Source organism: Anguilla anguilla, chromosome 1 (genome assembly GCF_013347855.1).
Source record: "Anguilla anguilla isolate fAngAng1 chromosome 1, fAngAng1.pri, whole genome shotgun sequence".
In the NCBI taxonomy this organism is placed as follows: domain Eukaryota; kingdom Metazoa; phylum Chordata; class Actinopteri; order Anguilliformes; family Anguillidae; genus Anguilla; species Anguilla anguilla.
In genome coordinates, this window is record NC_049201.1 from 25,712,971 (window position 1) to 25,779,679 (window position 66,709).

Below are 66,709 nucleotides of genomic sequence, written 5' to 3' on the forward strand. Positions count from 1 at the left end.
ATGAAGGTCACGTCACTATGGTGACGGTTAGAAGATTCCGGACAGGCCGCTGCCCAGAAAATTACTGGCCGACCTTTGTGCGTGATGGATTTTTACGGCAATCAATTACACACTCACACACAGTCACTAATGCTGTCATACAGTCACGCGCGTGCGCACGCACACACACACACACACACACACACACACACACACACACACACACACACACACACACACACACACACACACACACACACACACACACACACACACACACACACACACACACACACGCAGTACCTAATGCTGTCATACAGTCACACGCGCGTGCGCACACCCACACACACACGCAGTACCTAATGCTGTCATACAGTCACATGCTCACACACACACACACACACACACACACACAGTCACTAATGATGTCATACAGTCACACGCACGCACACACACACACACACACAGTCACTGATGCTGTCATTCTCAGACACACTGCAGGCTTTGCCTTTGTAGTCCGAAGGAGAAGCGGACTGGGCCGGGTGAGAGGGACGAGGAGAGGTTGAGTAGAACGACGGGGCAAAGACGCGAGGAAGAGGGGCCTCCCTCCCTCCCACCTCCCACCCCCGCCGTCCCGCTACGAGCCGGGGGAGAGCCAGTGGCGGATCTCGTCCACGCCCCGCTGCACCTGGCCCAGGTAGAAGTCCACGTTGCGGGAGAAGTCGGAGCACACGCTGGACTGGGCGTCGGCCAGGGTGCAGTACAGCGCCGTCCCGCCCACGCTGATCACCATGGTGACCATGCACAGCAGGAGGAGGAGCAGACAGGAGTCCAGGCCCACATCATCTGAACGACACACAGATGCACACGCCCATCAACCTCAAGCCAACAGTCATAACAGAACAAAAATATTAAATAACTACACCAGCAGTGGCCTGTATGCTTTAGGGAAAGAGAAATTAGAAATCTCACCTTTAAAATAATTACTAGTTTCATCCCACTGTCATTTACTTTACTTAAATATCAAGCATGTCAATTAACTGAATGTGCCGCTGGCAAGTAGAGATTAATTTCTAAAAAGTACCTTGACCTTTACAAAGAATGCACTCAGACTCAGCCAATAAATCACTCTTGACTATACATGATTTCGCACCAGCCATGAATGAATGCTAGACAAAACAAAAGTCTGCTTAAGAGAATCATCGTCTGTTCCAGAATCGCTTCTTAAATCACCAAAACTCTGCATATTGATCCATCAGTCATTGCAGTCCCACCAATCATCATCTACACTCACCGGCCAATCCATTAGGTACACCTGTTCAACTGCAAACTGCACCCCTTAACGCAAATATCTAAACAGCCAATCACATGGCAGCAACTCAATGCATTTAGGCATGTAAACATGGTCAAGATGATCCGCTGAAGTTCAAACCAAGCATCAGAATGGGGAAGAAAGGTGATTTAAGTGACTTTGAACGTGGGATGGTTGTTGGTGCCAGATGGGCTGGTTTGAGTATTTCAGAAACTGCTGGTCCACTGGGATTTTTACGCACAACCATCTCTAGGGTTTACAAAGAATGGTCAGTAAAAGAGAAAATATCCAGTGAGCGGTAGTTCTCTGGGCGAAAATGCCTTGTTGATGGCAGAGGTCAGAGGAGAACGGCCAGACTGAAAAGAATTACTAGAACCTATCCGAATGAAAGAATTGCCCTGCTTATAATTAAGGAAGATAGGCTGGAGAACAATGACTGGTTAGAAGGTAAGGTTTCAACCTCCCCTGTTTCCAAGTAACAAGCTGTGACGGTTAGTGCCTAACCTGGATCCGCCATGTCCTCTGGCTCGCTGAAGCGCACCTTGCGCTTGGGAACCTGTTTTGGCGGGTCCGGGGGCTGGGGTGGGGACCCCTCCAGCGACGACCTTCTCTTCAGGATGGAGACTAGGCCCGGCGTGGGAGCAGTCTGGGGGAAGGTTGGGGGCAGGCACGGGTGGACACAGGAGAAAGAGTTCAGTCACAGACACAGGAGTGAGTCTCAAGGGCTGGAGAGGACAGTTAACAAACTGTGAGTCCGGTGGGACGCATAAACCTGGGAAATGTAGTTTCTTACCATAAAGCATAAGAACAGAAAAATGTTTGATGACGAGAACAGGCGGGCCCATTCAATCCATCCAGGCTCATCGTTTCGCCTACTGGCTAGAGCAGGGCGGCACAACCCTGTTCCTGGAGGTCTACTGTCCTGTAACTGTAATTTCAACTGATTCTAATAATCGGCAGCTCAATCAAATCTCTATCTCTAGATCTGTTGAATGAGGAGTGCTCTGTTACGGTTGGAGTGAAAATATACAGGGCAGTAGATCTCCAGGGTTGGGCAATCCCAGTCGATAGAATGTCTTGCACTAGGCCAAACCTGTTCTTCTACACCCCTGAGGTCTGCCTCTACAACATGACCCGACAAGCTATTCCAGGCATTTTATACAACACCGTATTAAAAAAAAAAAAATCTTATGTAATCCTCGTTGTTAATCCCTTTAAAAAAAAAAAAAAAAGCTCAAATAAATTCCCCCCTTTCAGCTACTGTGCTCGGCTCATCCCGAAAAATCCTGTCGCTGCAATGACTCTTCAAACACGCGATCCTAATAATGCAGACCTCAGCATTTAATGCACATTTTTTTCAAAAAGCTTTTCCCCTTAAAGACCATGGGATAGAAACATGCATTACATCAGGTTCTCAGCTGCCGTCAACTGCGCAGAGCCGACTGGGGCCTGTTCCACAAGAAATGCAAGATAATATCTGGAAGATATGGCCAAACACAGAGCACCTTGAAAGAAACAACACAATTCTGTATAAGTATGCATCTTGTGCACCTTTGAGAAAGCTTGCATTTGGAACTTTCTAGAGAAACTGGCCACTTTAAAATCATTGCCAGTCAGCTGCCTCCCTTTGTTTTAATGGCAATGCATGTGCCAGCGAACACTTGAATATTCTTCTCACTGAGAACACGTCCTGATAGATGAACACCTAATAGTTTGCTATAGACAAAACCAGGTATGTGTCAATCATTACAATTATCCATATGCACCTGAATTTCAAAGGAAATGACATATTTGTTCATCATGTGGTGTAATGCATTTGGATGGCTCAGCTAAAAAATGTCTTCCAATATGTGTACCAAATCCAAGTTGCCTAAATGTTGAATGTTAAAAAAATTTGTATTAGGCTGCTGCCCCATAATGCAGTCTTTGTGCACAATCACAAACAACGGATAAATACAAAAAAAGAAAAATAACAACATAATTTATGCTCGCTGTTGGGGAAGCTGGATTTTGAAATCAATTCAATATCTCAAGTGAAATCAAACGGATAAGTGTGACTGTGATCTCAACACAAATTCCATATTTGAAAGGGGAAGGTGGGTTTGTGGTAACTGACAGAGTAGTTTTTTATTTTTTATTTTTTTTTTAAGTAGTTGCATATCGCTTTCATAAAATGAGACCCTGTGTGTTATGGAACTAAACTTGACAGCACTGACAGCAACTTGCCACCAGGCGTCAGGACTGAGCATAGCCAAGGTCTCTCTCCCGCATGTCAGCGCAGACCCATTAATTAAAACCAACAAACACACCACAACCAATGACCACATGGCAACATGGCAGCTGCTGTCGGCAGCCACAATTAAACAGTGGAGGTTTTTTTTTTTTTGCACCCACCACCGCCCTCCATCAAAACTGTCCCCTCCACCCTCCATCAAGACTACCAAACTATACTGTATAAAGTGCACCATTAGAGCAGTGTTTGCATTATATCACAAAAATGCAGGCCAGTATCAAAGGTGATAAATAGCTACCATTTTACACTACAGCGCTGTAAATGGAAGGTAAGCTTACTTCTGTTGACAATACATCAGTACTGGAGTTATGAGAGTTCTGGGGGGCTCTACATGAAAATGGAAAAAAAAATTCCCATTTTAACAAAAAAAAAATATTTTAGATGTGCAGTTTAACTCATTTCACACAGAACTAATTTCATACATTTACACAATTCAGACATGCTTCTGTGTAATAGTACATAAGTGCAGAATAGCAAATAGATCCTGCACTGGAGTATGGAGAGGGTCAACCATAGGTAAACCAGTTTACTAGTGTGGTGGGGGTGTTTAGCCAATGGGTGTTCATTTTAGGGAGCATGTGAGGACAAACATTTTGGGGACTCCTGATCTAATCTGTATCCCGCACTGCGACACGGGGGCAACGCACCAGGCAACAAAAAGATAATGACCCACGCCAACGGTGCGAGTGAGAAAGACCCCGTGGAGCTCAAAGCAGGGAGAAATCAACACACTCGTCAGTGAGCAACTCTCTCTCTCTCAGAGGAGGGTTCCTTTCGAATGAATTATTCAGACAGGCGGGGGGGGGGGGGGGAAGAACAACAATGACGGTATAACCGTATCCGGGGGAGCTGAGCGACGCTGAGCTCCATAACAACCGCTCATAGTGAGTGACAGGTCCAAACTTTCTGCTGTTACAGCCATTGACCGACCGTTCATTTTGCCTGTAGGTCTGCTACACGTGTTGTGTGTCATGACGAGTACTTAACAGCAATACATTATTCTTCTTTCACCACAGGAAAGTTGCCTAGCTCTCCTCTGTATTAGTTTTGCCTTTGTGGTCATAGAGGCACAGGGGTGCCCAAAAATCAGCAACAGTGATGATTTTGATCATTGTGTAGATGATTTTGTGTCTTGGTGTGAAGAATTTTTCCTGGAGATATTGTGTCAAAAACCAAAGATATGGTCATGGAGTTTAGAAGGACACAGCCCAGTATTATTTCTTACACTACTCTCCAGAATAAGAACACTGATATTGTTTCTGAGTACAAATACTTGGGTGCTGTCATTGACAGTAAGCTGTGTTTTGAGCCAAATACTGATGCTGTATGTAAAAAGGTCCAGCAGCACTTATTCTGTCCAAGAAAGGTGAATTCTTTCAGGGTGTGCAATGTCCCAATGACTTTGTTTTATTAGTGTCTTATTTGAAGTGTTCTTACCTATTGTATTTCGGCATGGTTTGGTGGCTTTACTCCGGCAAATAAAAACTGACAGGCAAAGCCGGTCAAGGTGGCCAGCAAGGTGTTTGGAACGCAGCAAGCCCAGCTTCAGGACATCGATAGGAAGCGGGGTCATCAAAAAGGCACAACTGATTGCTAACTGTCCTGATCGCCCTCTTCGTGATCAGTTTTACCTCCTTCCTTCGGGCCGAGGTTACAGGATGCTCAAAACGAAAACATGCGGCGCCAGAGTCTCTTTTACTCCCGCTGCCATTGAAAGTCTCTTACCGTAAAACGCAGACGCCTTCTTTAATCTTGTTGCCATTGAAAAGGCTTCATCATTTAATGTAATGTGTAGACAATGTACACCTTATTGCCACAGCACTTTACACTTTACTAGCACTTTACGTGGCACTTCATACTTGGCCTGAGTCCTAATGTTACACGTTTAATCCAAGCTGGTAGGAGTGTCTCCGTCCTTTGCCTGATTTGCTCGTTTTATGTTTTTAATGTTTTATGTGCATACGTTTTATCCTGCTTTTATGTTTATGTTTTTATGGTTATGTTTTCGGATTGCTGTTGCTGTCACTCGTTTTAATTGCGATCTAATGCCTTGGCTGCAACCAAATTTTCCTTCGATACGCTAATAAAGTTCAAGTTCAAGTTGAAGACCAGAGAAGAGAGGACGGAAGGAACGCGCGTCCTCGTCTGGTCACAATGCGCAATCTGCAGGCGTCTCGAGGGAGTGCGTCGGAAACTACGCGGTCCTGTGCGCAAGGGCGGTGCTCTCCGACGGGAACCGACTCGAAGCATCGCTAACGCCAGCCTGTCGCATGGCGTTAACCCACGATCCATCCCCTTCAATGCCTTTCAAAAGCCTTTGGTTTGACTCGAGCCAGAAACCGAATCCACAGCATTCCATCGGTCAGGGCGGACCCTTCTGTACCGAAGCCCCTGAAGCAGGGCCCGAGGTGTGAGGTCATGCAAACATTCCTTTGTTTTTGTGTAAGGGCAGAGCGGAATGATTGAGAAGCAGACCGAGAATGAGCAGAGTGAGAGAGTGAGAGAGTGAGAGAGAAAGAGAGAGAGAGAGAGAGAGAGAGGGAGAGGGAGAGGGAGAGGGAGAGGGAGAGGGAGAGGGAGAGGGAGAGAGAGAGAGAGAGAGAGAGAGAGAGAGAGAGAGAGAGAGAGGAGGGGGAGGTAAAGATAGAAACATTCTCAGAGTCAGGCCCTCTGTCAGCTGCAATGAACCTCAGAAAGTAACCCGTGCTTTCGCTGCCACCCGTCTAGACTACCGCAAATGCACTCTACCGCGGCAGAGCTCAATTTAAAGACTTCTCACGCTTGGTTGGGCAACCTGGTATGAAATCTCCTTCCCCAATCTACAGTGGTACTTGCACAGATACGGCAAAGTCTGCCCGCGCATTAAAGAGCTAGCTACACGCCATGAAAGTTCTGACGTTACGTTTCAATAAAAGTAGTGATAAATGTCAACCTACATAAAAAGTGTAATAAAAAGCAGTAACATTGCCTGCACTGTATGTTAGTTTATCATGCTTTAGTAGTTCAGCTTCAGCTTAAGTTTCCATAAGTAGTGATGGAGATACCATGCAAACTGGTAAGTGTGGTCAAGGACAGAGTTCAGATTCTCTGATCTCATAAACTTCTTTTCTGCATGCACACAAATTCAGCTCCTGTGCTATCTCAGTGGTGCCAAATGGGCATTTGAATAAACTGAACAGTGAATCAGCTAGGATTCATCACTTGCCCTATCGGGTGAGTTTTACCTGTTTTACCTGGCTTTACTTGCCCTGGGCAAGGGGTATTGTTGAACCCTGTATGGGGTCAAACAAACTACAAATGGTGCATGACAAACTTGCATCAGGGCACGAAATGAACTTTCTCACTCACTGGCCAGAGTGGCGTGTGGATTCTAAAAATCACCAGCCATTTTAAATGTTTTTTTTTTTCAGCCACAATACATTTTACAATATAACACAACCTGGGTGGTTGCCTGCCAAAGTGGCTGCTAGAGTAGAAAATTTTGTACGTCGCTTTGGATAAAAGCGTCTGCCAAATGAATGTAATGTAATGTACCAGCCACAATCAAAAATTTACCAGCATTTGGCTGGTGTCGGGTGTTCATTTCATACCCTGGTTTACATGGTCATTAAATCCCAAAAGCATGTGAAATTATCAAGGACAATTTAAGACTGCCAGCTTTTCCACTTATAAAAGTGTGGCAAATAAAAATTCACAAAATTATAGAGTATAAACATACTGAACTGCTGCATGTTCAACGAAACATTGATTAAGAGGTCGTTGAGGTCGTCACTTTTGAAATTCAATAATACCAAAATATTAATAACTAAACCTTAAAAAATGACTGTGTGTGTGTTCATACAATATGCAAATATGTACAAATGGTCCAGCATTGAGGGTGATTCCAGTATGCAGAAAACAAATTAACCGCTTACTGTGCACAAGGCTGCACCGTAAAAGTGTTACTGAAAAACCTGGATATGTCTTAATACTTAAAAAACCCCACTTCCCAGATTCCAGAGAGTGAACTTTGACCCCAAGTCCAAGCATTCATCAGCTGGAGTCAGCGTTTCTTAAAACTATGGGAATATGGACTCAAAATGGGTCACTGGAGCATATAAGATGGGTCCCCGAATGAGTCTGTAGTCGATTAGGCAATGCTAGTAATGTGTAGTATGCGGAATAGGTGATTTCAGCAAGTGACCCTTGACCCCAGTACATTCCACGCAACCCTGCAGGCGCTTGATTGCTCCCTGGCCTGTCCAGATGGTGGACTCCTCCCACCTTTCTATCCTGCACTCTGATTGGCTGAGCGGCTCTTCAATCGTGTCTCCCTCGACGGCGTTATAAATAACGAAACTCCTCGAGATTCGTGCCAGCTCCTCGCTGAATAAAAACGACGGTTTTAGGTTTTGTCATTTCCTTGGACTTAAAACCGCTTCGGACACGTTTCTCTTAATAGAGCGAATGTTTTAATGGCAGCACATGAGAACAGCCACCTGACCCTGCACTATCCCTGCAAATCCCCAAACCCTACTCGCTTGCTTCAGCTAAAATGCTGATTGCTGAGGGCAAAGTCCCAGAGTTCACTGATTAAACCGGCAGGGGTTGTTAAAAAGGCCCCAGTTGTGGCGAGACGTGTGACGCAATCTGCCCGACATGGCACTTTCTCAGCCGTGGTCCCTTCTCTATCTGTTACCGTCTCTGCATCCTACCTGTCTGAACAAAGCAAAACAGACAAAAGGAGAATGGACAGTCCCACTCTCCTTTAAAAACATGCCCCAGTTGATGCCTTTTTTTGACAGGATTATGATAAACAACTAAAGTGCTAAGGTCAATTAGCTTGGCAGACCTAACGAATCACGAGAATGCCACACCCGACCACTCCCCCAGTGTCCCGAGTTGGCGTGTTCTGAAGTGTTACTGGTTTTTTTCCATAGAAAACATGTTTTTGTTTGGATTTGATTTCACTATACACGTTATATAAATGGCACGATTCGTCCTACTCAACATTGCTTGTTATGTGTTCTATCCAATAAGGGCTCGCTAAGCAACGGTGTGAGTCAGACACTAATATATCACAGGCTGGGGCTATATCTTTAACTCCTACAGGCCTTCAGCGAAAAGCAGAAAGGGAGCACGGGCCAGTGTGGGTACAGGTTTCTGTTTTAGCCCAAAACGAACTAATTAACTAATCATGATCTTCAATCAAGACATCGATAAGTAGAATCAGTTGTCTTAGTTAGTGCTGGGCTAAACCAAAAACTGGCAACCACACCGGCCCCTTTTTGGATAAGACCGGACACCCCTGGTATAACAGATTGATGTAAATTACGTTTTTTTTTTACAAAAAAAGTACGCCACTGACTGGTACAACCAGTCACAACTGGATCAATTATGAACTGTTTTTCTCACTGCATTGCCTCTTTTATTAGAAGACAAGGGTGGATTTTTCCTACTCAACTCAGCAGTTTATACAGCACAAACTTTTCAGCCTTTTCACACTAAACAAAAGCAGTCTCTTCAGGCAAGACGGTTCCTCAATTCTCTGCAGTAAGCTATAAAGCCCAGGGAGCTAGCGTACAATACGCAATGGCATTGTGCCTTCCCTGCTTCATTTTGGGCTCCTAGCACTGTGTACAGAACTTAGGGTTCATGAAAAGTGCTTACCAAATAATATTTATTATCATTGTAATGATTGTTTTTACTAACACAAAGAACAGACATGGACAGACTGAGAAACAGACATACAGGCAGGGGGCGCTCTCACCTGCTCCACCTTTATTCTTTTGGCCAGTTCGTCCAGCGAAGCCGCTCCCATTCCTGACACAGCAAGAGTCTCGTCCCCAAACTCATCCTCCTCTGCCTCAAAGTCGTCTTCTGGGACGTCCTCCGTCTCCACCTCCTCATCCCCTCCCTCCCTCAACTCAAGCTCCTGTGCGCGGAGCAGGTCTGAGTCCACCCCAGTGGGCGAGTCCCCTTGTCTGTCTCCTGTCCCCGTGGTGACTGGCTCCACCCCCACCCATTCAGCACCAGCCTGCGAACCACACCCCTCCTCCATCTCTGGTTCAACCCCCAGAGATGGGGTTTCCAAGAGGGGAACGGTGGGGCCCGGTCTGACCAACGACGAGTTGTCAGTCAGCTGCTCTTCACCACCCGGCACCTCTTTGGCATCTCCGTCGCCGCCCTCACCACCACAGTCAACGGAGCCGGGCACGGGCGAAGTGGGCGTGTCCACGAGAGGGGGCGAGGAGTCAGAATTGCATAGCGGCGCCCTCTGGTGGTCCGGCGTGGAAGCGTCCTCGCTCTGGCCCTCCGTGCCCTGTGCCGGGCGCACCTCCTCAGTGGCCTGCTGCTCCTCCATCAGCCGTCCAGATTCAGTACCGCTGCCTGAGGACACATGGGAGCCGCCGTCACCGGAACGCTCTCTCTCTCTCTCTCCCTCACCAACTCCAATCTCTCCCTTTCGCTCTCCAAGCACGAGTGAGAAATCTCTGCTCCTTCCTCCACCCCTAAGTCCCACCCACGGTTTCAGATTACATTATTATTAATGTTGACTCTCCAGCCACTCGGAGCCCTGGTCGCTCTGTTTGTGACATCACAGTTGATCCTCTGACTCCGCCCTCAGGCTGCATAATCAATCCTTTCTGTTTGTTCTGGAGTCTGACCCATAGGACACTCAGGCAACAGCCCGTGCCTCACCAATAAGGCGCATGCAGGGAACTGGTTATCCAGTGACAAAAACACGAATACAAACAGTCTCTTTTAGTCTCAGAATCTGCTATACGCCCTCACTGAAGGTATTATATTTCCAATAACTTGCTTTGATCCTTTTGTTAATGTTACTTTACTGCAATTTTTTCTTTAATGCCTTTCAGTCAGTACAGCCGCATTTATTAGAAAGTGCTAGGCACCTATGTCGAGACAGAAAGGTTTTATTTTCCTGCTGAAGAGTTCTGAGAAATTGATTTTGTGCTGAAATGTTAAAGCGAAAATATGAAATGGATTGAGAAGAGAATGAGGATCTTAATAGGGCTGGAAATGACCTGTCATTGAGGTTGGAGCGCTAAATAAAAACTAGTCTTGAACAGAATGAAAGTTCCCAGCTCAATGTGGAAAGATTCAGATGCCTTTCGAGTGGCTAGTAAATCGAGTGCCTCACCTTCAGGAAATTCTCTTAATTTTTCATATTGTTCAATTCAAATGTCGTAATTCATGGAAATCCATCTATAGAGTAGCCACTCATGAAGTATTGCCTACATTTGTACATTTGTACCATCAAAACAAAAACCTAACAGTGAAGTCGGTGGCAGATTTGGTGGTACCCGCACGCGTGCTTAACGGATCTGAGCACCGCGTCGGTTATCAGATCCTGAGCGTACTGACAGCCCCGAGCAGCGGTCATCACCACGGCACAGGTCTGGCAGACGGAGGCGGTGAATAGCCTGCGATGACAGATGGCCATGCGGGGGGGAGGGCGGGGGGCGGGGGGGGGGAGGCGTGCACCGTGAAAGTGAAACCGGGCCACGGAACAGAACACTCCAGGTAACACACCCCCCCACCCCCCACCAACCCCTCCCCTCCCGCTCTGTATCAGCCACTCATCTTATCAGTAGAGTGGAGTCTTTCTCAATGAATGCAGGTCAGGAAGAAAGTGACCATACTGGTTCGGCCATTTCCCTGCATACCTCTGCTACAGAGAAACACAGCCAAACGTGAACCATAACGCTTTTGACTGGCGTCTTTTAAAAGGAGGTTTTTTACACTTTTTAAAAGATTTTCCAAAATCCCACTTTCACTTTGGCGGATGTTACTTCGCTCGTCTGCCTTTTTTGACATCAGGACTTTTAAACATCAACCTGTATTTTTAATTATTTCTTAAGCAGCTCAGTTTTGCTGTATAAAATAAACAATACAGGTACAGAGCTATATTATGTGCTCAAAAAATGGGAAAATGATATCCTGTTAAACCAATACAATTGAGGTGTCACTGACATTTTGGCTAAAAACCTGGTATTCCTCCACCAGGAAGCTGAAACATGGACTCAAATGGATCAGCAAGGAAACTATTACATACTTCAGAATCAACAAAGAAATGGTTAACCAACAAAATTACTAATTTGCAATGGCCCTCTCAGTCTCCAGGCGAAGAGGGCAGTCAACAAGCACAGACTGAAGGACCTGAATAATCTAGGAAGATTTTGTATTGAGGAGTTTGAACACCAGTAGTGTTATCCTGGCAAAGGGAGTCCTGTAAACAGGGGTGTGAATAATTGTGACACTTTTCTGCAAAAAAATAAAAATATGTAAGTAAATAATAAAATCACTTGTTAAACAAAAGCTTTTGCTTTGAGCAATCATTTTAGCATGAAAGAATATAATATCCCCATTTTTGAGCTCGTCATTTGGGTTGTTTTATGCAGTCTTCCTGGCTCATCCTTATCAAGAATGTGAATAATTTTGGTGGGCACAGTGAATACATACATCCTCTGTCTTCTTGGATTCACTTCTGCGATGGTAATGTTATAGTCATAGCTGTGTAAATGTGGGTGAGCTGTGCAAAGGCATTCAGTTTTGTTTACAATACTAACTGTTGGTTTGCTTTGCAGTTACTGATAATAAATTGCACTTTTGTGTTCCTGAGACTACCAGCGATATTCTCCACACTTTTAGGCCACACTGTGTAAGAGCAGCTGCAAAGTCCTGGGTCTTCAACAGGGGGTCAGTGGTCCTTGAAGGTACTTTTGGGTGTCCTCGGCCAGATTTGGTCTGAAATAACTATAAATAGATTTAGGAAAACATTTTAAAATATAAAACTTTTTTTAAAAATATAACCCTTTTAACATATTACGGGGATCCCCTGGATGCCTTTGAGCCCAGGTGGGGATCCCTGGATCAGAAAGGTTTGAAAGCCCCTGCGCCAGGTCATTGCAAAGTAATGTATGTAATGTATATATATCAGGTGCACTACTATTGCATTAGCCAGTGCTGATGGATGTTTTGTACTTTCAGCCTTATATAACCAGCTGGTCCCACTGAAAGATAAGGAAGGCCCAATGTATTTGTTCAGAGCAATGGGATAAGCCATTATCTTTGCCACCCTTAAAAAAAAAAAACTGAGAAAAACTGAGAAAAATAGTGTGTGTGTAAGGTGGAGTAAGTACATGCACCCCAAATTAAGAAAAAAACGAATCAAAGACAAAAAGATAAGCAGAGTTGTAAATGGTTTAGAGGTTCTTTCATATCTATTTCACTCAAGGAAGTAGGCTCAAATATGATCTATTCTCGGACAGACTGCCGATTTCCTTCGATAAAAAGCAAAGCCGCAGACTTAGCTCACTTTCAAGTTCCTGCTAATGTTATATTTTTCTATTTTTAAAACGGAGCACCGGTGTCATGATCTTTCGCGGGTTTGCTCTGAAGCGAGAACTCTGCCAGTTCCCCGGTACAGCATGCACTCGGCGTGCTAACACATGGAATGCTAAAGGCATCGATTCCCCCGGGTAACACCCCTGGAGTATCGTCTGGCTGACTGGCCGACCTCCATCCCCGGAGACAGCGAGGCGAAACCGTTCGGCGTTACCCGGGATCTACCGTACGGCACAGGCCACGCAGGAGGAGCAGCGAGGGGGGGGGGGGGTAACTCACGCGCGCTGCATGGAAGCAAGGTGCCGTCCGCCGTCTCTTCCCCGGTCCGAGTTCTGCTTTTCGGCGCTTTGTCCACGGCCGAACGCTGTGGGAGGGACACAGAAGTGAAACTGTCAGCGCATGCATGCGCGCCCACCCCCCACACAGACGCTCTCAAACAGACAAGTGCTTTTAGTCAGGAGGACCCACACACGCGTACACACGGTCAAGCACATACACACACACTCTAGCGCTCTCAAACAGACGGGTGCTTTTAGTCAGGCAGACCCACACGCGCGCACACATACACACACACACACACATGCACACGCACACACACAAGTGCACGTGCACACACACTCACACACCCGTGCACACATGCACACACACGCACGCACATGCACACGCACACACACACACACATGTGCACGCATATGCACAAACACACGCACACACACACAAGCACATGCGTGCGCGCACGCACACACATGTACGAATGTACGCACACAAAGAAACAGATGTGTCAAAGCACACGGAGAAAAGGCGACGCATGGCTGCCTACCTTTTCCACACTGAGCGAAGGTCTGAGAGAGAGCGACAGAGAGATACAGAGAGAGAGAGAAAGAGAGAGAGAGAGAGACAATTTTCAGTCAGCAGTCAGGCTACAGCAGGATCCAGCAGATCCCTGGTTGGGTCGGCGGCGGTGGCGCGGGGAAGGGGACGGGGGACGGGGGACGGGGTGATGGTTAAGGTCGCCCCCCGCTCCCTGGCAATCTAATATTAGTGCGGCACATTTCCCGCGCTGAAACTCTAGCGCTGGTCTCAAGTTGCTGAAAGCGCAGCAGCGGGCCATATGCTCGAGCCATCACAGTGCGTCTCTTAGGGCCCAGCGGTGAAACAGCCAGTGAGAACATCGCATCACCGTTAAACAAATGACTTGCCACTTAATGACATTTGAAGTATACAAAGCTTTCTATGTTATTCATACATTTATGGAGCTTGTTCAAGGTCTTGTTGAGCTGAGCATGGCAGAAGCGGTGCAAATAATTACTCAAAATAGTAATGTAGTTCTGTGCACCTGTACCTCTCTATACTATGCCTGTCCTGCAGTGCACCTGTACCTCTCTATACTACACCTGTCCTGCAGCATACCTGTACCTCTCTATACTATACCAGTCCTACAGTGCACCTGTACCTCTCTATACTACACCTGTCCTGCAGCATACCTGTACCTCTCTATACTATACCAGTCCTACAGCGCACCTGTACCTCTCTATACTACACCTGTCCTGCAGCATACCTGTACCTCTCTATACTATACCAGTCCTACAGTGCACCTGTACCTCTCTATACTACACCTGTCCTGCAGCATACCTGTACCTCTCTATACTAAAGCAGTCCTGTAGTGCACCTGTACCTCTCTATACTACACCAGTCCTGAAGTGCACCTGTACCTCTCTATACTACACCAGTCCTGAAGTGCACCTGTACCTCTCTATACTATACCAGTCCTGCTCCTGCAGTGCACCTGCACCTTTCTATACTACACCAGTCTTGCTCCTGCTGTGCACCTGCACCTCTCTATACTACACCAGTCCTGCAGTGCACCTGTACCTCTCTATACTACACCTGTCCTGCAGTGCACCTGTACCTCTCTATACTACACCAGGCCTGCAGTGCACCTGTACCCCTCTATACGCAGCTGCACTTGTACGGAGGGGGACGCGTGTATGTGTACGGTGCTCTCTCCTCACCGCTGGTGTGTCCTGCAGATCAGGCTCAGGGTCTCCAGCTGAGCTGACCTCAGATCAGTGCAGGCGTGTCCCTGGGGCTGGCTCTCGCCCTGGCGGCCTGCGTTCCATCTGGACTCTGGAACAGAGAGTACGTCAGCAAGGCAGGGAAGGGGGGGGGGGAGGGAGGGGCGGGGATGAGCTCAGTGTGCAGCCGGTTACAGCCCCCCCCCCGATAGACCCCAGCCGCAACAGCCAGGAGCCAGAGGAGCCGGCAGCACTCTGTTTATTAATATGAGAAAATCACCGATGCGCAACGCTCTTTGAAAGAGGCTTTCACCAACAGGCCAGCAGCCAGAACAGGATCCTATCCTGTGACTCTTACCCTGCGTTCACACAGCAAGCAACTGGGTGGACCAGTTGTCAGAAGTCCATTCATTCTCTATGTAGCTGAGTGACGACAAGCAACTGGGCAACTGAGCAACCAAAGTTGTCCGAAAAATGTTGCCCACGGTTTATCTTTTCACGGGCATCCCATTTTTCCAACCGATATGATACCATTTCATGAATAATTGTTCCGCTCAGTGAGGACAAATGGAGGAACACCTTATTATGGTACAATCACACCCGGAGTTATACAAAGTTTTTTAAAAAAAGAGTACAGGGACAAGCGCCCAGTACAGGGACAAATGAAGCTCGGACGGCAGTTGCTAGCTAGCTAATGCAAGAGATAGAGAGATCACTAGCTAGGCAGCTAGCTAGGGAGAGGGATAGAGAGCTCGCTAGCTAGGTGGCTAACTAGTGATAGAGGTAAGGCGATACATGGCTAGTGAGATAGCAGTAATAAATAACATGTATCAGTGTCCTGACATAACTAAAGAAGCTAAAGGAGATGATATGTGGCTGTATGGCAAGTATACGTCTTTGACGATGCCGTTATTTCTCTTGAATAATATGTAGCTGCACGAGACCACAAAGAGGATCCTGCCCCTCCCTCAGCCTAGTACACCTGAGCAACCCATCAACCGAGTTGCTCGCTGTGTGAACGCGAGTTTACGCAGTGAGCAGGTGCGTTAGATTTGATTTTGTGCGAAAGCCGCTGTCGGTCAGCACTTATGCTGAGTCATCTGTAGGGCTGTAACGGTTCACCAATGGCACATTTCATTTTGATTATTGGATTCTGAGTCATGGTTCAGTTCGTACTGTGCTTTTGAATAAAGACCAACAGAAAAAAAGAACATTTATTGCTGAGGGCCCTTTTGAACAATCACAATGTGTCCAAAAAAAAACAGCACACTGACAGAAAAAGTCAGAAACCATACACTTCTGCAGACACTCCATGGAAGTACTATATGATTTAAATAATATGAATGTTCTCAATGCATGACTGGCTCAAAATAATATTTCTATCTCAGTATGTTCTGCCGTGTTTCACACACATGCACTCACACACCGGAGGATAACTCAACACTTTGCTGGCCAGTCATTTACTTGACAGTTGCTAGCTTTGAATTCACTGTATAGTGCGTATTCAAGGTTTGATAGCTCCTGAATAAATATAAGCTATGGACCTTCTTTTTTCACAGTAACCTCTTGTTAGAAATGGTGTGGCTGCACAAGATTTTTTACCAGACCTCTCTGTTGTGGCAACATTTACTGCTAATGTTTACAAACTGCTAGTATTTTTAAAAATGTGAGACCGAGGCACAAACTAACGTGGGGCATGTTGAAACATGGGGATGCTCACAGTTGCACCTGAGCAAGAACAATGTATTGTTTTCACTTACTCTTTTAGCAAGGCACTTCTCATGTGTGAGTGGCAGGTTGATTTGAAAGCTTCGTCAACAGTTGTTAACAACACAGTTTTTTTTTAGCACAATACAAGTAAATGTTTTTCCAAAGTGTTTTATTTTTTTATTAATTAATGATGTGTGTACACCACAGATTCCAAATACACAGTGTGTCATTTAAATCACTAGCTTGTGGGTTATAAGTCTATTTCTGACATGTGACACGAGTAAGCAGAAACTGTGAGCCATGCAGGAGTACAACTAGCATAGCGTGGGGTACGTTGTAACACTGTGTTACAACGTGCCCCTGCCCATTACAAACACAGCCACAATAACTTTGCAAACATTGTTGTATATTCCATGTATACCATGCACTTATTCTGTCCTACATAAGCTACGAGGAGCACTCGCTCTTATCCATGTCTTCAGAGACATTCACCATATAGTAATGGCACGTTTCATATGCTTTTACAAAATACAGGCCATTTCTGCAGGAAAATGTATGTATATATTGTGTATATATATTTTTTTTAATAAGCTAAAACCTAAAAGTGTTAGGTCGTGCCCCGGTCTGTCCTAATTATAACAGGTACTGTTAAAAATACATAGTTAGAAATAGAAATTTGTCCTTCAAAAAAATACATATATATATATAACCTGCTTCTTACTGGCATTTTGACTCAATTAAAATGATAGTTTTAGAAAGTAGTTAGCTAAATATATAGATTGGCTGTTAATAATTGAGATGGCCTATCTGATAGTAACCAAACTGCAAACCACCTATGGGTTTTAAAGCTGATAAAATAAAACAGGCGAGTAGTAAAGTGTAGTAAAAGTGAGCGTGTATGAACAAGGTAGTAGCAAAAAAAACAAAAAGTGCCTTGCCAGCACCAACTGTGGAAGCCCTGGAGGGCAACACATAACTGGCTCTAATGTTGGCTAGAGAGGACAGGCTTCAGTCAGCCGGAATGACAACGCATCATTGTGCACCAGTGTCGCCTGCTGCTTGATTAGGGGTCCGCGGTTCACCGGTTGAACTGTGCGTGAAGCATCTACGACCGCCTTGCGTGTGAGCCTGACTTGTAGTCCGCGGTTTAAAAAAAGTGGTGACATCACACGCTTTGCAGGAGAGCGCATGCTGTCTGAGCTCCCCAAACAGAGGTTGCGATGGGCATCGCAGTGCCAGCGTGATTGGCCATTCCAAATTAGGGAGGAGTAGGGTGGGAAAATGTTAAATAAATGAACGACTGTATATAAATACCTGTGGGAACTGCACACTGAAACCTTCGGCACGTGCGCTGTGGCTCAGCATGAACCGTTACACCCCCAGGCATTTCTGTCTTCGCTGTACTACTTGTCACACATGTATGTAAAAGACTGATATGTTTACAAGTCTAATTTTACCCTGTTCTGTATTTCTATTCAAACACGAGGGTGTGGTTGGTGCCCTGGGAAGTGAAATCATCTGGCAGTGTCAAAGGGAGGAGTGTCACAGGGCGGAACACATTCTGAGAGGCAAAGGGGGGCGGGGACGGGAACGGCGCATTACCCCAGTGCTCCTGCAGGGCGGCGAGGTTGGACAGCAGCCGCTCCTGGTACAGCCTCTCCAGCTGGACGAACTGCAGCGCCTGCTCGTCTGGGCAAGGGGCGGGGTCAAGGAAGAAGCCTCTCGCGCACTCGAAACTGAACTCAGGAGACCTCAGAGGATAATGGCTACTTCTGCATTTTTACTACGCATTTATTTCCATGTTCATACCAATGGAGGTTGGTGAAGTGCAATATGTGATTTTAAATTCTACTTTATGAGCGTTTCAGGCATCTGTTCCAGGAGCCAAGGTGAAAATAGTGCATAAAATTCCTTTTCTTAATATATTTTTTTAGGCTTTTGGCCAAGGTAGTATTTTGTAGCAAACTGGGATTAATAAAGTAGAACCTACCTTAAGATACCTTCACATGAAGAATGGTAACTATGATGATATATGCAATGAACTTGACTGAAGAAAACAGAATGCATATGTAATGTAACAATGTCAATGCAGCCAAAAAGATAACTATAGATAACTATAAATTGGGATTGCTCTCAGTGATTTTCTTCATGCAGACACAACTGTAAAGCACCTTCAGCCAATAAAAAGTGAAAGATCCTTGCGCTGCAATGACAGACATCCCACTGTCCCGCTTCACAGAAAAAAATTATGCTTCACAGAACAATATAGTGGAACATTGAGGAACAATACCATTATAGGCTGCAGGCTTGAGAAGCTCAGTATCGTTATAGCGGTTGTTATCGTTTATAGTTATAGTGCTAAGTGTGAAGGTACCTTTATCCTATCCAGGTCAGAGCTGGCTCAGAAGCAACTTAAGTGTCTTCCTGGGTTCTCCATCCAGAACTGCTGGATATGGATGCCCTCAGCTTTACGATGAACAGTTGTCCAAAAAATCAAAGTACCGTCTCCATCCACTGCTCCTGGCCTGAGCTGAATAAGCAATATTCTTTTCTGAAGAAGCACTAATGGCTTCAAACCTCCGAAGCATATTCAGTAGTCTTAGCATAACTAAAAGTGCAAGTCACACTAGGTGCGGACAGCAGGACAATGGCCACTGAACTGGAGGCTTTCACCTCTGGGGTCAATAGTCTTCCAGTGATGTAAGCATCTACAAAAGCTTGGTAAAGATGGCCTGTATATTTCCATGCGCAAACAAGGTGTGAAATCCGAACTGTGATAGTCAGCTCCTGCCATTCTGCTGTAATCTCTGCTTATCAGCTATTGGGGGGTTCTGGTTGCTATATTATTGTAAAGAATGTCCATTTTCTCTGCACAGTACATGGCTATGCCTCTTAATGAACGTTCAGCAGATGCATGAAACTGGAATGTTTTGGCTTCAACTGTACGGCGACAGCACTGTCAGTGCAAGAATAAGGAGTTTAGTATCTGGAGGGCATAAAGACTCTGTGGCTCATTTCCTGATAAAGCATGGATGCTGTTAAAACACAACATCTGCTGTAAAGCAGACAATAAGGATACAATCTTCTTCAAGGAAGTAGGCCTCAGCTATCTGTTGAACAAGACAAAAACACAGCAGTTGGAGTCACGGCAAGGTTTTGATAAGATACTGCACTGAACACCAAACTCTGCCCCCACACAATGAGAGACTGGACTACGCAGCTTTAAAAAAACCCCACTCAAGATATATACAAACACACACACAATCATGCACTCACACAAAGAAATATGCATACCTGCATGCAGAAGCTCACGCTCACAGGGCACAACAACACGCGCACACAGACACACACACACAAATACACGCACGCACAAGTACATGCGGACAAGCACACAAGCACATAAGTGTGCTAAAACAAAAGTGGGAGCTGAACACACAATTTTTTTTAACAGCCCTTCCCTTTAGTGATTAAGGTTAATAAGAAAATATGAGTTTCATTAGGAGCTAGGCGTGTGCCTAGGTGAATTTGTTTGAAAACATAACCTCTTCCCTACCCCCCATTTCTAGCACAAAGGGCAAACTAGGGTCAGAACCTTCAGGCACTTCTCCAGCCATACATCTTTCTCTCATTTCCCCTCTTCCTAAGTGCACACATGCTAAAGGAGAAGAGGAACGACTGTATTGATGGTTATAACAAGGCCACGCCCACAGTGGTGGTGGCAGTCAGTGTCCGCCACAATCGCCTTCAATTAACAAAATTCTCCTTGTCATCTCTCAAATGGTGTTTTTCTAGGTTCCTGAAATTATAAATAAAAATATGGTTGTCTAATTCATAATTCATTTATTTTTATTAACCACTTGTGGATCAATAGGCTGCACAGCCCCACTGTCCACCAACACCCCCGCCCCCTCCCCCATGTGGGTGTGGCCTTGTTTTGACATCATGATCTCGGTCCCCGTGGAAACACCACACAGTGGAGGAGACAGAGAATAAGGCTTGACGTCTTGCGTGTTGTTCCTGGCTGCCGGTCTTCGCCTTTCCTATTGTTCACTTTCATTTGTGTTAGCCATTACAATAACCTGCTAAACACCGCGCTGTTTCTAATCCCTCAGGAAGCACAAGCAGGAAGCAAATGGACTGTTAAATATCTGCAACGGAAAGACATTAAAAACGAGACTAGGCTAAAAGGAAGATGGGAGAGTAATTGCGTCACGGAAATGCGTTGTCACAGATTAGGTGGTTAAATATTAGTGGGTGTGAATGAAATATCCACCAGTTAAATATTTAGATGATTTAAAAAGAGAAGATAAGAAGGCACCCTTGACACTGTTGACCACGGGAAGATCGTCAGCAGAGACTCACTGGTCAGATGCCACCTGCCACAAGCCTATTTACACCTGTTCTCAAAAATGAGATCAGTATCTCAGTCCAACTTTGGCAGAGGACAGATATGTACATGTTGTTCTTGATGTGTGGAGACATTTATCAGTATCAAAAAGATCATGAAACATTTCAGGCTGATAGTATGCTGTGGCGTTTCAGTGCACTCCCCCTCCTACACATACGCCGCACATTGCAGAGCCATTTCTCAATGCCCTTTTGTTCATGAACAGGAATAGTGCATGGCTCAGAAAACTAACTCATGTAACTTTGACCTGAATGCCAACCATGCAAAATGGCATGTCCAAACACACATGCACATATACTCTTGTGCACACATACTAAATAAAACCATGGAAGACATAATGCCGTTCACAGCAATAAAATCTCTCAGTTAGAACAGTTAGAACAGTTACTCAAAAGAAAGAAAAAATGATACTGCATGAGTCCATCATTAATTCACAACAACGCCATGACTTCCTTAAACTAAACCGACCAATCTCCTTTGGAGGAGAGAGAAAAAGTGTATTTGAAGGGTTAGTAGGGCAGTTAGTGCTTGCATACATTGCAGGCAACCGTCTTCTTGGATACTATTTTGTCTCCAATAGCATATAGCCCCTACTATTTCCAAATAGCATTCCTGAGGTGCAGTGGAGATACATTTTTTTCCTCCATTTGGAATGTATTAGCCTACAGGCTACATGGTTAGCATGACCCAGACATGAACTTTATCATAGGCTACCTAATGGTGCACCTTCTAGACCAAACAATACTGCTTACATCATGCCTCACTGGCAGGCTCTAACTGCAGGTCTCAACTAGCAGGCAGTAAGGCCGGCTGTGAATGTAGGTCTTGAATGGAGTTCTAGCAACATGGTGTGAATGTGAGTTTTGAATGGAGTTCTACTGACAGGGTGTGAATGTGAGTTTTGAATGGAGTTCTACTGACAGGGTGTGAATGTGGGTTTTAAATGGAGTTCTACTGATAGGATATGAATGTGGGTTTTGAACAGAGTTCTAGTGACTGGCTGAATGCGGGTTTTGAACAGAGTTTCCGGGCATGTGCAGTACGGACCTGGTGCAGCTGTTGGGGGAGCCGGGGATGGTCACCATCTTCCTGCAGCTCCCGTAACAAGGCTAGCAGCGAGGAGGGATCAGGGGCAGGGGCACTTTTGGGGGAACCCTCTGCTTTGTCTCCTAGAGGGTTGGAGGAACCAGTCAATGGACACACAGAAGGACAGTCCCCAGGCACACCTGGAAATATAAGACAGCCATTCTAAAACACAACAAACTGTGCATTAAATATTCACGCTAACTTTCACACAAGACCCTTTTACCACACGAGCTTCCAGTGCAAAAACATTTTTGACTGTTTTCACACTTTAAAATTTCTCATCCAGCTCTAAGTATTGTGACTGGCCCTTAACCCAACAATGAATAAAAGGTTCAGGGTTTTTTTTTTTTGGGAGTTTCTGAAAATTGTATAATTTGCAGATGTTTCTTGCACCGCCTCTTAATTGTTGATCTTCAAAGCAAAATAACATACCTGAACCTTTTCTATCCTGTCGACTGTACGCCCCAACCTCCCCAAACCTCCGAGGGCCCTTTGTGTTGCCTGGCAACGATGGAACTCTTGCGAGAACACCGAAGGGTTCAAAATAACGACTCGGTCTCCCTCGCTACGCTTCCGCTAGCTGTGATTTGCCTTGCGTCACGGCACAGGACAGCACACCAGAAAAGCCAGACTCCTGACGACCAAACGCAGACGACGGAACAGGAAGATAAAGCGCTCGACGGCGAGGACTGCTCCTCTGTTCCAGCCCTGTGCTCCAGCTCCCTTAGGGGGCGACCGAAACGGTCACGCTCCTGCTTAGCGGGCTGGGCCAATCGGCAGGGAGCAGATCAGATCAGCGGAGCGATTAACAGGAGTTAGCACGTGCTCCCGTAGGGCTGCCTCAGACACAGGGAGGGAGGCTACAGCCAGCTGACTGAGTGACTCGTGCACAAACGCACGAGCGCACACACACACGCACAGACAGTTACACACGCAGAGAATATTCATACAAGACGTACAAGAACCGGAGAACACACACTTGCACTTCACCTGTGTCACTTCTTGCTACGTACATTACCAGTGTCTGTACCGTGAGCTATACCAGCGTCTGTACCGCGTGCTTAACTTGTGTCTGTGCGGTGTGCTTCTCCTGTGTCTGTACTGCATGCTTCACTCGCGTCAGTGCCATTTTCTTCATTTATATCTATGCCGTGTACTCCGAGCATGTGAGTAGAGCACAGCACATGCACAACGTTCTGAATGTTGCGAGCAGACTTTCGAATCGCTCCGCTCACTCGCTGAACTTGCTCTGCTTTGCTCACCTGCTGTGTTCCAAACATCGCCAAATCACTGAGACTAAAGACCATTAACTTGCGGCTAAACAAACGGCACTGCAAAAGTTTGTGTTCATTTTCAATAAGTTAATGGCTTCTAGCGACCAAACACTGAGCAGCTATGCAATTACATTTATTTCGGGCCGCGCAACAGAAGGTTTGATCCCGTTTGGTGTGATATTCACTAGTGTAATTAAAAAAAAAAAAAAAAAACATTTTATTGATAAGTTACTTCTATTTTAATCCATGGCCCAGAAGGAACACGTTTCTATCTAAGACTCAGGAAGACTTGACAGATATGACAGTGACCAGTGTGATGCTGCTGCAGCTGTGGAAATTTATCAGCAAGAAAACTAGTAGTAAAGATAACCAGTCATGTGAATATAAAAATTCTGAACTGCATTTTTGTTTTAACTCCTTACGATCACATGACTATCGAGCCAATGTAAGCTCGCTACGTAAAACTTTATAGAAAACAAATGTGCAGAACTAGCAACCAATAAAAAGAAAGTGACTGTCTATTAGGTCTGCTTGTATGATAAGGTGTCAATGTAATACTAGATAACATATTTCCTAACGATTAATACCTTTATTTTAAATTGACGACAGAGCATGTGTGCGAGCAGAGCACGTTGAAATTTTGCTCTCAATGTTCAGGAGGTTCTGTTTGCACTCACAGGCTCTGTGTTTACTTCACCTGTGTCTGCGCTGTGTGCTTCACCTGTGTCTGTGCTGTGCGTCTCACTTGCATCTGTGCTGTGCGCTTCACCTGTGTCTGTGGTGTGCTGTGCACTTCACCTGTGTCTGTGCACTTCACCTGTGTCTGTGCATGCACTTCACTTGTGTCTGTGCGCCTCACCTGTGTCTGTGTCATGTGCTTCACCTGCGTCTGTGCTGCGTGCTGAGCTGTGTGCTTCAACTGTGTCTGTGTCCTGTGCTTCACCTGTGTCTGTGCTGTGTGCTTTAGCTGTGTGCTTCACCTGTGTCTGTGCTATGTGCATCACCTGTGACTGTGCTGTGTGCTTTAGCTGTGTGCTTCACCTGTGTCTGTGCTATGTGCATCACCTGTGACTGTGCTGTGCAGTTTGCGTCACCTGTGTCTGTGCTGTGCAGTGCGCTTCGCCTGTGTCTGTGCTGTTCAGTGCGCTTCAGCTGTGTCTGTACTGTGTGCTTCACCTGTGTCTGTGCCATTTGCTTCACCTGTGTCTGTGCTTTGTGTTTCACCTGGGTCTGTGCTGTGTGCTTCACCCGTGTCTGTGCTGTGCAGTGCGCTGGCTGAGGAGGAGTCTTTGTGTTGGGCATCCAGGTTTGGGGGGCAGGGTCTGTTGTCCATTTTCTCATTGTTATTCATGGAGTCCTGCTGTCCTCCCTGCAGCTGCCCATCCACGCCCTCCTCTTCTACCTCTTCGTCCCGAAGGCGGTTCTGGTTCTCATCGGAGCTGTGCGGGCTGTAGCCAATGCTGTTGCACAGGTCCCCGCCCCCGACTACGCTCCCACCCAGTACTTGCCTCACCACTTCTTCGCTGCGTGACAGTCCCTCATCCATGAGGCAGCCCAACTCACGACCATGAAGCTCGGCTCCACCCACCGCACACCCCCTGCCACAGGCCACGCCCCAAACTCCTCTCCGTTCTGCTTAGAGAGAGAGAGAGAAGGGGACCATTGATTTTAGGGTGTCTGCTTTTAGGGGAAACTGGTGAGACTGGATAGAACTGCAGGCCCACAGAGGCCGCAAGCCATCTGGAACATTTTCTTACCATTAAACATCATGGCAAACCATTCATGAATATTATATAGCTGCGAATGACCAGCAGTGCCTGCATCCGCAGCTTAGCCATAAACCCACAATTTAAAACTGAAGAATCAATTCACGCTGGTTATGGAGTTAAATATTCAATGGAATAAGCTCAGTTCCATTCTGCAAAATGGAAATGCAAAAAACTCTGGCATTTCCCGGACACAAAATTACAGAAATGTATTTATTTATTTATAAGCACCAATCTCACCTCCCCACACCCCCCATAAACACACAGGGCAGGCCATACTCCTTGCCTTCTTCCCAAAGTGGTCAACACAGCAGAATCACCATCTATCTCCTGATGCAGACTAAAGACTCACCTCTTCAGTTAGTATCTTTGTTTCCCTCCAATCCCAATGCCAGAGCGCTCCCTCATTTAGTATTCATTTACATAATGTGTTTTTATTGGTTTCTGCTATATTATTCTGGTTTTATGTTACTCTTCTTAGTGCTTGTTATGGATCTAGCCTCTTTGCACTTAGAACTAGTAACGTTTTAATGACTTGGCATCTTTACTCAACGGTCCGGGCGTGTTTTTAGCCTGGCCTGGTTCTATTGTCCATAATAATCACATGAACGCCCTTCTACTTCTCCTATACTGTAAGTTGCTCAAGATATGATTATCTGCTAAATGAATGTCATGTAACTGGAATTTCCCGTCCGGTTTCTCTACAGAGAGGAACAGGTGCCTCAGAATTCACTTGGAGAGCAGAGGACAGCTTTCTGTTTAGCTCGAGGTATGGCCCAAACGCTGTCCAAAGCTGCACACGCATCCGGGCACCTGACCCGACCAGAGGTGCTTTCAGCCATTCCATTCGTGCTTAACTTGCAAAGGACTGACCGTGGAAACAAGCCACGGGGCTGCAGCTGGAAGCGTTTCCTCTGCGCTTCTGAAGCAGAGACACGCACCGAGAGACTGAAACACAAGAGACTTCAAGGAGGCTTAAGTGCTGCTGGAAGACTCAGGTCATGCGTGCCACTTTTACTAACGTTTCTAAGAAGGCTACTAAGATCCCGGTTATTTGAAGCATATACGAAGTGTGATGACCTCACCGCACTGGGTCGCTCTCCAGGACATATTGCAGCCGGATGAGAGAGAGTCGTGCTGTTCCCTGCACCGTTTTATGAGTGAGGGCATGGGGGGAGGGGGGGTCGGGCTAACAAACTAGCCTTTTATTTCCGTGCATAAGAGTGATTTAGCTGAATACAGCTTGCATGAGGGGGCAAAAAAAAAACGACGGGTCATAAACGGAGGGCTTTAACAGGTCCCCGGGAGGAAATCGGCCGGGAGATTTTCAGGGCACGGCTGGCCGAGCGCGCGGTCGACCTTCAGATCGAGAATTCATCGGCGGCGAGCTAACGGCAATAAAACCGCCGCTCGCCCTCCTCCCCCTCATGAATATGCAACTTGCCCTGGGCCAAGAGCTCGCAGTCAAAAGAAGTAACAAGAATAATAAAAATATGACGATTAACTATGAACAATCTGCCCTGCTCAAGTGTCTCCCAAAAATAGAGCCAGGAAGCCGAAGGTTCTACTCACCCTGTGATTTAAATCTAGCTGCGTTGGTTTGGCAACACCGCTTCCGCAGTCTGACATGCACAGCAGATCAAATAATCTGGGCCCAGGGTTATCGTAAAACTTCACACGTCTAATATTTGTGTTTCAATCTACCAAGCAGGCAGAGGCACATTTCATTAGCGGTGCAGCTACAGACATTTTAATTAGCGGTTTAATTAGTAGTCATTTTAATTACAATACCAAGGGAGCCAGGGAAGATGCCTTTTTTCTTTTGGTCATTTTCTGACATATCCAACTGCAGTTTCCCAGTTCATAGATTAGAAACACGTACACGTGTCACGTACATCTCAAGCAAGGAGCACTATGTACAGCCGATGCACACGCAACTTCTGTGATGCACTTACTCTTGAGCCAGGGACTGTTTTACTCCCTACAGGCCACGGTGTACTACAGGAGAGCAAACACCAATCAGAAGAGATGCAGCTCTCATTGGAAGTTCGGTCACGATCCCCAGGTGCATTGCTAGGAGCAACCAATTAAGAGGTAACCTGAGAATCCCCGGCCGGCTTAAACCCACCACATCCCAAAGGAATTACTCGGCCAAAAGCACAACGGTGTGCATGCACACAAATGAGCAGACTGCTTAAAGTCAGAATCCTTAATTTTATCATATTAAAAAATGGTATATTTCATACCTTGTTCATGGTGGCACACTTGTAGCAATACTGATTCAATGTGTTTGCATTCTGAAATTTCCCCTCTATATGTTATTTTCCACTGGTGGTGTCGGGTGTGGAAATCCAGCCAAGCTTTCAAATATGATGATGCACGCACTGGAACTTGCATGCCGAATGGAAAAGAGCGAGCGCCTAAAATACAAAAGGCTTCTTTAAAATTAGGGTTTATATGTTGCTCAATGTTGCCACGTCAGATGACACTGTTGTCTCAAGGCAGTGTTCTTTCTCCAAAATACACTACCACTGGGTTGTCTTCTAAGAAAAATAAACACTCGATGTGTTCCTAGTAATTGCTTCATTTCAAACCACCAGTCACCACAGATGTCGCCAAATCCATGAAAACTGAAAAATTAAGGATAGCCAATTTAAAACTGAATCTGATGTTCAGGTTTTCCTATGAACATTAGGCTATTTATTTTACTAGTGGAGAACTTAAAATAATGCTCTTGATGGTCACATGCTTTTTGCTAATAATGCGACTGTAGTCAATTCAGGTGGAGGAAGCAGAGCCATGAGCTATGAACCCTCAGCGAAACCTCCTGTGGGAAAGGCCACCAGAATCCTTTTATCCAGCTGAAAGCTTACACCTGGCAAATGAGAGAGAGTCTATAAACCCAGGTGAGTAAAACACTTGACCCAAGTGCAAAAGGAACCAGACACGCTGATAGGGGTCATGTGGAACATGGGGCCTCAAAAGCAACTACAAATATAAGAGCACCAAGAGAAACAAGTTATGGACCTAAATCTACAGACTGTGTGGTCTTACTCAGGCTGGGTCCAGCATAGGATGGGAGTCAGGCTCCCTTGAATTGATCTGAAAACCAGTGTTAACACCACTTTTTTATTCACATGGAAAGCAAAGCAATTTTATTGTAAAATAGGGCAATACATCCAGCCATAAAAAGTCTTCTTTATTGCTGGATTGATGAGGATCAGTAGGCCAATTAACACCGTAATTAAATGTATAGGGAAGATACAGGGTTTGCGGTCACCCCAATTTCGGGAATGGATTACTGGACAAAGGAGGAGCAGCACCAGCATCGCTACACAGGGCGGCCTGGATAAGGGCTTATTCATACTTCCGAGTAGTGTCAGTCGACCTTGCACTCCAATATGGCCTGTATTTTGTTACAGCAGCTTATGAGGACAAGGCAGAAAAACATGTATAACCTCTTGATTTATGTGCCAAATACAGAGCACACGCGGACACAAAGCCCATGTTCCGTGGGGACGGGGTTTTTCTGGAGTACGTTGTGGTTTCCCCCGCGGGACGCGTTAACACGGGCTACCTGCTCACCATCCCTCCCCTCACACAGTCATAAATAATAAAGCTGGCCACGCGGGGAGAGACGAGCCTCAGAAGTGGGTCAGAACCGGCCGCTCCCAGGGCGCCCGTCTACTCTCCAGTTAGGAAAAGAAAGAGCTTCAAAAAACAAACAACGCAAATGAAAACGAAGAGCTGGAACGGGGCTTCGATCACCCACTGCACCCGTGCGGTTAAAAATAAGTAAGTAAATGAACAGGAGCAGTGAAACCGTGAAACGCTACGCGAGAGCAAGGACCGCGATCTTAATAGAGTTGTTTACCTTTGCATCGCGGGGTCTGTTCGAGAGCGCGCGGCCGTGGATGTGAGGAGGGAACGCAATTCCGCAAAAGCGCGCTGCTACCTTCCCGGCTCTGACGCAACGGAGAGTCATTTCCCTGCTCCTTCAGAAACGAATCTAAAAGCCTAAATTATTCATCCAAACGGTGGGGCTGAGATAAACAATGCGCTGCAGCAGCCAGCGCGGTTTATCCGCGGCGGTACTTTCAGGTGATAAAATACTAATAGGCAATGTTTGGCTCTGATATCCATTAGGAAATGAGGACAGACAAACATTTTCATCTTGTAAAAATTCAATCTCAAAATCGTAAAAAAATTATGCAGAATAAATAAGTCTGGCGCCTTAATTGTAAACAAAAGGTTTGACAGTTTACATATCCCCAGATCTATATAATATAAAACCATGTATACTAGGCATACATAGCGAATGGCGGATATCAAATCTATATCCATCCTAGATCAGCTTCCAAGCAGCTAGGAAGTACAGTTAATGACATGTTGGGACACAGCAGCTGACACATTGAAGCCTTGCAGATGCAGAGTTTTACCATCTGCAGGGGCAAGATGCCAGGATTGGATTATAAGAGACAGCATTATATATGGAGGTTAACATGCAATATGTAATTTTTTTAATCTATTGTGTTGGGCTCCTAGATCAAGGCGTCAATGCATTCACGTACTCGTCGCTGTTTATCTTGAGAAGTGGGTGGCTGGGGGGGTGCAGCGAGGAGGGGCAACGGTCTTAGGCCAGAATTAATTCCCTTGTTAACCGATTTTATCTTGAATGTTTCCTATGAGTATATGGACTGCCCAGCCTGTTCTCCTACTGAGTACACCTCACGCAAAGGCAGAGCCAGCAAACTGACAACCGAACAGACTGAATCCCTCCCTCCCAGGGCAATGCAATAGGCCAATCATGCACCACCCTGCTGTGATGTGCTTGTCTTGGGCTTTTAGCCTCTGGTTTGTGCGTTCAGACTGTGTCACTTGTTGAGCATTGAAGTCCTATTATACAGATGCCTCATGTTACTTCCTTTCCAGGAGAGATGTTATGACCTGGAGTAGTGGGTCCTCTGCTACACATCAGGACTACAAATCCCTCTGTTTACACGACAAAAGGAGAGTCGAGGAGACATCTCAGGCTGTCACGGTGCTCTGATGATGCCGTGATGATTCAGCCAATATTTTGCCAACAACATGCTAGGACTTTAAAGACCTTCATATTAATATATCAAATAATTTCATTTTTAACATTTTAACAGAGAAACATTAAATGCTATTAAAGTGTTGAAAGAGCATGTTGGTGGGCAGAGGGGCCACAGAGGAAATAAACTTATTTAGGCATAGAAAGGAGAACATGCTGTCCTTGTACCCATCTTGGATCTTCTTGCGTTAATGATTTCAACCGGAAGCTGAGCATAAATTACGGTTGTGATAAACATGGAGCTGGACACAATACTTTTATGTGAAATATAGGCTATATTCAATGTTAAAAGTGAACTGTTTTTAGCATAAACATGTAAACTACATCCCTCTTGATAACATCGTAAAGGTTTTGAGGAAATAGTCTATATTTTATTTTACATTTTTATCTTTATGAAAGAGTTCAAATATAAATTATACATATACTGCCATAAAATCCAACTGCAGATGCATTACAGTAATGAGATGTTTCGTGGAAGATGTGTTGAATTAAAAAAATATGAAAAGGAATTGGACCAGGATTTAGGCATAATGCTTTTCAAAAACAATATTCCAATGCAGGGAGGGCATTTGGGTATTTAGACTACTTTTTTTTAGAAACCTGCAATTAAAGTGCCCATTTTAGGTTATTTATAGGTGCAAAAAATTAAGACCCTGTAATTTTTAAACCATAAACTTACATTGCACTGGCAAAATTTTGGTATCATTATAATTCTGGATGCTTTCTTTGCAATACTTTGTTCATAAAAGTATAAATGTTAACATTTACAAAACGCTCTTATTCTTTTGATATGTTCTAAAACTGTGTTGTACTGGTTGGTTGTGTATAGGGAAATGGTGGCTTAGCTGGGTCCTACAGCTTAAAACAGTCACACTCTGAAATGAAGAAAGTTCTCCTCATCCAGACTGCTGCAATCCTTTTCACATCCAAGAAACCTAGAACATCCTTATAAGACCACATTTCAAGACCACATAAACTGCCTTGCTTTCTCAAGAACCATTTCTGACCCAGATCTTAAAATGAGTAGGCCTAATATCTTTCCTCTGTATGAAGTGTATTTGTGGAAAATTTCAGGTTCCAAGAGAATTTGTACAAATTCACATGGAATGCCCCTAAAATAACACATCCGCTATCAGACACACCACAACACTATGTTTTGACAAGAAAATTAAGCAAAATGGTTTTTTTTTCCCCCCCCCACAACATGTCCCACTGCAGTCACCCTTTCACACAACCCAGGTGCCATTTTAAAGACCTTTTCATGTAAAGACATAATGTGTTTGGCTATTTATTGAAAAATAAGACTAAAGTATCCACGTTGTAGCACATACCTTTCCTCACACAATGACCCTTTTGCCCCATAACAAAGTTAACTTTACAGAAATCACTTAAAACCAACAAAACCATATAGCCTATATGCAGGTGTGAAGAAATCTTACAGATAAGCTCTAATTTGAAAACACAAGAAATCTCAGCTGTGTATGCTCTGAGCAGCCAGAAAATTCCCCAAAACCAAAACAAGTACCCTACTCTCATTAGACAAGAAGTAATAACACTATTGCCCAATTTCACATTTTCGAAGATAGCACAGTAAATCAGAACTAAGCTAAGGAAATGCTGAATCTTCAGAGAAATGACAAACTTTCCAAAGGAATGAAGCATCTATTTTGCACAACAAACAGCGGCAAAGGTCAGGTGTTCCCAAACCCCAAACCACATCCCACTAAAATCACACCCACCAAAGACTGCTAAATAGTTAACAAACTAGCTGAAAGTATGTCTAAATTATAATGTTTCAATATCTGGTTGGAACAACATAAGTATTTAATAACTGCAGTTCTGATGGACTAAAGGACTATTTTATCGAAAAAAAAATATTTTAAAAAATGAAATGCAATTCGTAAAAGCAAACAGTCTAGTAGTGCCACACCCAATGTATTACACAGAGAAATCTGGGGATTGTTTTCTCAAAGTCGTCATGGTTTCAAACTCATTTCTTATAACGCGTCATGAACGATAGGCCAGCACATTATTCCCTATGGACAAACAGCAATAAATTCCACATCGAGACGAAAAGATAGCTAGGTTACTGCAATGACACTACAGGGTCCATTTAAAACGGTTGAGCGTAACCACTATCGCACCGTTATTATCGCACAAATAAGAAAAAATACATAGTTCGTACACACTTAATCTAAATTTCAGCCCAGATTTGACAGATTTGTTTACTAATGTTAAAACCCAGGTCCAACCAGCGGTCTGGCTACAGAGTACAGCGGGCAAGATAAGCTAAGTGACACAAGTCAAGCGACTACAAGCTAACTACAGATCCTTGCTCTCGTAGGCAATGTAGAAATATAAAAAAATAACGTATAGCAATTACTATAGCTCAGTCTCTTGGTGGGTTTCACATTGTTTGTTTTCATTGTCACGTAACGTTTATTCAGTTCTTTTCTAAGCGTGCTGCGTTTTTCACAGTCCACCTGACAGCGTCCTAGTTAGCTGCTAAGAACAGCCATACCACAGTTGGCAGGTCCCTTGAGAAGTACCGCCAGGAATACAAAGCAATAAGAAAGAAAACAAAGTGAGATTCTAATTCATTAAACCTCGCTTGTTAAAGCAGACCACCAATTAAACAATAAACATTTTGTGTAGAATTATCTAGTTCGTGTCACCAACTAGTTTACGAACATGCTGACATTGAAATGTTTGTGCCACAATATCTGGGAACAAGATTGGTGTCAATTTAGCTGACAAACGCCACGAGAACATAATATACAGTCGGTTTTGAAAAATATCCATAACACATCATAAGTAATGGCACTGAAAAGACCGCTTACATTCGGTCTCTCGAATTTTTTACGAAACTGACAACCTTTAACTATTTAGCTAACGTTTTAAATGGTGTCCGATGTACACGTTATTAACTAGCTAGCTAGCAAGCTTTTGATGCGGACTATCCATTTGTCATTCACAAGATACAAGCAGTAATTAGAAGCCAGCGTCGTTAGCTACAGAGTAAGCTAGTTGTGCATCTAGCTTGTGAGCATGTAATTGATCAATGAACAAACGAAAGCTTAATACATGCACAATTCATTCGCGTAATAGCGTCAGGTACTTACGGTATATTCGTGTTCTATAACGAGATCCTGCTCATAGGACAACCACTAGCTGCGATACTGCATGATGTACAACCTCACTAAATATCCTCACGTTAGCTATGTGCCTCTGTCCCTAGCATGAACGTAGCTCCCTAGCATAGGTCGCTTCCGGACTTTCATCCGGGCAATCTCCGACCTCACGCTTCATTGGACGATGCTGTTCCAATTTTTAAAAAATGATCTGTGGATCTGGGACAAGCCATGACTGCCATCTTTCGGACTGAACGCTTGCAGCTTCGCAGACCGACCTGAGGCGTGAGCGAGGAAGTGCGCATGCGCTTACAAGCAGAAGGAGAAAAACCTTTTTTCATACGGTCTATGAGAAAAACATAGAGAAAGAGCAGCATGGAGGTAAGCCACACTGAAACAAAGCAATCGCTCGTAATTCATGGAATCTTCTGAATTTCAAAAACAATGGTATCTCGGTAACACTTTACAATAATGTTACATGAATTGGCATTAACTAATGTATATAGTTGTTAACACGTCTCACGCCTCAGGCCGCTCATGCCTCAGGCCGGTCTGCGGAGCTGCAGGTGGACCCTTCTCAACGCTTGTGATGTTTTCATTTTCAAAGTGATTGCAAAGTGGCTGCAAATAGTGTGATAAGCCCTATAGGACATAACCAACTACAAAAAGAAGAAGAAACCCCCCAATGGATGACCCTCAACTGGCAAATTACCTGAATAACTTCTACTGTAGATTTGAGAGTCTGAAGGCTGACTTGCTGTACATATAAACAGAATATGCATGTGCATTGTTCTTTAACAGTGGCAAATAATAATGTGGAAGTATACCAGACAGGCGAAAATCCAGTGATTTAGACACTGCAGTCTACTTGTGTGGACTGCAGCTCGTTGAGTGTGATGTTGGAGGTGGACTTTGGGGAAACAACTGCACGGATGCCCCTCAACCACTAAAACAGGCTAATAAAATAGACATTTAAACTCCTAGTAAAAATAAACTTTTATATGTGAATTAAATATAGGATCACCCGATCAAAAGCAGACTCATTTTGTTGCACATAACACAAGGGTCTGAAAACCTGGCCCTTAGCAGGCTGTGCAGGTTTTTGTCGTTGCTCACTCAAGTTGGTCAATTATAGATGTTAATTATACAGCCCCAGTGGCTCTCAAGACCCAGGGTTGCACACCTTCTATCTAACATGACTGCCTTAACTCTACAAGTTCAAACTGCAATGATTATCATAATTTAAAACTTTAAATGGTTTTAAGTGAAAGGCAACCTCTATTACATTTAAAATGAATTGAAATGACAAAAAAAACATTCAAAAATAGGGTTCAGGACTGTTATTGGTCCTAATGAAAATTCTAAAACTTCTGTGGCTTACTCTCATACTACTAACAAGAGCTGCAATGTACTGTACTCACAGTTTAAACCAGATTATCATTACTTTAGTGGCATTTGCTAATAATGTTCACTCGTAAATGCAAACAGCGCACCAGCAGACAGAAACCCGCTAAAGAGATAAATACAAAGGTTTTTACTTCTTCACTCCTTGAGAACGTTCATTTCCATAATGTAAAAAGGACACTGTTACTTAATTGCAACCTGAATCTGTGTGCATATAAACGAGACCATGGTTATGACCACATTCACTATTCAATAAAACTTTGCTTCATATAATCTTCAATCATGAATGGGTCAACCATTTTAGAAAACTCTGATACTAGTGTATTCTCACAAGGTTTCAAAATTAAATAGGTTTAACAATTGATGTCAAAATGCAATCCCCCAGGAACCTTGACTAGTGACACTCATACATAATAGCACAGAAAGCAGAGAAATAAATCGATAGTATTATTACAATAATTCAGAAATATCAAAAGAACAAAGCCAAGTGAATTTACATGGTTTATCATAAGTTTACGATTTACACAGCGTTCTTTTTGTTATGTACACAGAGTTCATAGTTCATATAATATTGAAAAAAGAAATCTGTACAGGCATTAGGCATTACATAAGTCTACTATTCTGCATCTTCTGCATGGGCCAATAGTACAGACTTAAAAAAGATACATTACATTGTAGCCAAAGAAGAGTTGCTGGATGTAAATTACTCGAGTCTTATTTAGCTTCTTCTTTATTTGCCCATCTAATAAAGTGAGATGTAAATAGCATGTCCAGCAAGCAATTTAGAGCTGAGGAATCTGAAGACAACACCCATTCTTTTCTTCAGGAACATTTGGAGCAATTCTGTTCTTCAGAAGCTTCCACATGAATGCTGTTCTTACAGGAACATGCATGTGCTAAATTCGGTTTTAAGGAACATAATGTGTGAATTCTGTTCTCGAGGAAGTCACAAAAGGCCAGATTTCTGGGTGTTCTCCAAGACCTCTTCATAGAGCCAGCTGTGGCTGAACTCCTCCGATTGCTCCATCAGCTGGAACAGGTGTTTGTACTCTTCCGGAAACAAGTGTCCAGTCAGGGTGTTCTCCAGAAGGCCCATCTTCTGCATGATCTTCAATCCACTGTCTGGACTCCAAGAACTGTATGGCAGGGGCAGGGAATGAGTGCCAAAGAACAGGAAGCACGCTCAAGCTCAACTTAGATTAAAGCAGGTACAACCAAGCGTGTCCAAGAGGAAGAGATGATCCTTTCTCCCTATTCCTTTACAGGTGACATAGTCTAGTAGACAGCTGTAACTAAGCACATCAAACTTAGCTCACTAGTTAAATTAAATTGGAAGTAAAATTAGCATGAGGGACTACAATCGGTTTGAATGCAATGAAAGTGTAAACCATGTGAAAGGCCAGTTATTGCTTAACATTGTATCCTTTCAGTTTTTAACACTGTATGAAGTCATTTCCAGTTTCAGTGAAAGTACAAGCATTTTTATGCATTAAAAAAAACCTTTTCTGTAATAAAACTACAGAACAAGTGTATGGGTGCACGAGTATTAAACTATTCTGATAGACTCATCATAACCCAAGGAAACTCTTCCCATGGCACCATGGACCATGGTGGTCACTACAGGGATGACTACTCACTTGAGCCTGTCCACCAGCAGGGCTTTCCTCTTGGCCATGCACTGCTTGACCATCATGATCAATGTGGCGCCGTTCGCAGGGGTGAGGTGAGCCGTGAACAGGCTCGGGCGAGGGGTCAGCCTCACCAGGCACAGGTGGTCGTTCGGGAGCTGTGTTTGGCGAGAGGAAAAAGGGCTGTCAATAAAGTAGGTTTTCTTTGCACTGAAAGCACTGGAGAAATGCGATTTAAGGGATAACACAGGATTACAACAAAAAATTAATTACTGAAGAAAATCCTGCATGTCATTGAAGAGTTCTATCAATAGTGTGGTTTGTGCTAGATGATGATCCCACTTTTCAGAACTGGAAAGCTAGTCAGCGAGTCAAATAGGGTATTATCTCAAGGGTATCAGTGGCAGAGGCTAAATGGGCTTTACAATTCAATTTTCTTTTCATGTACAAACCACACTTTTGCACTCAAATGCTTTATTTGTTGCTTTTTTAGCTGATAGGGAGAGCTACAGTATGTGTGGATTAAGTGGCCACTACTTGGTGACACTTTGTATTTCATGAGGAAAAACTTGATACACATCTATATATATATATATATATATAATTTCCATTTTTGACTTTTCCTTTAACACCTACAATACAATTTCTGCGCAGAGCAATTTAATGAAAAACAATGCTGAGATCTTTGGTCAGTTCACTGGCTTCTCCATTAAACACACATATATTTACAACTTAATCTAGCTCATGTTATTGAGCACACTATTTTGGCATTGGTACTACTGGAGAAGTACACACAAATAACTCAGTAGTCTGAACACATCAAACGGAACTCTAAACAGAAATAACCAGCATGCTAAATGACAGGCTACTCTTTGGTGTGTGCCTGCACTCAGTACAAATGCACTACTAGAACACACTGCTTACTCTGCTTTTCTGGATTGCCAATCCACCGTGTTTGGATACCGTCACAAAAGATGACCACGGCTCCTAACGATCAAAAACAATGCGTTAAAAATTCAGCTTGAAGATCAAAGGGCACAAAAACCACATTTCCAAAAACATGCATTTTCCACACGATTTTTTTCCAGAAAATGTCTCAGATAAGAATACGAAAAGCTCAAATACGGCTTACATATCCTATTAATTTTCAATGACATAGGGTAAATTTATAATTTGCAAGGGCTTATTTTGCAAGGTGAACATAAAAGATAAAATGTAGGATATAACTTTCAAAATATTTTGTGTGAACAAATGCACACACTTCGCCTGTGGCCTCAAACCTCAAAAAAGACTATAACAGAAATGTATTCGTTGACATTTTTACAGAGGGGTATAATGGTTGATGCCTACTTCTGCAGTTACCTGTGTGTGTGTGTGTGCGTGTGCACATTCATTAATTTATACTTGACTTTTTTTCTACCGTGACAATGTGAACAAGACTAGAGAAACTCTTCATGACTGTACATATGGTAATTAAGTTTCTTACAGGGATTTGGTGGAAAACATAGGATGATGAGGGTTTCAGTTCATTCATTTGAACTCACCTTGTGAAGCAGCTCAATATCGCAAGCCATCTGCCACAGCGTGCTTAAAGCCTGATAACTCTGAAATTCCCCTGGTCTGGATACGAGTTTCTAAATACGGAATTAGGACAAGACACAACTCAGGATCAACCAATATACTCTGAATTTACCAATATATTTAACATATGCTAATCATAAGGCATTTACCATTTTGCACAAGTTGTTTGATGAGGGGTTCAGGGATGCCAATGGGAGTCAGCAGATGATATTATATTATACTTTTGTAATTCTTCATTCTTATATAATTCACAATATAAATACGTTGATGACACAAAACAAGATGTAGACTATGAACATATCCAGTGGTTGTCCCAAATGTATTTCTTAAACTCTTCCTCAATTTCAAAAAAAGCCAAAGCTACTTTTCCCCTCAGTCGGCCTTGTATCTGGGTCATTTGAGATTCGACCCCTGAGAAACAACACAAACGCTCGCTATACTCTTGAATCGAATGTGCCCTGCGGCTCGACGCGGTAACCACGGTGACCTGCTGGGCCGGCTCACCGTGTACTCCTTCTCGCTGATGAACATGATGATCTCCACGCGGCCGTAGCGGAAGATGGAGAGGCGCTGGAACAGGGAGTAGACCAGCTTCCACAGCATGTTCCTCTCGTTCCTCTGGGAGAAGATCCCCACCACCTTCACCGGCACGTCTGGAGACGGAACGGACGGGCCGATTTTAAGGGTGTGGTGGAGGTGTGGTTTTGACGGACTCGCATACACTTACTATCGGTTTACTGTCTGGTTTGCTGATTCAAGACCCCCCCTCAAATGGAAGGGACTTACTAAGGGAATTATGTTGCTTTGAATACCATTGAATCATTATTGTCCCACTCTTGGACAATTTGTTTGACCACAGTTTAAATATTCAAAGCCAGTTTAAATACACATAGGCCAGTTTAAATGCACATAGGCCTAAACACAACATAATTGAGCATGCAACATACAGAGTGCCACGAGTAAGCACAACAATATAAAATTATCAATCAAAATATATCAAAACGTCAGAAAATAGCCTTAAAAAAATAAGTTTTAATGGTTTCTAACCGCAGCCTTATGCAGCCACAATTCTGATATAAACTGGTAGTAATGTGTGTAAACAAACACGCTGGGTTAACGTTATGGATAAAATGAATAGCAAGCTATTTCATGTTAGCTAAATAGCTGTTTCAGACAGAATCCCCTGAATTTTATGTTTTCACCCGTATCTACCAGTACAATTTTGTTCTTTCTTGTTCCTTGTTTGCAGCTTTGCGACTTTGTCAGCCTCACCTGCGGTCCAAGGCACCTCGGAGATGCCCAGGTCAGTGAAGAGCTTCTCAGAGTACATGGCGGGGGGCCTCATGGACCCGTGCCCGAGCGGGTCCAGCTTGAAGAAGTCGCAGTGCACCACCTCCAGCTGCCCGTCCAGACTGCTCTCCAGGGCCTTCAGAAAACAAGGGCACCAGAAGTGGGTAACACGGGGTGAGGTGGCCTTACAGACTCAGAATAACAAAGGCACAGGTAGTGGATAACATGGGGTGAGGTGGCTTTACGGATTCAGAATAACTTGACAGAGAGCTCTGTATTCTTGTACATAACCTAAGAAACGACAATGCTTAGCCAGCCCCTCGTTGGCTAGCTAACTTGAATAGACACTAATCTTACAGAACCCCTTAGAAATCTCTCTGGCATTCCCCTGACTAGTCATGGTGTAGGCTTCTCCTGTTGGGGCAGGACTTCCAAAGCAGCTTATAAATATATTAAATACGTTAGGTATATTATTCATTGGTAATAGTATAGTATAGTAGCCTATATTATTAGTATTTATTACCCATCTGGGTCTCTGCGGAAGCCTAAAAGGGAAACCTCTCCTTTCACCTATATGTCCCATGGTGGTGGTTATTCTTATTATGCTTGAAATGGTAAATGGACTGCATTTATATAGCGCTTTTATCCAAAGCGCTTTACAATTGATGCCTCTCATTCGCCAGAGCAGTTAGGGGTTAGGTGTCTTGCTCAAGGACACTTCGACACGCCCAGGGCAGGGTTTGAACCGGCAACCTTCCGACTGCCAGACAATCGCTAAATCATTAAAAGCATCTGATTAATCCTGCAGCCCTACTGAGCACTAACTATAAGGGGCCAGATTTGGATTTTTAATTTATATGATGTGCTGGGAACTTGGACTGTTGAGACTCTGTGTAGCGCTGTGAGATAAACAGGCTCACCTGCAGCTCAGGTAGGAAGGACTTTGCACTCTCTAGCGCCACCAGTCTCTGAGCTCCAGAGTTCAGCAGCGTCCGTGTTAGCACACCAGGGCCTGGATGGAGACAGAACATAAAGAGTCTCTACAAACACACACATATATACCTACAAATGCACACAAACACACACTCACACATGCACAAACAAACACACATGTACACACAAAGAAACAAACAACAAAAGCTGACTAATAAGCACAAATACACAAAATTATAGAAACAAACACACACACACACAACAAACATACATACACTAACAAACACACATACACACACACAAGAGAACAATAAAACAAGATTTTGACACATAAAACACACACTCAAGCCAGAAGCTCATATAATACCGGGGTTGCATTCGAAGATGACGGCCTTCCCATCCGCCAGGTCTCCTTCCAGGCGGTCGGCCACCAGCTGGGCGAGGGCTGGGTCCACGATGAAGCGGCGGAGGCTCTTGCAGGCCTGAGCCTTGCGGGTGTTCTCCTCCACTTCCCCGAGGTCCAGAAAGTCGTACCTGCAGAGCGGGCGGCACTGGCCCTTTAGGGAGGCGGCCACCGCGGACAGGTTCCTCTGGTTGAGCCCCAGGTCCGGAGACACGCGGTCCGCTTTGCACGACGGGACCTGAGTCTTCCGACTGGCCACGGAGAGCGGGTCCATGGCGTACGCCCGCGACTGGGTGAGGACGGGGACGGGCACGTTCGCCAGCAGGTACCTCGGTTGCGTGTGGCTACAGGCAGTCCTCACTGCCAGAACCAGGAGTCTGGAGCTGGAGGCGGACATCTTGGGCTGATGTCAGTACCTGTAAAGGTAAAACACCACTGATGTCTCCATGTCACAAATGAAGTTCTCCTTTAATTAAGATTTAGCGATGTGCCAGTTACCTTTCAGAAGTGTTCGCGAGGTTGCAACTCATACTCAATCCACATAATGGAAACACTCATATCAAACATAAAACTAAATAAATTAATAAGGGAACATAGACAATAAATATACATTGTATAGACATGGAGGTTTGATGTTCCTACAGTTTAAAACTCCAGTCACTCAAACTAATTCAATTTTTTCTGCTCGCTGGTGTATGCTGGTTGCCGTACAAAATAAAGCAAGTGCCCAGCTATGTGGAAACCCACCAAATTCTAGTTCAGTCATTACTGTCCAAGGAAGAAACACTGAGGTACCGTTTAGCCACTGCCAGAATGGATTTACACGAAGTACATTCCAGGCGTTCATAAAAGGGTTTAAGGAGTTCGGCTAAATACTGAAGAAAAAGATATGACCATGCGCTTATAACTGCTACGCATGTAGTATACGTGTCCTGACAACGGTTGAGAAAAATTTGACTCTCTGTACGTAATCGTTTTCCAGTCTATTTATTTGCTACCGAAAACACTGAGGTAAGGGGGAAAAGTCGAAAAGCTTCGCTAACGGTCTTGCGGATTAGATCCACATGCAGAAGTTGTATCGCTAGCTAACACAGAACATATTACTGCTAGCTTGCAAGTGACCAAACCTGTGTGGTGCCTATATAACTAAGTAAGCGAGCTAGATGGCTAGCTAACAGTTACATTTGAAATCCTAAAGTGCAAGAAAGCTGAATTTCAAAACTCATTACCTTTATCGTATTTCTTTGTGCTCTAATGTGATTCTGTAATCACATTCACAGATACTCCAAGAGGTACATCCCGACCTCCCTCGCAACGCGGTGACATTGAACAAGCATGTTGTTGACCGTCGTTGCTTTCGCAATACATCAGCGACGTCGGGGGACACCTCTGACGACATCACGTGATAGTTCGGAAATGGCCGAAAACTACCGATTACAACCACTAATCTTTATCATACAGAACAAACAGCCAGCAATTGCATTGTAGTAGACCTGGAAAAAAAAAACATTCTTGTCAAGTTTAAACTAATGTTAAAACAATAAATAAACCGTCATTGTGTAATTTGAGATGAACTACGTTCCCTTTAGAAAAACGTAACATTTAAAACAAAGCAGAAATAAAACTTTGTTTAGAACATCCTTTCTGTTTATATTGTAGGCCTAAATCCATTGCCCATTTATTTTAAACCTACAGTCAAACTTAAATTGACTAGTAGTCAACCTTTTTGGAACAGGAATTCTGTCAAGTGTGAGTATGAAGTCCAATTAAGGCTGTCTATACTATTTAGCTTAACAGTCAGGTTTCATTGTGATTTAATGGACGTTAATGGCAGGCTAGTGAACTGCCTATTTTTGGCAACATTCAAGATGCAATTCAGATACATTATTATGTCTGAAAGTTATCATTTTGAATAAAGTTAAAGATTAATTTTTTTATCAGTCTTTACATGAATATGTTTTTTCGGTTTTTCGGAGGACCCCCTGGCCATATGACTCTTTCATAAACCCCAGGGGTATCCCCAAATCCCTGTTTGTCAGACCCGAGGGGAGCTGCAGTGTCTCCACACTCAGACATTACTAATTTCAAGTCCCAGATTGTCATTTAATGGCTCACCTCCAAGCTTTCCTCAGGTCTTCATTTCTGACCTCATTTCCAACAGAAGTCATGGGCAAAGGTTTGTTTGGAATTCATCCTTAAATTTGACTGACAATTAAATGCAAGTGCTCATATTTTCTCTGTAAAGTTTGGTGAGTTCAGCACATACCAAACTCTGAATCCTGGATGTCCATGATTGTATTGAAATTTGTATTGATATGTATATGATGTCACTGCCCACTCATATGCAGGAGCTTGTTGTCACAAAAGACAACTTGGGGAAATCTGAGTAAGAGCATAATAGCTGAAGATATATTCCACCCATGGAAGCTTTTTGATGTTTTATTTAATTTATCCAAGCATATGCAAATCAAACATAAAGGTAAAGTGTAGCTACAACAATGAGGGGAAAAAAAATATTAACAAACAAACAAAAAAATGTTGCATGTTATTTCATTAGGAGTTCATGGGGTACAGTAGTTCATGATGACGATGAGGAATTAATATAGCCTACCCTTTCAGCGACATCGGCTTCTTTCGTAAATCATGGGATAACGTCAGAGATGTCCGCTTAGTCCCCGGCTTTACAGAGTCGCTTAATTTGAACGTTGTCGACGAAGTCTGATAGCCTTTCTGATTGGTCTTTACTTGTGTCGATATAAAGAGGCGGAACTTTTCTCTGTCATATGACAGTGCTAGCTGCTATGGCTGCGTCCACACCAGTCAGTCCATAACCATACAACTGCACGTGCGTGGTCCTGTCCTGTGTCGGTTTTTGAAATCAACTTGCATGCCATGGCACAAAAAGTGGAACGGTTCTGCAGTCCCGGGAAAGGGAATGGTTTACGCGCTGTTAGCTCGCTAAAAGCCGGAGAACTGTTGTTTTCAGCTGAGCCTTTTGCATGCACCGTTTCCAAGAGAGTAATTAAGTCTACATGTGAGAACTGCTTGTCAAGGTAAGACGGCTTGGTAGCTTTCTGGGTATCAGTCTTTATGTATTAATTAATTAATTTCGGCAATGTCTTTAAGACCACGATAGAACTGTTGCAATCTGGCGGGTGTTGCAGCTGTTTGTTTTTGGCGCCTTAGCCTCATTCAGTTTGAATAAGCCACTCCTGCACCCTGGAATTAGTTCTGAATTATTTGAAATTCTTAATCACACAGTGCCCCCAGACGTTATCATTTTAAGTTGCTTTACATTTTGAACATCTATACTTTATGGAATAAAGGAGTGTCGTTCCTTTCCCGTAAAAGATTCATGGCTTCCCACAATAATTCGTAAATTCAACTAAATTAAATAAATTAAACTAGCCTACCTTATTTAAGTTACTTACGTGCTACTACATCAAACAACGCCAGACCGTGGTAATTATGTTAGATTGTTTATCCGTGACTGTTGAGAAGGTAGCTATGCAAAATTGGATTTTTGTGGCATTTTACAGCGATGCCTCAATCAGTACCGGAGTACCCATGTTTGCTCAGATCACATCAAATGTCAGACAGCATTGGCAAGATCCTTGATTGATATCGTGGTGATTACGATGTTGCTATTTCGCTGTCATCTGTCCGTGTACTGCTACTGACATAGTTTACTCATGTACTATTAAAAAAAGTACATACAAAAAAGTAAAACCTTTGCGCAGCAGTGACCACCTTTTGTCGGTCCAAATTCTTACTTTTTTCTCTCCATCTTGGAATTCTCAACAGCTGCAACACTAGCCGCAACACCCGCCATCAATTAGGAAGAACGTAGACACTGATTAGCCCAAAGCACCCTTTGCCTCCACTATTCCCTTTTCCGCCACTATTTCCTTTTCCAATCCACCAGGGTCGCCCACCTATTGCTTCAGTGGCATTTCATGCTCAATTATTTCCGGCAGATTAGGCGCCCAATGTACCACTGTTCTCGTTACTGCATGATGAGGTGTGGTATACAAATTAAACCGTCATCCCAGAGGAATTTTATTTTAAAACCATTAGCCTATATACTTCTTGATAGTCTTCCGCACAGATGATATTTGAAGTAACTTGGCCCTGTGTGTAGAGGCATAGGCTACGTACAGTAGCCTACATTGGGGCAAACGTCTGGATATGCGTGTTATATTCAATAGTTATGTAATAGGCTTCAATATTTCAAATTCAATCTGTATTTCTGTTTTTATGTTTTTGTGCTGTGTTTGTTAAAAGTAGGCCTAAGTAATAATAGTAATGCATATAAATGTATGCTATGCGAGAGACGTAGGTCTGCATATGAATACATGCAAACACGCATACATTCTAGCTGAAAGAAACACATAGGCATGGATTCAGTCATTTTTCCTTTACCTTGAGTGACAAATACGTGGAAGTGTTTATATTTTTGAATTGAAGTGTTTTTTATGGGGTGTCGTGTTCACAACAGATCTAGTTATTGTTTGTATGTCGGTAGAGGATCTATAGGGCTAGCTTACATTAATTTAGAAATGTGGCATTGCAGGATAGCTACAACGTTAAACTTGGTTAAAATTCTGAAAGCGAAAGTAAGTGTGGGTATATTTTTATAAATGAGTTTCCTGCAAAGATTTTTACAATTGCCAAAACAATAGGTTCAGTTTGAGGCAGTTATTAGTTAGCAAGCGAGCAGGCCAGTGTAACTGCTCCGAGATTACCCTGAGTCCGAGGGGGGATTTGAACCCTTGCCTGTCTCCTGTCCTTTGATCCCATTGGCAAACATGTTACCCAGCCAGCTACTAGTGAAGTAGCCACCTGGCTGCAAATTTGAAAAGTTAAAAATGTATGGATTTCTGTATGTCTCCATTTTGCCCGTGTCTCTCTCTTTATTGGCTGATGTAGCTAAATGTCCAATGGTGTGCCATATTGTTTGTGGGCCTGGAGCATTTGTGATCATGTAATTGCCAGGAAAAAGGAGGAGGAAAAAGCAAAATCCCCTTAGTTTGGAGCTTTATTGTGTGGACGTGTGAAGCTGTGTGTGAATTCTGTCGCTTGGCATGAGGACAGAAGGTACAGAAATGAATGTTTTAAGTGCAGAGAGTCTGTGGTCATTGTGGATATTTCTGTAGACAACCCTGAAATGTGCCAGACTCTCAGTGCTGTATAGGCCTAACTTGCTGGGATTGCATACCTGTCATCCCAATTATGGCCACCGAGTGACAGTGTTGATCTCTTCTTTTTACAGGTCATGTAGAAAATAAGAAAGTAATGATTAATATTATACAGTCATGTTTAATTTTTCTGATGTTTTCCTCCACCATAGATGAATACGCTGCTAATATCTTATTTATAAGAAAACAAATATGTGTATTTGCATATATATCGGCACATGATGCATATGTCCAGGGAACCTGCTCAAGCCAACTTTAAAATGATTTAAAACGGCATTTGACTATGCCTTGTGTAAAACCACGAAAAAGGGACTAACTGGTAAAGCTGTAACGTGATACAAATCCTTTTTATTTTTGGAAAAACATTTTAGGATTTACGCCCAACAAGGTTAATGAAGAGGATGCGGTTGTATTTATAAATATTGGTCTTTGGAGGGCACTGTTGGTCTGCTATTCTTGTGTATTTGGTAAAATCACTACGGTTAAAAAAGGGCTTTAAAATCATTAACTATTCATTTGTGCTAAAATGTTCATTTTACGTGTGATTGTGTTACTGGTCATTTTGTCTTTTTCCTCCCTCAGTTCGGACGTGCAATACTAATATTTATTTTGGGGAGTTTACATGCCACAATTTAGTAATGCAGAACATGTTGGTGTATGTTGCACTGTGTTATTCACTTAGATGGCTCCCTTATCCTTGGCAATTAAGGCATGTAGGTCACTAATTATCCAGGTATATTGCAAGATGTATGCTACCAATTTGATGAACTAGCTTCCGAAAGGGTATATTTGCAGTACCTCATCTGGGACTTAAATCTGCTTCTTCCAAAATGGTGCCAAATTCCACTCTGTCCTCCATGGAGCATCATCACTTGCCTACAAGCAAGAGGTAAAATTTCCCAGAATCCCTTACAGAGTTTGAAAAGGCTGCTGGTCATGAATGAGATTTCTCGTTGTGCTATGGAAGTGCGCCGGCTGCCCCAGATTCGAGTCCCGTTTTATTGCGTTTCGTCCCTCTGGGGACACGGCTGTGGTCATTTCCCTGTTTCCCCAGTGTCAACGCTGTTGAGCTCCCGTGTCATTATGTCTCGCTGACCTGCTGTAAAAAAAACAGCAGCCTGAAAAACAGCGCACTCACGGACACACAAAATCGGTATGGGCATAGACCACTCAGCCATTTTGTGTGTCTGTGTGAGTGTGCTGTTTTTTTCCAGATGTATTTACCTTGTCAGGTTTTGTGCTATTGGTTAGAAAAAAAACTTGTGCAATATTATCTCAATTGAATTATCTCAGCTGTACAGTGATGTATGCGGTGCATTGCTGTAAGTGCTGTACTTCCAATATCTGCTGGTCTTTGATCTCGTTTGGGGAGTGCTTTGAATAGGCTACCTGTTACCTGCTGCCTCAAGTTCAGGTCCTCTTTATTGCATGAAAGGCATTGGATGTCTCTATCTAATCCCATCATTTATGTTTGGGCCTATTTGCTTAACTGAGATCTTATCAAATTTGGATACTACGCAAGTGAATGAAATTAGATATTAAGAAATAGTCTTGAAATAATGCAGAAATAGTCTTGAAATAATGCCCTAGTACTAATCAGTTTTGCCATAAAACAAGCAGCTTGATTAAAAGGATGCAATTTGAAATAAAGGAGTAAAGTGCAATAATTGGAAACTTGAGCTTCAAACGCTGCAGTGAATAGGAGCAATTTGAGATCTAAGGGGTTGGGAAGAGGTGGGTTTTTGCATGTTTTTGGTTTGAAATATTTTGGTCCCTTTTTAAATTTTCACCTCTGCTGATTTTGTTTCAGTTTATCATTCATTATAATCTACTGCTGAGCTTCTAAAGTAACACAGCCACAGTAAAGTTGCCCTGGGTTTTTGTCTTTGAAGACATGTTTGTTTCTTTATCACGGCTGTATTGTGTCTTCGTTGCAAGAGCTGTACGCTACCAATTTCGCCGATGTTTGTTTGTATCAAAACGAGCTCTCTCCACTATCATTTCAGCATCAATTAAAGCAAGGCTTCGCTTGTAATCAGACTTGTTTATATCTTTCATCTTTTGTTTTTTCTTTATTTTCTTTTTTGTTTTTCAGTTTGTCTCTTGCCCGGTTTTGTTTATGGCTGGTTTTTACGCCCCGGCTTTTGTTTTGTCTTCCACGCTTTGAAGATGCACTGGCACAATCTTGATGGGCAGTTCGAGGACATTTTTGCATGGAGAGGTTGCAAGTACAAACGCTGAATTGTCATGTTTATTCAGAATTGTCATCCCCAGACCTCTAATTGTGTCTTTCTCACACTTTCTCCTCTGAGGCTCCCTGTAACTCATTTATACTTATCTACAGGCCTCTGCTCATCATTGCAGTCATGCAGTCCTGGGGTCAAGTAAAGCTTGCTATAGGTGTATTCATTGAGAAGTAAAAAAATAAGTATTATTCAAATGCAACAAAAATTTTAGCAGTGTACTGTACAGGTTGGCAACATCATTGGCTTGAATACATTCAGTTTTTAATAGGCCTATTTTTAAATCCTTACTGTCCTGCGAAAATCCTCAGCAACTGAGAGGGGGCGGCTCCTATGTACCAACAATTACTTTTGTCCAGGGCTGTAACCGGATCAAAATCTTTACTGATGTCAGCAGAATCACTGGTCTCATCATAGATTACTGTTAGGCTCATGAAGACAGTATTTTTTTAGGTGTAAAAACATGGGTGAATTTGGTTAAATGCAGAAAATTCCTGCACATTGTTAATGGAAAAGATGATTTCTGAAGACTGGTGTCATCTCTTCATTGTAGCCCAATGAACTGATTACCTAGCTAGTTGCTGCAGCATTTGTAAGATGTCACGGCTGAGACAACGTCTTGAATAATTGGAGATGCAAAACATTATAAATGCCTGTTTTAGAAGTGTAATAACAATCCATAATGTATAGTAGTGTATGTGCATTACTTGCATGGTTATTGATCAATTCATTTTACTGTGAAAAATGTTTTGAAGTGGCTTTTCCAACGAGACAGAAGGGGAACGTGCACCACTGAACTTAATCTACATGCAATATATGGCACGTGAATTATCCGCTCACTCTGAAATGCAGAACTGTGAAGCAGATGCTTCAGGCGTTTTTGCCTTGCTAATTTTCTTTATTGTGTAATTATCACTTTAAACGGTGCGCAGAAATCTTAAGGGAAATTGTGTGTGTGTGCATGTGCTCCATAATATTTGGGACAAAGATGGACGAAGTACTAAACAAGTCTACTTTCATTTACATAACATTCATATGTCCCATACATTATGGTGCCCTGAAATGGGTACCATAATGTATTAAAAGCGCTGTAATTTCAACATGGTGAAACCAAAATGTTTAAAAATACACTAATAAAACTTTAACCACGCTTTAACCACATGTGAATTATTTGATTATAGCTCTAAAATTGTGGAGTACAGAGCCAAATTTAAGTTGTCCCAAACATTATGGAGCTCTCTCTCTTCCCCCCCCCTCTCTCTCTCTCTCTCTCTCTCTCTCTCTCACACACACACACACACACACACACACAGTGCAGTTCATAAGTATTTGGATTGGGACACAATTTAGTTTTTTTGGATATTATGTCACTGAAAGAACATAAATTTGAGAACTTGAATTAAGTAGGCTAGGTTTCAAATGCTGGTAGATTTGATTTGATTCAATTTGAATAAGTTCAGTGTTTTTCCATTTAAAAAATGGTTTCTTCCTTCTCATCAATAGACAGATGGTGAGGGCGTGGGCTAATTTTCAAGCTGCTGTAGCTGACTTTGTAATGAGTTTACTGTCTGGAGTTTTAATTCTCATTAATACTATCACTTTCTTTAACTTCCTCTCTCTCACTTTCTCTGTCTTTCTCTTCACAGTCTCAGTCTCTCTCGCTTCATTTAATCAGCTTCATCAGCATAGCATTAATACTTTGTAATGTGCCAGTTCTCCAGCTCAGGTTGAAATGGGAAACGATTAGCCTAGTTGGCCAGATTTACACATACCATTTTGACAGTACAGTACTCATTCATATGGGTCATCCCTTGTGAAGTTAACCTACAGATGTTTATAAATGAGCAAATTTGCTAGTTATAAATAGTTGAGAATATTGGACCTCAAAGGAAAATGGTCAAGATTGACCCAATTTATTAAATTTATGTTTGTCCTTTTGCATGCTTTGCTGAAAAAAATGGTTGGGGTTCAAATTTAATATTACAGATTCGTATCTGGTAAGAAAAGAACAGGCAGAATTTGACACGTGAAGAGTGCATTATCAGCGAAAATATGTTTTTTGGAGCTAGGTGACACTGCTCTATTTCGTGTTTTCGCTCCATTTTAAATGCCCATTCATATTTGTTGGCCTGCCCCTTCTGTAACGTCTCATCAGAAATCAACGGAGGACATGTAGATCCTTCTTCTCTGTTCAGAGTCTGAGTCTCATGCATTCATTGTTTGTGAGGATATAGTTCATGCCCTGCCTTGTGAGGCTGGCAGGCACAGTCACCTCTGGCACAGTCAGGATTCAATGCTGGGCACAGGGCACGTCTCCGCACTGGAACAATGATTTAGCAGTACGAGCCAATCAACCCCTGTGTATGATTTTGAATTGAATAGTTCTGGTTAACAACAGTTCCTTTGATTGCAGTTTGTCCTAGTTTGAATAACTATTGAATTAATTATACAATGGTTTTATAATAATAAATGAAAATGAATATCACATTCACCTTATTGCCTTTTGAACGCAGTCCCCAAATTGGGGACAATTGCTTGATTCATGCCTGCACTGAGGGTGTAAAAGCTTTGTTTATTTAATTTTTTTTTATTTCAGTATGCATAGTGAGCCACTGTAAGCCAATATATCAGTATGTGTGTGTTTTGTTTTTTTTTGGTCTTGCATCATAAATGTCTTTAAATGTCGTGAAATTACTCCACTAGCAGGATTTACCTGGCCATCTGCTTTCAACTGGTGAAATGGTAGTCGGCGGAACAAAAGAGAATCTAAAGAAGCAACATCTTACAAAACAAAAGAGATTGACACCCCATGGGTCTGGATCAGCTTCTGTTTTGAAATGTTCTGCATCCCTCCTTTACATCGTAAAATCAATTTTAGGATGCCAATTTAAAACTGCAATCTTTGAGGGATCTCTTTCCAGACCTGGAAAAATCTGCCCGGGTCATACATTTTGTGTCAACAAGGCAGACGCATCCACTCCCGAACCGGTAATTCCCAAACTGGTGTGCATTTATTAGAGTGTGGAATAGATGGGGAATGCAAATGTTTGCCTTCGAGCAGTCCTGTATCTGAATGAAAAGGGATGCAAACAAGATGACTTGCAGGCTACCTAACATTTTAACCTATTTAAACCACAGCTGCTTCAGTTAGTAGTCATAGGCAGAACATGTACTGTGCGTCGGCTGTCCCAAAGGTTTTGACCGACTTTCTCGCTACTAAGCCAATGATGTTATACTGCTAGATATCGTAATAAATAGCTAGTTGACCATACTTGTGTTTAGATAGTAGAAGGTGAGTGCAGATGCCTTGGTAAAGTTTAGACGTTGAGAGAGCAAGCAAAAAAATAGCCTGGCCAGCTATCAATCCATCTTTGAAGCTAAATTTAGAAACTCTTAGCCTTGGTCTTCAGAAGCTAGTTTTTTCTGATTGTATCAGTGACTAAAGTATTAAAAACAAACATAGAAAGCTCACTGACCGTATCTAATCTAATCTAAAGCTGCTTGTATGCAAGTTAAATTTTAAATCCGGTTGTTTTTGGATCATGGCATAATTAATCTCTTTAGTGGTACAGTATTTGACAAAAGAAGCCTCTTTCATCACCCTCTGTGGGCCTGCTACAGAAGTATGAATAAAGTTTCAAATTCTGCAGCATTTATTATTCTGAGGATTAACTTTATGATTACCTCCTCTCACATCCTGTCCACACCACCCACTGTTGTGAAATTCATGCCCGACAAAACTAACAAGTGTTAGGACATGTGGTTAATGTAGTGACAAGAAGGTTCAGGGTGAGGTATGTAAGAGATCCATACAATGAGGAAAGTTGTTTGTTACACCTTTCCAGAGTGGAGGGATTAATAAAATGCAAAAAATATTTAATTCGGCTGCAGTTTGCCTTAAAAAGAAACTATATTTCAGTACAAGAAATTCAGTGACTTTAGACTTTTTCATTTTTTCCCAAGCCTTCAAAAGTTCCCGAATGTTGAGGCAAACTGGCATGTTTTTAATTAAAAAAAAAAAAAACATTCCAGTTCATTAAATAATTCGTTTTTTAACATAAATTAAGCATATGGCATGACTGAGCATAAAAAAAGTTGATGTCGTTATTGTACTGTAAAACTAATGAAACAATTAATGATTGTTTTTGCTTTCTGAAGTAACTGATTTTTTACATTATAAATTTATTTTCAAGAAAAAAAAGAAATTGGTTTCACCGTAGTGGCAAGTCTGTGATTAGTGGTTGGTGGGAGGCTCGAACCATTGCTCCAAGCTCCATGCACAACCTTTCAACATCCTTGATATCATAGGGTTTGTGGCTATGGACTACAATTTTAAATTCAGAACACATAAGATAAAGTCCAGAGACTGAGGTAGCCATTGTTAAAAAACTGATTTTCTTGGCACACAACCATTTCTATGTCATTATAATTTATGATATTATAAATTATTGTTATTCCATGTATTTTATAGCTCTGTGTAATCACAAGAAAAAAAATGAGTTTGACATTCTTTCCTTGATTTAAATATTGATCATGACTGCACAGCATATACCTTTAACGCAGAAATGATTTAGGTCTATGTATTTAGATTAATATTAATAACCAGAGTAGTGAAGGTCAAGGGTCGGCTGGCGTAGATGAGGAATAGTAAAGCAAGGGGATCGAACGGGAGTTAGATTTATTGTTCCACTGACAGCCTCTGCATGCAAAAGTGGGTGTGGCCTGTCTGTCCAACAGTGTCTGCACTAAGCCATAGATTGTCTTCACCCTGATACATCTTGCAAATCATTGGCCTCAAAAATATCTGATTAGGCACAATTGATTGAATTTTTGCCGTGACTTTGAGGAAAGTTAGAGGTAAATATCAATCATTTTCATTTCCTGGTTGGCGTATGTTTTGGGGTATGAGGCACTTGGGCAACCAGATTCCATGGATGTACCTTTAAGACAGGCACTTAACTGCAATGGCTTCAATAAATCATTAATATGTATGAAACTAAAACAATCCTGTGATCAGAGGTGGCATGGAGAGAGAGAAAGTAAGAGGGAATAGCCTGCATCCTGTCAGTCGTAGTCACAATGTTCAAATGATGTTTATGTTCAAACAATAAATATAAATCTTTTCAAACAAACTACCACACAGCAGGAGTCGTGTCCAGCTGAAATCCTAGCTCTTGGTTCATTGTTGGCCACCCATGGTCCCGAATGCCAGCCTCACTGTACCAATGGCAACAGTGGCCAGGACTGTTGGGGTAAGATGCACAATTAGCCGTAACATCACTTGAGGGAGGTTTTAAGTTGAAACGGTGTTTCCCCCATCTCATTGTGCAGCTCTGGAGAGTTGGGCTCTTGCTGTGTGCTTGCTCTAGCTGAATGGCTTTCCAGCACAGTGACCACACTGTTCACCTTATGCCGAGTGGAGAACTAGCAGTAACAAGGTGCATGTAGCCTACTTGGAGGATGCATCTAGTTGAGGCTGTCTTTCAAACTTAGGCCTACGGTTATTGGGAGGAGGAATGCAAAAGGGAGAACAGAACCTTAAGACAATATGCAAGTCCTAAATGAGAACGTTCTCTAAACAATGATGTGAGAAGGATGGAGCCTTTTGTAATTTCTGGGGAATGTAGGGCATTTTAGGGACACCATTAAGTATGGCCGCAGACAGTGGTCCCAGTTGTGACAGAACGACTGGGGAGGAAAAAAAGGAGAGGGAAAAAAAGAGGAGAGAGAGGAGGTTTGAAGTCTGCGGATAAAAAGGAGAAAAGAAGCGTCCGCCCCCCCCCCCCCCCCCCCCCCATTTTTGATTTCTGACTTGTTTATTTGAACAAATTCAGCAGGGCATTTGAGAGGAAATTGGAGTCACATCAAAGATAAGGGTAATCACTCCTGCTCTTGTTTGGCATAATGTTGTTTATTTCAAAAGGTTTTTAATGGCTGTTAGGACGGTGGGGGTGGCACCCTTTCCCTCTAGGGGCCGAGTCTATTCATCGCGGCTCCTCTCAAACGGGGAGCGTGAAGGGGACACAGCCACCGGGCTTGTGGGCGGAAAATGGCCTGACGCAGTACACCGGATTTGCATTCACTCTTGCAGGGGGAACAGCTACAACACATTTAGCGTAATTGTTTTCAAGCTTTCTAAGTCTTAAAAAAAGTGACCTTTTGGTTCAAAATGAGTTTGAATGGTTGTCGTTTGGAGAAAAAATACTTCTGAGAAACAAGTGAGGATTTTGGACCTCACTTGAAACCCAATGTAGCATAAATGTGTTGTCATGTGATCGCCTCCCCCTCCCTTCAGTGGACCTGCTCTCTGTTGCACCTACGGAAAGTCCAGGTACATACAGTACAGCTACATGAAGGCTGCGTTCAGATTCTTTGGAAGATTTCCTCTCTTCCCCACCTTGCTTCCCTTGCTTGTTTTCAGGACATTTCCTGGAGAGAACCTGAGGAAATGAGAGCAGAGGGAGGTGTTCATAAAATTTGGACGTCCTTGGTCACTAATGTACAGTGCCTCAAAGTATTTGCCCCTTCCTTATTTCCTTTATTGAGTATTTGTAACATTGGATGTTTTCAGGTATCAGATGTTTCCCTTTGTCTAATATAAAGGATCTGACATTGTATCCCTTACTGAAGAAGACAATTGAGGCAAAGCACTTGTTGCCGTCATTTGTTCATTAAACAATTTGAATATTCTCTGTCATGGGAGCCAGTTAGCCCCCTTCTATGATGCCTATGAAGGAAGGAAGGAAGGAATGATGGATTCAGTCAATCATCCTTTATTTGTATATTTATATTTCATGCACCTTAGTGCAACACAAAGTGCTTCACAATGAATTAAAAGAACAGATAAATTAACAACATAAAAGGCATTAAAATTATTAAAAGAAATACAATAGAAGTAAAAGATGCAATAAAATAAAATTAATAGACTTAAAATAAAATAAAATAAGATCTAAACCTGAAACAAATGTTAAAACAGGACCAGAAGGAATTACTGTAAAAGCAGTGCTCATATGTTCCTTTATAAAACCATCCAAGGACTGGACAGCCCTTAGACCCTCTGGCAGACTATTCCAAAGGCTGGGGCCATAGACACTAAATGATGCCATGCCAAAGGTCTGAGTACTGTATTTAGGTATGAATAAAAGGTTACTGCCAGAGAGTCTGAGGGCCCTGTTGGATACATGCCTTAAAAGGAAGTCAAATGGGTAGGGAGGTGCTAGGCCATGTAGAGACGTTGAAACTAAAAGAATCAATCCTAAAACAAATAGGCAGCCAATGTGCGAGTTGTGTGCTTTCTTTTTGGTTTTTGTTTATAAACAAGCAGCAGAGTTTTGGACTAACTAATTGATAATGGACAATGACAAACCAGGAAAAAGGCATTACAATAGTCAAGTCTGCTCATAACAAATTGCATGTATTAGTTCCTCAGTACTCTTCTGTGTTCAAGATGGATGTACCTTGGATCATAGATTTAAGATGATAAAAGGCCGATTTCTTTGTCTGCTTAATGTGTGTCTCTAAGGTTAGCTGACGGTCCATGATCCCAACAACGTTCTTGACCTTATTTTTTGTCATAGTCTGTTAGAAACTCTAGTGAAGTGACAAATGTTTCTCTTTGGGTCTTTGAGCCCACTAGAAGCACCTTGTCATTTGCGTTCACGTACTTGCGTAGGGTATGTTTCCAGCCTCAGACTTTCTCAGAGCACTAAAACCATTTTTAAAACCGAGGTGGGTATAGTGTCTACAAGATTGGCTGAGCACTTGAGTTCAGTAACAACTTTGCACAGCAGGTCATGATTAATAATTTCAAAACCGTTTAAGAAAACTCTGCATGGTGGAATAGGGGTGCTCAATTACATCAAGCTCCTGGGTAGGATTTTTATATCCGTATGAATATTTTCAACTTTGTCTTGGAAAAAAGCTAATTCTGTGCATTTTGCTATTGAGAGATTGCTTGTGGGCATTGGGTGGATGGGGAAAGCAGTCGATAGTGGAGAAGAGCTTTCTTGGGTTGTTATAGCCTAATTATCAGTTATTATTTTTGAAAAATGCAGCGGTCTGGCTGACAATGGCCTTATTGAAAGCAGTCGGTTTGTCTGTAAATATGTCATAAAACACCTGTGATTTAGTTTTCCTCCATCTCTGCTCCACCCTACAACATCGCTTAAGCTCCAAGGTGGTCTCTGTTTTGAGAAAATGTTTTTACCTTAAGAGAAGCTGCAGAGTCAATAGTAGTTTTTAGTATGGAGTTCAAACGATTTTCTGTGCAGGTTGTCTTCGTAATGTACGTGCATGAACAGGGAGTCCTGCATCTCTCGCATGGGGCGACATAGCTCAGGAGTTAAGAGCGGTTGTCTGGCAGTCGGAGGGTTGCCGGTTCAATCCCCACCCTGGGCGTGTCGAAGTGTCCCTGAGCAAGACACCTAACCCCTAACTGCTCTGGTGAATGAGAGGCATCAATTGTAAAGCGCTTTGGATAAAAGCGCTATATAAATGCAGTCCATTTACCATTTGCCATTTACCAGTTGCAGGAAGTCAATACATACACCAATGGGATGCATTGGTACGTTCACCTATAGAGTGTTTATGTGCACGTACAGGGACCCACATTTCTATTAAAGGAAAATGCCCTCAAATCTGACTTTTCCCTCCATGTCACCAGTGAAGCAAAATAAATCCACCTGCCATAAGTAATATCGATTTAGGAATCAGCGCAGATCCGTTCGTGTGCGCCGTATGTTATTCGCACTTAAATTCATTTCATCCATTCGCGGGCTTGTTTTGACTTCTTAATAAAATGCGTAATGACACATGAGCCAGTGCCCCCTCTCTTACCTCGGTGGTATGCAAAAGACAGCTCCACGCAGATCTCAAGCAAATTATTCATTTTCTCCCTACAGATAAATATCTGCAGAACAGGATGAAAGAAGCACCGCGGATTCAGTCGGTCGTGAAGCATACAAATAACCACTTTAGATAAGGTGGGGGAGGAGGGGGGACGCAGCGTTTACAGGAAGTATTCATCTCAAAAGGACAAATGAAAGCAGCAGCCTCGATTAGGCGGGCTAAATTTTTCCTCTCGTGGCACTGACACGTTGGCTGCTTTTAAAATCTTAAAACCAAGCCATCATGCATTTATACTTTGTGCATGAGCGCATGATCATGTAATGAGAGCACGATACAAGCATGCCACAAATACTGAACTTTGGCAAAAATGTTGCATAATAAATGGAAATTGCCTGGAAAGTAATGCTTTAAGTGCTGATGTCAAGTATACAATAGAATTATGAATTATGTACAGTAATTTAAAGAAGACAGACTTTAATGGATATATATTAAGTGACACATTCCATGTGTATTAAGTGGAATGTACATTCACTTTTGTTAAGTGTGGACCTTTCTCACCTAAACCGCTTAGGGTTTTGGTTGTACTTGTGGTTGATATTAGAAGTACACTGTCTGATATTCCTGAGTAGCTCGGTACGAGTGCTGAGCCCTTCGCCACTGCACGTTGGATCCGGGGCTGTGCCATTAGCAGACTGAGACTGGGAGTCACTAATACCCTCTCCACACCAGGGGTTAGGGCTTGAGTAACTCGTCTAGGCATTCTCACGCATTGTTCAACAGTGTTTTCCCACTTACCTGATTTGGTAAGTAAAAGCAGCTGAAAAAAAAAAAACAACTATTCATTTGGCACTTCTAAGCTAGCATAGAAAGTTGAGTTGTTTGAGATGGAAAAAAAGGTTAGGGGACAGGGTTCATGTTAGTTATTGAGACTGCTGACTGATCATTGAATTGAATGTTAGTACAGTAGACTCTTGACCACATCTCATTTTAATTCATATGGCATCTTGGGGATGAAGTGTTATTAACTGGCATTCAACATATCCAGCTTTAATGCTTTTTATTTCTTTTAATTTTTATGTAAGTTTATTAACATTTCTCACTTTGGACGCAAGTCATTAACTGAGCTAATGTTAGTATAAGGCAGGGCTGCTCAGCCCTGTTCCTGGAAATCTACCATCCTGTATGTTTTCACTCCAACCCTAACAAATGACACCCCCTTCAACAGCTAGAGATCTTGTTGAGCTGCTAATTTGTAGAATCAGGTGTGCCAAATTTGGGTTGGCACATCTGATTCTAATATTATGGTGAGTAGTGATGGTGAAGCAAGTAGCGGTGTTTTTTACCGTTTGTGTCTCCAGCAATAACATAGTGATGGGTAACTAGCTATACACCATGTGCCTATACCTCTGTGGTTGATTATAGTTTATATGTCTAGGCACTTTCATGGCTTATAGTTAGCTCTCGCTATCTGTCACTAGTTATGTAAATAGTTATTTTTTATAGTAGAGTCAATTCTAAAACTGAATCAAATCTAAAGTTTAGGAGATGAATCTTCACCCAATGCTTAATCTAATGTTTGTTAACATTTTTTATTGGGTGAAACAGATAATAAAGTAAGAAGTAAAAGACTGTGTTTTTCATGCATTTAATGTCAGAGGTAAACAGCCATATCTGGCAAAATAGACTTATTTTGGACAAGAATATTTCTGAAGAAGAAATTATTGAAATTCTCACCTGTCTGGGAAAGCGTGAAAACCTAATGCTGAACCCTGTCAAGTTACTGCAGCTATGACTTCTTCCTTGGATATGACTGGCACCCACAGGCTACCAGCATATTTGCCACTGTCATGTTGAATCGGAATGTGCTTTGCTCATTAAAAGGCATAGAATACATTTTTACAGAATACATTACATGTTGTCTCTGTATACTGTAGGCTATTATTTGCCATTCAGTACGACATTTTGTTTTACGAACTGAATGGAAAATTATGTGCATGAGAAGTGACACGCTATAAGAGTGAACAAAAAACCAAAAGTGCATTATAATTACTGATAGGACAATATTAATTATGTCTTAATATTCTAGCCCATGATTATGGTCCTGCATTTACGCTCCGTTAGCTTGTGACAGCAGCTTTGTGCATGTGTGTGTGCAACTCTATTAGTGTTTGTTTAATGATGTCATTGGTCATTTACTATGCGTTTCTGAAGCATTTCTATAACATCCTCTGTTTAAGCAACCGAAATCAAGTCAACACAATTTCTTTTGCAGGAGCTGAAAATGAAAAAGTCTGTTCGCAGCTTTTGACTGTCTCTCTGGTTTGAGTTGTTTACCTGCCAAACTAGATATTATTGATTAGGGCCTTTGCGGCCCACGTAACTCTGGGATGTGATATACATTTCATTTTGCCTAACCACCGGGGATCTGTGAATGTGGCAGTGTTGGAACCTTTTCATTTCAGTGCTACCTTTCTGAGGGCTGTTGACTGCTGCTATTAAGATGATGCACATCAGGCAGTCATTCCAACTTCTGAATATGTGCACGGAACTCCCATTTGCAAGTAATTGGCACTTGCTACCACATCAAGTGGAGTAATGGCTTCTGACTGATGTGATGAAATGCATTGATACATTTTGAAAGGAAATTCTGAAATGAGTTGTTAAGGAATAATACATAGACTTTTTTGTGCATCGTAGACTTTCTCCAGATCACTTTTTAATGCATTTCCTTTTTGGGTACCATGGATACTCAAATCTGGTCCCTGATTCTGAATCTGGCCCAGGACCTGAAAATCAATGGAAGTGAATTGGGAACCTGACAACGGTCAACAGGAACATCAGATGCTGCTAATGCTTCCACTGTGCAAATACAATGGGGTTGGCTCTACACTATTGCTTATGTTGTAAAAGGGAGAGAAATGTGTTCAGCAAACTAATTAGGAGCTTACTGATTAAACTCAGTCTAATTTGATCAGTAAAAACTTTTGTTACCCCTTTATGTAATTGTTTGCAATGTAGTACAATGTAAACATGGGTCTTGTATTCTTCATGGCATGCATAGAGGGAAAACTATCCCTCTAAACATGAAGAGTACCTAATTAACAAAATTTAACAGCTTGTTAAAATTCTGGGATTGCAATTGTGGTGTGAACGAAAATCAGGATACTCAGAGGTACCCCAGGACCAAGCCGGAGAGCCACCACTGTGGAGGCATGCATTTTATATCTTGGAATATGATTATTTTGCATTAACGCTGCATGATATGCTTTTCATCTGCGCCCTAGGGCATGGGGGTGGGGGTCTGTGCTCTGGGGCTGCTGGGGTGGGAGTTATTGTTCACCAGCCTCCACGCTTTTGGGTTAATTAATTTCTGTAATAAACTCCAGCCTTTGCGGCAGTTTAGCTGCGCGCTTCCACAATTAGTCTGCCACTCAGCACGTCATGCATGAGGGGCTTTTTCAATTCCAGGATTAACAGCTACGGGTCCCCCCCTTTTTCCCCCCCCTTTCCTTTTTCTTCCTTTTTGTGACGGGGTTGATTTGGTCAGTTGCGCTTGTAATCCTGGGGTACTGGTTGATTTGAGCTGTGGTGGTCCACCGCTCAAGTGAAGGCCTTCCATTTCCTTCGGACTCTTGGGACAGAAGTCAGATTGATTGCCATTTTTTGAGTAAACCGTATACGCACTGGGATTCTGCCACTCTAAAAGCTAATATAGGCTTTAATTGGCTTAAAAAAAAATTCTCTCCCTCTCCACCTTAACCAATGTGTGATGAGCGTTCTGGCGCAAAATGGCTGCCGTGCATCACCAAGGTGGGTGCTACACATTGGTGGTGGGTGAAGTGAGATTCTCCTCATCACTGTAAAGCACTTTGAGAATAGGGAAAAGTGCTGTATAAATGCAATGATTCATTCATAGACTATATAAAAGTATCATGCACTACAGAGATAAAATCCAAACTATGCGAAGCATTAGGATGAATAATACAGGCTAATGGACACTGTTATCTGAATTGTGGAGAATAACAGCAGTGACTGCACGAGACCTTGCGTTGCAACAAGCTCTGAGGAGTGGCCGTGCTAATGGTGGTAAAAGTTTCCCCCCTCAAGTTGCCAACTCCAAACTTCAGAACAATTTCTGAAATTTCAGGGCAATTATCTTTGATAATAGTCCTGTTAAAAATATCCTGTGAGAGCCAGATCAGATCAAGTCCAATTCAGAGCTGACCAAAAAACACATGACCAACCCAGTGCTAATGGGGGCAGTCCCCTGGAGGAGGCTGAGCTGTCCAAGCTGCAATCAGCACCAATTTCCAGTAATTTCTGTTTTTCTGTGGGTGGGTAGAAGCCAGGTCCGAGGTCAGAGCTTTGATCTGATCATTTTGTTGGTACTAAATTGGGGGATCTGGACTGGAGTTGGAAATTCTGTACCGACGAAGGAACGGCAGTTGAAATGAAGGAGAGAAATGTCCAACGACTACTTCCATTTAAGTAGAAAGTAAAAATACTCCTTGGTGCTTCTTGGACTGAATGAGTTAGCATGTTGCTCATTGGGAGTGGAGAAATGAGAAAATAAAAAAAATTCACCAAGACAGGGGGTAGATAACACCATAATCCATTCCGTTATCCATTATAAAATTCCACATGGCAGTTAATCAAGATTTTAAGCACTCCGAATGGGAGCACAAAAGTTAAGACCCTTATTTAAAAGGGACCCTGATGAAGGTTTGTTGCAGCATTAGTCATTATGTTTTACCTATATAGCCTAAATAAATGCTTTGAACTCCAACGCTCCTGTTTTGAGTACCATGGATCTTGAATAAGCGGCCAAGCCGGATTTTTGCAACTGAATTGATCATCCCTGTCTTGAAGTAGCTATCTTTTTCTCTCTTTTTTTTTGCAATCGTCAATTTCTTTTGTTTCACAGCTATCCATTTGGGTCAATGGATTAAAACTTGGGAAACCAGCTTATTCAAAACCATGTATTTGTATCCTATGTAATGATGCCTTGCATCAATCCATGATATAATGACCATAGGAATTTAAACGTGCTTCCATGTTGTGGTGTGATCTATATCCACAGCCTTTACTGGCGTTCGATAGAGCGAGTAAACCAATAAACAAAATCATATAGGACATGTCTGGGCCTGTTTAACCTGGCGTGGTGAGCACAGGTGGAGTTATCCAGCTGTGCACCTAATCTAGGTTGTGATTGTGGCAGGTGTTTGCTTAGTTGACACAGTTAGGATCAGTGAACGAGCAGCTGTTTGACTTGGCACGTTTTCCCTCAATGACCAGAGCATCCACATTTCTTTTACCTTCTTTGTGCTTTGTCCGTTAAGGCCTTTGTAGCAATGAATCTTTTTCATCCTCCCCTCCCACGGAAAACACTTGACTCCATATTGATAGGAGGCGAGCTATAATGAGACTGAAGGAATTGGCCTTATTTGATGCTGAGAACGCCCTAATTGCTCTGCGTTCCTTGTTTTCCTGAGGGTTTTTTTTTTTTGGTGGGCTGCAGATCGTGGCGAGAGCTCGTTCGGTTTTCAGTTGCATCGCTACACTTTTCCATCTGCAATTACCCCCCCCGCTCCCCATCTTCCTCATGCTGGAGATAGCTTCCCTCCACGCACACCAGAGAATACCGTGTCCGATACTGCATACTGCATTCCATTCCAGCACTGGCTAATTATAGTGTGTAACCCTGTGAAGAGTGAAGGGGGGGAAAAAGAAAAAAAAAAAAGAATTTGAAGTAGAAAAATGAATGTGCCGAATTGACGGAATCACATTGACTGTCTTGCTGTCAGGGACGGCTTCTGTGATGCGGCCTACATGGTGCGCGGTGTGACACCAGATAAGATACGCAGCCGTAATATACAACATATAACTGCAATCGTCCAACAAATCGAACCATTTTGAAATTCAACAAATGGCTGTTCAGTTCAATTATGTAAGTCTGTCACTACTGAAATGCACTTGTGTGTAGCTCGATGTACAGTGCAGTACATGATGGTAAGGAATGTGTGTGAATGGTTTAGCAGTGGCTCACTTGAGTGTAGGTAGTGCAGTGTTGCCCCAGGACCTGGTGAGGTCCTGAATGTCTTTTTTCCAAAGCTTTGCCTATGGGTGCACAGCCGTCCCTAACCCTCGTTCTGGAGAACCACGGGGTCTGCTTGTTTTCATGTTTACTCGGTGCTTAATTGCTAAGTTGATTACAGTTAACTCTCCTCAACTGATATATTGGGTCTGAATTGGTTGCTGATTTGAATGTGAAAACAGGATCTCCAGAACCAGGATTTATTTCCTGTTTTTCTGTAAAATGCCTTTCTGACATTGTCTGTACAAGCAAAGTTGAATTGAACTGTATTGGGTTCGTGCTTTACACATTTTAAATACTGTATTTGTCAAAATCATTGCAGGTGAAAACCTTTCTTAAAAGTTGGCTTCCATCAGGGATTTGAACCAACACCTCACTTACTGTGTGTTAATTGCAATGGGGAGGCACATTTCCTGTAAACTGTACGGAATGGAACTATGAATTGTTTGGGTCTGATCCTGTGCACAGATGTGCTGGAGTTTTTGGCTGAAAATCAATACAGCATGAAGGCACACAAGGTCCTTTATAATTTAAAGATTGACAACCTCACTCCCCTCAAAGCAATATTTTAATAGCTCGCAGAGCCTTTATTGATTGGTGTGCTGTTTGCTCAAGCCCCGATCTTGATTTTGAATTTGTACTCCTTCAGTCTGGAGAGTCGGTGCAAACAAGGTCCTTGTGGTTATTTCCCATTTGGCTTCGTTTCAGGACAGATAGCATTAAATGGTTCTTGCATGATGGAAGCATGCTTAACATTCAGTATAATACAGCACTGATGTATCTACAAGCTGTTGTGCTGTATAGCAACAAGTTTCCCATATTACAAAGAAAATAGCTTTGTGGGGTTGCTTTGTTACTATTGGCTTTAACATTCCTTTAAAAAAATCATGTATTGTCTTTTTAACTTTTTTGCAAACACTGCATAACGTTGAAGTTGGACTTTGGAATAGGCTACCTATGTGGTAATTTTGTGATCATATACTCTGACGGAGTAACTGAAACACCAGATGCTGTAACAGAGCTGCACTGTGGGAAATGCAGTATGTGAAGGCCTAACAGCAGACCTGTTGGGCAGACTAGCACAAACTTTGCTCATGTGAGCAGTGATGATTAATCCTGTCATCTGCATAAATAGTCCCTCCACTCCACAGCTGGCTGCTAAGCAATGTGAATTTTGGTTGGGGAAAGAGCTCTTTCCTTTGGAACAACTTCATGGTAGCTTGTCTTGGCTTAATTGATTTATTATTGTAGTGGAATATATTGTGTATCCATTTACGGTCATATGCAGTGCCTTCTGAAAACATTCAGCCCTCTTGAACTTTTCACATTTTGACCTGTTGCGTCTTACAATTTAATGCATTGAAATATTTTTTCAAAAATTCAACTCATGATGCAAACATATTTTATTCAACATTTTTTCCCAAAAACTAAAGACTTGGATTTCTCATTTAAAAAAGTGTTCATCTCCCAGAGTCAATACTTTGTCGATAGGCCTTTGGTAGCAATTAGAGTCTTCTCTGTGTCTGTATGAGCTTTGAACATTTATTTTGGATTTTTTGCCTGTATTCTAAATTCTAATTTGCTCCAAGTCTGCCAAGTTAGATGAAAAGTATTGACTGACTGCAATTTCCAGGTAACACCACACATTTTCAATGGGGTAGGCTATAAGTTTTGGCTTTGGTTGGGCCATTCCAGAATACTGTCCTTGTTTTTAAGTCATTTTCCTGTTGGAACATGGGTCTTTGGCCAAAATGCAGATCTCTAGTGGACTAAAATAAAAGTAGGCTATTTGGTTATTTTGATCCATCTTGCCCTTGATGGCAACCCCATACAATGATGTTGCCACTACCATGCTTGACAGTTTGGATGGTGTTACCTGGGTAACGGTTTATGGCAAGCACCGCACTTTGATTTCAGTCCAAAGAGCTCCGCTTTTGTCAAAGTTTCATGGTCTGTCGCACGGCTTCTTAAAAACTCCAGATGATTTAATGTAGGCCTATGCCCTTCTCATAAGTGGCTTCTGTCAAGCCATTCTCCCAAAGAGGCAGAACGTGTGACATTCTGAAGAGGTTGTTGATATTCCATTTCAGCCAGTGAGCTCTGCAACTCTGGTCAGTGTTGTAGTTTGCTTCTTGGTCAGTTGAGTGGGCTATGACCTTGATCAAAGACAGGATTGGTACAAACGAGCATTCCCTGGCCAACTGGAGGTCCACCGCTCATGGTTTTTACATTGCTGTCCAACATCATAATTCTGTATTGGCAGAAAGTGACTTTAAAAGGAATGTAAATAGTCTAGTCTAGAAAATCAGATCTGAGCAAATAATCATAATTGAGCATTACGATCTGAAGTCTGAATGTAGCTTTGGTCTTCATGGCAATGTGACTGATTTATTCTGCCGTTCAGTTGTAACAAACAGTTCTAACACATCGGTAATATTTATTCATAAATATTCATGAAGTATTTGTTCTATGCAATTGAACACAGGTAGAGTCAACATCAACCTGGTTGAATCTTGTGAACATAAAGTGTGATTAAGAAAATGTAATTCACTTGATCCAATTTATGTTAATACGAAGGCGATGAATACTAATCTAGTCATTTTCGGGTTTTTACTTTTAATATGATTCTAAAGACATTTCTTTATAGCTACTTGTATCAGTGTGGAAGATTTTTAATAAATAGTTTAAATGTATTTACATGTTTGTGCTTTGCTGCAACACAGCAAAATGAGAAATATTCAGTGGGGGTTCAATTTTCTGAAGGCAGTGTACTTACTCACTTGGAATGCCCCTATGAAAGATGTACTGAAACTTTAATCTGAAAACATGCTTGAGCCTAATTATTTCTTGGCATAGGACAGTGATATAATTAGCCTATAGCCTATATGTCATGGTGTAATTCTGTTGAATGTGATTGGTGTCCTTTGAATGTTCTGCTGATTATTAAAACCTTTTAAATATTTTAATAGTCATCTGACTATATAGTACCATTTTCTCTCTATAGTAGAGATACTGCTCAGTCCCGTCCCTTTCATTTTATCATTTTTTGGCTCCAAGAGATTCTCCTCATTGAATTTGTGTAAAATTTCACTGTTGGAAAAAACAAAGCTTAATTGTTTTTTCTTTCCAAATGCATATTTTAAAGTCGGCTGTATATAGGCTAATGGAGCTAAGAGTTTGTTTCCCTAATAGGTATGCGCATGTTCTGAAGAAATTGTGAAGTGACATTCCTTTCCCCAGTCTTTTACACACCACTGAGGGAGGTCGATGTAAATTGTTCTTCACCTGTAAATTAAGTGCTAAACTGTTTCTCATGATACCATGTCAGAATATTACCGTGTAGTTCAATGTACACTGTATAACCTACTAGTATGAGAAATTAAAATAAAGGGAAGAACAGTTTTTCTGCGGTGGTCAGCAGAGTCACCTCTGTGTTACAGCCTACTGGTCAGCGCAGACAAAGCAATGCACAAAAACGGGGGAAAGCTAGCATCCTGGTGCTTTGGGACATGGAGCGGTTACCATGACGATAGCCATGAGGCAGTGTACTTTGTGTACTCCTCAAGTCTGACTGTGTACCGATTGTCACCGGCACAAAATGGATTTGGTTTGGAAAATGGATTTAACCCTTTTTGCAGTGATTCCAAGGGAGGCCTCACTGTGATATAGCT

The 66,709-nt window shown here is 42.6% G+C and overlaps 3 protein-coding genes across 7 annotated transcripts in view; 1 reads left to right on the top strand and 2 right to left on the bottom strand.

Annotated features, from left to right (window-relative positions):
• Window positions 1-256: 256 nt before the first annotated feature.
• Window positions 257-33,653, bottom strand: cnsta (consortin, connexin sorting protein a). 5 transcript variants are annotated; one of them, XM_035423678.1, is made up of 11 exons: window positions 33,409-33,653; window positions 24,650-25,057; window positions 22,113-22,291; window positions 19,737-19,767; window positions 18,260-18,346; window positions 14,945-15,059; window positions 13,753-13,774; window positions 13,212-13,296; window positions 9,334-9,953; window positions 1,796-1,937; window positions 257-825 (listed from the first exon to the last, which is right to left on the bottom strand). In XM_035423678.1, exons 2-11 carry the CDS (start codon window positions 24,969-24,971, stop codon window positions 617-619), a joined length of 1,812 nt encoding a protein of 603 aa, XP_035279569.1. In that variant the 5' UTR covers window positions 24,972-25,057; window positions 33,409-33,653; the 3' UTR covers window positions 257-616. The 5 variants fall into 5 exon arrangements, with proteins under 5 accessions (XP_035279569.1, XP_035279562.1, XP_035279575.1 ...); XM_035423671.1 differs by having other exon boundaries at window positions 24,650-25,060; XM_035423684.1 differs by having other exon boundaries at window positions 24,674-25,060; window positions 33,409-33,651.
• A 1,602-nt stretch (window positions 33,654-35,255) lies between these two features.
• tfb2m (transcription factor B2, mitochondrial) lies at window positions 35,256-42,118 on the bottom strand. Its single transcript, XM_035423714.1, has 9 exons — window positions 41,886-42,118; window positions 40,621-41,072; window positions 40,241-40,332; window positions 39,303-39,456; window positions 38,535-38,683; window positions 37,994-38,083; window positions 37,374-37,436; window positions 36,459-36,607; window positions 35,256-35,957 (listed from the first exon to the last, which is right to left on the bottom strand). The coding sequence occupies exons 2-9, from the start codon at window positions 41,051-41,053 to the stop codon at window positions 35,768-35,770; spliced, it is 1,320 nt and encodes a 439-aa protein (XP_035279605.1). The 5' UTR covers window positions 41,054-41,072; window positions 41,886-42,118; the 3' UTR covers window positions 35,256-35,767.
• A 1,313-nt stretch (window positions 42,119-43,431) lies between these two features.
• smyd3 (SET and MYND domain containing 3) overlaps window positions 43,432-66,709 on the top strand; it is a 194,080-nt gene continuing 170,802 nt past the window's right edge. The window contains exon 1 of the mRNA XM_035398656.1: window positions 43,432-43,709. Coding sequence (XP_035254547.1) covers window positions 43,549-43,709 — 161 coding nt within the window. The 5' untranslated portion in view covers window positions 43,432-43,548. The remainder of the gene's footprint in view (window positions 43,710-66,709) is intronic.

Coding starts and splice junctions, on each gene's coding strand:
- tfb2m (XM_035423714.1), bottom strand. CDS start 41,053: ATGTCCGCCTCCAGCTCCAGACTCCTGGTTCTGGCAGTGAGGACTGCC. Junction 40,333..40,620: donor CATCTTCGAATGCAACCCCG/GTATTATATGAG, acceptor GTCTCCATCCAG/GCCCTGGTGTGCTAACACGG. Junction 39,457..40,240: donor CCTTCCTACCTGAGCTGCAG/GTGAGCCTGTTT, acceptor TGTTTTCTGAAG/GCCCTGGAGAGCAGTCTGGA.
- cnsta (XM_035423678.1), bottom strand. CDS start 24,971: ATGGATGAGGGACTGTCACGCAGCGAAGAAGTGGTGAGGCAAGTACTG. Junction 19,768..22,112: donor TCCCCCAACAGCTGCACCAG/GTCCGTACTGCA, acceptor CTTGTTCAACAG/ATAGCTGAGGCCTACTTCCT. Junction 1,938..9,333: donor AAAGAATAAAGGTGGAGCAG/GTGAGAGCGCCC, acceptor ACCTTCCCCCAG/ACTGCTCCCACGCCGGGCCT.